This window comes from Uloborus diversus, chromosome 3, assembly GCF_026930045.1.
Source record: "Uloborus diversus isolate 005 chromosome 3, Udiv.v.3.1, whole genome shotgun sequence".
Lineage (NCBI taxonomy): Eukaryota > Metazoa > Arthropoda > Arachnida > Araneae > Uloboridae > Uloborus > Uloborus diversus.
The window spans coordinates 208,168,466-208,240,554 of NC_072733.1; the positions used below are offsets into that span (position 1 = coordinate 208,168,466).

Here is a 72,089-nt window from a genome sequence, read left to right on the forward strand (position 1 = left end):
TTGCTAGATTAAGCTCATTTTTGGTTTCACAACAATTTTCTCACTATTTCCAGTGATGAGGTTACAAAATAAGTCAAAATGATATATTTATTAGTTAAACATTTCTGTTGAACAATAAATGTTTCAAAAAATTTTCCTGGAAAGAGGAAGCATGTACTTATGTACACGCGCTATCAGTATATTTAAAAGCTCATAATTATGCATTTTTAATTTATGGGAATTTTTAGTGAAGATGCGAGTCAGTTCAATATGCAACAGAAATTGTACACTGTTAAAAAAAAAAAAGAAATCCTGAATTTTTACCGTAAAATCCTATTTTACTATAAAATTTTACGATACAATAAACGAGAGTTAAAAAACGCAAAATGCGCGCAGCAGGATAAAATTAGGGACCTTCGTATTGGCAAGCGGCTGTGCTGACCACCATACTAGTTGGGACGCACTGAATGAGGGAAAATACGGTGTTCTGTGCTTCACACTGTAAGTCACGTGGTGTATCCATTGGAGCTGCAATTGTTTATTTTTGTCGATACAATTAACAATTTTTTTCTGTTCTGTAAACACTTCTAAACTGTAAAGTTTCTTGAATTTTTAATTGTGTATAAGCAATATACTACAGTAGTTAGTTTTATGTCAGAGCTTTTATATAAGGGCGAACGCGTATTAAAATGCAATAATTTATTGAGTCGTCTGATTGATTTTTTTTAAAAGAAAAGTACATTAATAATGGAGAATTTCTGTACTTAGATGCTCCGAGCATTTCGTTTGATTGAAAAATTGATAGAAAAAAGTTTTTTAAAGAAAGAGATCTGTGTAAAGCTTATTATGGCAACAGTTCGAAAAAAGGCTCTTTTGTTAAATGGAGTAGTATAAAAAAAAGTTCCGTTTCAGCAGCTCCAATAAATGCCTTCACTTTAGGGAGAAATGAAAGCACAACCAAATAAAATTGCCGGGTTCTCGAACGCTTCGCGCGTTAACTTTGCTATCGTTTTCAACTTGACCAGTTGACGAATTTGATATCAAATTGGTTAGGATGTAATTTCGCCAACGAGAGTGGTCGAAAACAACAGGGAAAGAAGTTCCAGTGGTACGAGGAACGCTTCGAAGTTGTCGTAAATTGCGCACGTGACTTTTCCATCGCATGTTGAAATGACACACTCATCTTACCAAAATATGCACAACTTCAAATATTCTGTTGGAAAAACCTTGAGCTGTTTAAACTCAAAATTTTAAGGTGGCCCATCATGAACACCAGATTTAAGTACCCAAGTATCAGCGACTTTGTCATTAGAGAAGATAAGACAATCTTTTTTTGTTAAGCCGACGTTTTTCTTGTGTTGTGATCAAAGATGCAGATGTTCAAATGCCATAAACGTTATGAGATTCTAAGTCAAGAGAGTTTTCCTCTGGGGCTTCATAAGTCCAAAGTACTAAGAAGCCACTCATATTTAAATTACAGAAAAAGTAAAAAAAGGCGACACGTTACTGATAATCTTATCAGTAACGTGTCGCTTTTTTTTAACCCTTTTTGATTAAACCGACTTTTAAAAGGTTTGAAAACATAAACTTAATTATTGCTATCACAGCAGCCATCGATGTTTCATTCCATAATTAATCTCAATACATCCACTATGAAAAAAAAAAACCCTCAATGGGTCACATTTAAAAATTTCGTCGGATGTACAGAATGGGCCACCCATCACAACACTTGAAACAGTTTATCAAAATATTACAACAAATGATTGCAGAAATTTCAAAAATACTCTTACTCTAGTTTGAAAAATCAAAATTCTTTAGCACATAATTGCATGCGATATGAGGTTGACTAAATGTTAAAGTAATCGGATAAATTGATATGTATGCTGTATAGTGGGGTGTAAAGCGCCAGAATTTTAAGTGCTATTAGTGTATTTTAGTGAGTGAAGGCGAGAAGGATATAAAATGTAAGACATTAGTATATGACAGAGTGCATTTAAGCTTGTTTTTCTTTATTATTACTTTTTGAATTTCAGTTAGCTTGATATAAAGTTTTTGCTTTCTGGCAAAATCTGTTGATGGACAGTAACAACAACTATTGATAAATAGTAACAAACGGATATGTATGAGGTAAGGTTGAGCATAAAAGATATTTGTGTGTGTGAAAGCAACAAAATGAATGATGGAAGAGCGTTGCAATGAGATAAATGTAAATGTTTACATTTACCTTAATGATTTGTTATTGACTTCACTGAAGTAAACATTCAAATATATAAATTAGTTAACTTTTTGTTTGTTACTATAAATGCCATCTAAGATAAATAATAACTGTATAAACTTTTGGTCTTGTTTCTCAGAAGCCCGTGGATTGCTTTTCATTCAGATTAAACTGAAATGTACACTCAACCTGAACTTAACATTTCAGAGGCCTAAAAGAGTTTTTCAGCAAGAACTTTCAGTTGGAAAGGATTGTTATTGTTTAGAGTATAATGAAATTGTTTGACATTCTGCAAAACAACATTTTGAAAATGGGTAAAAAACATGAGTATTATACATTTTAACATTGGATCCCAATGAGTTTTCAAAAATGAGAAAAATCATTTCTTCGTAATCTTTCAAGTCCAACTTTCCTGGAATGGCTTCTAGGCTAAAACGCAACACATCTAATCAAAAAACTCTAATATTCGTTTCGGTTTTTCCCTCTAAATGCTATAGAAAAAGTTTTCTTACACATTAAAAGATGAAAGTACAACATACAACACAGAAATAGAACACGAATAGTGCGGTAACGGGAGCATTTCAAGTTATTCATCTAAAATACTGTTGCACAATAATAAAAAAAATGCCGCGAATAAAGCGGAAATTTCATTCATCGAGCAGTTAAGTAAATGTAAACAAACTAACATTGAGGAAAATCAATCAAATGATTATAGGAAAATACACTAGGAAATTATTGATGCCGTCATTAGTTGCTTACAACAATTATTCTTTTCTCATGATTTACAAATGCCAGCATGAGTTATATGCTACAGAAAGTTTGGTATACATTTTTATTATGCTTAAAAATAAGACTTTTGGGATTGATATTTCTGTAAAATAATATCCCGGATAACGGTAACTTTCATCCAGGTTTGCAAATGTCGAAAGTTCAAGCAAAGTTTGCTTATTCAGCCCCTTTCTGGAAGTTAGGTTTCCATCAATCCAATTTCGAGTTCAATGAGGTGTTTTGGCATTTTCTGCATGCAAATGGCAAGTAATTAATATTGTTGCACTTCCCACAGGCAAGCTCCGTATGAATGCAATGTCTAATTTTAGTCATCGAAATTACAAACACTAAGGAATAATAGACCATTTTCTTTATTATTTTAATGTGGTTAGTCACTTCCGATTGCCTACAAATTGCTGACTCACATATTTGTCGACTTCTTTGACTAGCCGCTTGCGCGCAGATAACACCAAAATCACATCAATGAACAAATTTATTAGTTTGGTCGTCTTGCCTGTTAACGGCTAGTAATAGTTTACCGAATGAGAGTAAACTATACTCAAACCCCCAGATTTCGAACTGCTTCTATTTTTATAAGGTTGAAGATAGCTCTATTTTTAATTGTGTATTTTACTAACCCTGACTATTTCTATCGTCATTTTTGCTACTGGTAATCTTTTGTAACGATTGGTGTTTAATTTTTGTTCAAAATAAATATCGGAAGTAGAATGTTGCAGATTCACGTATATACTTTTTAAATGCATTTAAAAGTAGTTCACGTAGACGATTTAAGTAGAAAATGCACTTAATATATAACTAACAAAAAACGCTAGGCACATGCTGAGTGTACGCCACTCTTGAATTACATAAGAAACGAAGTGGCACTGCCACACTAAAAAAAAGCTTTAAGAAATTGAATGTGTGATATCTTAGTTGCATTTCACACGATCATATTAAATCAAACATTGGATCTGATAAACTACAAAAGATTTCTTTGAAAGAAATGTCGAAGAATGGCAATAAAAACTCTGAAAGTATTGAAGAAAGGATCCGTCTGTAGTAAGATGGATAGGTGGATTTTTACTTACCGAATGTCCTTTTTATGATTCGAGGTCTTTTTATAGATGATTGGAACATTAAAAGTGAAAAGTCGTGCATTATTTTGATTTTTATTTTCTCCGTTAAGAATGAGAAGCAATTCTGTCCTACGAGTAAGCTGCACAAAGCATGGGTGAGGGGTTTGATGCTTGTTCTTCGTCCATCATGTTTGCCTTAGAGGGCCACAAATGAGGACATGCTTTGAGGAGTGTGACTTTAAAATGTGACAAGTAAGGAAGAGGTAACAAGAAGTTACATCACGCATTTTTTATAACGATATGCCACTGAAAAGCAGTGAGACATGTACAAAAGGGAAGAGGGGGTAATGCTAAGTGAGACGCTTTGTTACATAAAGGGGGAGAGGGGTTCAATTTTTCGAAAAATAAGCATGGCATTTATATCCCTTTATTGGATGTTTACCTCTGCAACAATATAACCGGGCTCTCTCAAATCCGAAACAGCTTTTTATCGTCATTTACGATACATTATATTAAAGAAACACTCTTACGTTCATAAATTGAAGCATTATGAGAAAAAAAAAGTTTCCCTTGTAAGTTTCGCATTTCCAAACGAAATATTAACTTCTAAATAAATGTAGTAAAGCAGCAGTTACTCTTCATTAACCTTCCAGCACTTGCGTTCCCGTAAAATTTATGATAAATAGTTTTCAAAAGACTACATACTCCAGAAGCTATTAGCACATTTGAGTACCACTTTTTTTCAGCTTGTATTTCTTTCGAATTAAATTTAATTGATCAGCAGGTCTCTCTATGCAACATTTCAGTTTATGAGGTACTTGCGCACTGCATGGTTCGTCATTCGTAAAAAACCGTAACTGAATTTGAGACAATACATTTTGTGCACTCTGTGTCTGCTTTCTTGGTAGATAAAATGTGTGAATAACGCGAGCTTTTCGAAAATCTTCAAGTTGCAGAACTTTGGCAAAATAAAATTTAGGCGAAACAAAATTAGAAGGATATAAAATCTGACTTTTAAGGTACCTTTTCGGTTTTAAAGAATTGTATTCTAAACCAATTGAAATTCTCGCCATAATTTGAAAAAACAATCTCACATTCTTCAATACCTCTTATTATAGTCATAGATATCACTACACGTGGAGACTCATATCTTATTCAAACAACCAACGTTCCTTTGTTAATTAAAAGTTTTAACAATAAAATATTTCTTTATTGAAGCAATTTAGTTGGCAGCAAGAAAATATTGCTCTTCGTTTCTATGTAGTATTAAAAATAGTTAAGATGCTTAAAATTAGAAGAAAAAAAATTGCAAAATATTTTCACCACATATAAGTAATTAGAATTATGGCACATTTTCAAATTGTTTTCTGAAAACTCCTGTCTCATTCGCGGAAATTAACTCTGAAATTTGCATCCTTTGAAATACTGGATATTACTGGTTCAACCTTAATCTTCTGACTGACATTAAAATCAAGAAAATTTAGCAGATTGGAAGGGAACCCTGATGATAAATTCATACCCCGTTCACCGCGACCTAGAAATAATTAATATCACTACTTCAACCTCATTCTCCTCTCAAACTTGGAAGTCAAAAGAAGTTTCGGAGATTGAACTTAATTTTGAAGATGTCAACTTATGCCCCGTTCAGCGGTGTAAGAAATACCAGATATCACTGATCCAACCTCACTCTTCCAACAAACTAGGAAGTCAAAAGATGTTTTGGAGATCAAACGTAAACTCTGATGATAAATTTGTACCCCGTTCACCGAGACTAGAACTACTAATACATATTACTGCCTCAACCTCTCTTTTTTTCAAACTGGGAAGTAAAAAGAAGTTTCGGTGATAGAACGAAAATCCTGAAGATAAACCCTGATTCACCGAGACAATATATAGTGCAAGTACACAACACAGTGCAATCGGTTTAAATTCAAATGACCCAAGTGGTGCTTTTTTCATTTGTAGTAGAGCTCCAGCTTTACGCAAAAACTCAAAAACTGTCGCCCCCCTTTGACTTCCATTGGCGTTTTCCGTATCCACACAAAAGTAGGCTTTCAAACTCGCCAAGTTTTGCTACTTTAAAATCCATTTATTATCTAATATAAATAAATAATAGCAAATTGTAGCAAGTCAAAGAGAGGTATATCATACACGTAGAATGTAATTAGATGAAAACATGCTTTAGTTTAGTTAAAAGCTGAATAAACCAGTTGCTTTTTTCGCCAAAATTTTCAGTTCCGCCAAGTTGCTAGCTGAGAACTGGGCGTAACAAAAGAGCAAGTTGAAATATTCAGAGTTACAATAATAGGACACCTCGTAAAATTTCAATTAAAAAGTGCTACTGCTTATTCTTGACTAAATTGGTCTTCTTATTCTAAAGTTTTTCTATGTAATTGGTATGCGAAAGATTTATAAACTTATCTGAGTATTATTTAGTTCTCTATTTTTAGATAAGTACACTTTCAGAGATTTTTGTCATTAAAATATACTGTATAACAATTTTCCATTTATAAATATATCTTTTATGCGTATATATACGTACATATGTACGTATATATACATACTTCAGAAGACAACATTTGTTAAAAATATTGGATATGCAACCTTCAGAGACTCAAATTGGTAGCTATACATATCAACACAGTCGAAACCGGATAACGGCACACCGGTTAAGTGCCAAAATGTTGTGCAGATAAAGGGTTTATGCACTTAAACGGTGTCCTTTGAAATGTAATTCACATTTAAGCATTAATATCACCGTTAAGTGCCAAAATGTTGTGCAGATAAGGGATTTATGCACTTAAACGGTGTCCTTTGAAATGTAATTCACATTTAAGCATTAATATCGCCGTTAAAATACATTTAAATGAATGCTTAATATCCGTCTAAAGGAAAATAAAAAAGCATTACATCAACAAAGAACCAACTACCTTCTCAGAAATTAATCTAGTGGTTGGTGTTAGGCATTATGACTTTTAGTTTTGCACTATTGACCCTTTTAGTTTTACACTAAAAAAATCATTTCTCCACACATGGCACTCTCCATAAAAGAGAACTATAACTATAAAACAACTCCCCCTTTTTGTGGACGAAGTATTACAAAATATTAACCATAATTTTAGAGTTACATTTCAATTTTATTCTCCCTAAGTCAGGTTTAAAGTCTGAGTTTTATTTCAGAGTTGCGCATTTAAAATATTTCTGAAGCCTTTTGGTTTGCATTTAAACGGTTTAAAATATCAATGATGCGATGATATGAGTCTTAAAGATAATTAAAACACTGGTTAAGTGCGTTGTGCAGTTAATAGTGTGCAGTTTATGTGGTTTCGACTGTATTCATATATATATATCGATAAAGGGTGTCCCAAAATGTACCAATAAGAAAGGAAACTTGACTGTATAAGGTAAATGGAAGCACAGATAGGTAACTCTGTGCGAATCCCACAAATGCACATGTAAAGACATTAAAAACATAACACAACATGTTCAATAGGATTGCCATCAACTCTAATGGGACTATGCAGAAATAATAATGCCAACGTTTTTCTCCGCATACATGTAGGAGATCTTCTAGAATATGATAGCTTTTTTTTTCTTGTGTCTGACAGAACTTTTTTTCCAAACTTATTTGGAAATTATATATATAAAAAAAAAAAAAAAATGCAGGCGGTCTCCTTTTTTATGATCTTGGATATGTATGAGTAGATGATTATTTGTTGGTGAGTAAGTGTAAGATATTCTTTTATAATCATTCAAAAATAGAAACACTGTTAGTCAAAGGAATGCTTTGATGACTTATCACTGAACAATTATTCCATCACATGTAGTATTACTCAAGATAATTACGTTTTATCTTGGAGGTATGTTTTGGGACACCCTGTATATGTGTATACACACACACGTATGATATACATTATACATAAAATGTGTATATATATATGTATACATTAAAGCATATATATACAGATATATATGCTATAGATTAGTGTTTTAGATTTTTTAAATATGAAATTGTATGCTTCTGACAAAGAATCCACGGCATAGACAGGTTTCTTTCGTCACCTGTAAAGAAACCAAGGTGAAACAATTAAAACAGCTTCATGATTTGCTTCTAAAAAAATGTTTAAGTCTACAACATTTGAAATAGCACAATGTTCCCACTCACAGCTTTTCATGTACCCTCTTTTGAACTTTTACAGTAGAAATTAAGGAAATGCAAACGAAGTTTCGCTTTATAGTTCAACAGCGCTTCTGAGATTCAACGGCAACATACAGTACTGACGTAGGCTACGGTACTGAGGATCAAATGGTGAAGTGACTGCTTGTATGTGATTTCATGAGTCATTGGTTTTAGTACAATAGACTCTCAAAAACCCCAAGTATTTGGGGAAGATGGCTGAACCATAAACGACGTCAATTTTATTGAAACAGGAAATACCAAAGGTACAAAATACGTGTCGTTTATGCAATGCGGAACAATTACGCGACTTTTACCGATTTTTATTTAAAAAAGTATGTATCCCTATTTATTTAATCCGGATTTGTGAGGATTAAGACTCAACTGTATTTCCTCCAGTCTAATAAAGATCTACTATTCATTATATGGTGAAAAACATAATAGAAATGTGCTGTCTTAAAACAGGGGAAAAAAAAAGCTTCCTACTGTGAATCCCTTTTCAAATTTCTATGCACGAAATGATGAAAAGGGCACTTTTTCAACCACGATTTCACCCCGGAAATTTTCTAATTAGTCCGTTTTCGTCATTTCGAGCATAAAAAGTATCGATGAAGGACTTACAGTTGGAGGCTATTTTTTTCCTCTTGTAGTTAGTAATTCATACTAGAAGTACAGCTGTTGCTGGCCGTCCATTTTAGGAAAAAATTGCTTTAACTTAAGAAAAAATGAAAAAAAAAATAAATAAAGGTTTTTTTTATCACTTTGGAAAAAACCCGGAAATTTCGACCCCCCCCCCCGGAAAAAACAGTTTTTTCCCCGAAGGGGTTTATTTCCGCTCCGGAAAAATGGGAAAATTATTATTTTCAACTTTTCAGGAAGTTTCAATTGAAATTTTCAGCAAAAAGTGATTAGAAATTTCTCATACTTAAATTCTGATGTAATCCCGCCCCCCCTTGTGTGTTAAACTACTGTCTAACTTTGATAATGCAAGTTGTTGTATGATAATATAATTTGCATATAGATTTAAAAAAAAAAACCTTTTTGCAAAAGAAATTAAACCAATATCCTTAGGGAAAAATTTATATTCCTTGTTCAAAAAACTTCATAACTTTAATCAGAGAACTATGTTTTTCCTGACTGTGCGAACCAAATGTACAGGATACGGCAAAAAACCCGGCAAGCAATTTTCCTTGTAACTATATTAAAAATAAATAAATTAACAAATTACACAAATAATATGAGACCTTTAGCAATCAATAAAGTAATTGGTTTCAAACATGCCGCCTTTTGAAGTAATACAGAGCTTATTGAAATTTTTATCCAAGGCCGCAAATCCTTCAATCAATCCTATTCCCTGTAAAGCAATTGGTTTAGAGAGTCCAAACTTATGTGTAGTTTAGGGTAGACCTTTGACTCTAAAACAGGCCATACAGTGTAATAAATGGGATTTAGGTCTAGCGAGTAGAGTGTCCACTCTAAAGATGATATCATGTCAAAAACAATGCGCCTTGCACCACTCTTGTCTTTTAGGCCGTATGAACTGGTGTGGAGTCAAATTGAAATGTCCAGTCTACATTGCTACGCGGAAGTGCTCTTAGGTCCACAGAAGTACAACAGCTTCTAAAATGTCCTTCTGGTACACTTTTTGGTTCATTTTATGCCTTCATCCACAAAAAACCAAAGATTTTTCGTCACTTGTAGGTCCTATCCTACTGTTAAAACCAGGAGTTCCTTAGGGGTAAAGAATTTCACCCTAGGGTGAAAAAACGGTGCCTCAGGGTGCAACGGAGGCTAGTAAGTGTCGTTAAGGTGCTTTTGGTTCCTCAGTGGGTGAACGATGTTAACTCAAGTGCTAAAAGACCATTCAATAGGAAGCAGACTCGTTGCGCATGCGCCCTGACAACAACTCCAACGACAAATTCAATTTTTAATGGCGGACGTTGGAAGTTGCAACGAAATATACTTTCACATTGAATGAAGTAGAAAACTGAAAATTTCGTGGATTAATCTTCGAAATCTCGCGTAAGTAAAGGCATTTAATCATATTGTAGCTCTTAGAGCTTTCGAACATGTTTAAAAGTGTTTAAAATATGTTGACAACTGCTTATTGTTCCGTTTACCTTATTAAACATTTAATGTCTTGCTATTTATATCCTGCAAAACTGTTACCTAAAACTATCTATCAGTACTATCTTGAACAACAACAATATTAAAAATAAAAACGTTTAAATCAGCTGATAATTGAATAGCTAATTCCGGAATAAATACGCATCGACATGAGCAGATATACCAAATGTCTATTTCCTTCTCAATGAAGTAACTACGTAGAGGAAACAAATAGAGAAGCAAAAGCGGGGGAAAAAAACGCATGAAAAGAAATCTCTCTCAGTGTTTGACTGTTTTGGTTAAGGTATCTTTCTTTGGCGTTATTGCATGAAGTGAATGTAGTTATCTATTCGTCTTTATTTTTAATCTGACGAAAAACTTGATATTGAAAAGAAAGGCTTTTAGATTATCTTGTACGCGTCAGGATACTCAAATGTCGAATCTTATAATAAGTATTGATATATTACGCTGGATTAAAATTTTAAAGTTTATTAAACTTTCATTTTTTCATGATTCTAATCTAATGTTACTTAATATTTCTGGTTATTCCGGCAAATGATTGATAAATACCTTCCCTGTTCATTTTCGGTACGATTCATGCTGTAGCAGATGGCAAAAACATATTAATTACTGAGCAATCCAAGTGTGGATATAAGAAAGTTAGTGCACGAACAGACAAATTAAAATCATGAACAGAACACTTCTAAACTATTTTCGAAAGTTGAAATGTGATCAAATGCCTTCGTATATATAAATCAAAATAAATAAAACACAATTGTATTCAAAAACGCACACAACATGGGGGGGGGATCTATAGGAAGCAATAAAGGGGCCATTTTTCTCACCTAGGGTACCATCTTTCACCTACGGTGCACGTTGGGTGAAGGGAGCCAGTTTTTCACCCTTGCTAAGGGTGCAATTTCGGCTCTCTATCGGGTGCCGCTGGTGAACAAGCGTTTCACCCCTGAAAGGTGCCAATTGCAAACTGTAGTTTTAACAGTGTAGCAGATGAGCAGCGCGTGCACCGCACACGCTGCACACCTGCACGTGGATACAGATCTAATCCGGCAGTAACTGTGGAACGTCCCATCGCACGACAACGTGGCATAATGGTTTGGGTCGCAATTGCGTACAATTCCATATCACCTCTAGTTCGTATTCAGGACACTATGGCGGCCCAACGATACTTGGATAATGTGCTTCGTCCGTGGCAATCCCTTACTTTTAAGGGCTACCTAATGCAATTTTTTAGCAAGATAACGCCCGACCACACAGTGCTCGCATCTGCCAACATGCTCTCCAAGGCACACAGATGCTTCCCTGGCCACCATACTCTCCTGACCTGTAACCAATCAAACATGTGTGGGATGTGATTGGACGCCGTTTGCAGACTCTGTCCCTGCCTCGTTCAGAAGACGAACTGTGGCAAATGGTTCAAATGGAATGGAAAGCCATCCCTCTGGACACCATCCGCACCCTTATTGACTCTATGCCTAGACGTGTTTCTTCGTGTATCGCTGTCCGCGGTGGTCCTACATCCTACTGAGCCGACGCCGTTCTCGCTCTGTGTTCTGCCTATCATTTTGAAATCAAGATCATTTATTATTCCTTACTGTCTCTGTCTTTTTTCCAAATTTCATCACTTTCTGACCCCTCCTTCTTGGTGTTGCATTTTAAATGTCGAGCAGTGTATATATATTTATATTGCCGAAATATAATTTTACACAACAAATAACTTTAATAAACTATATTAACAAAACATAATTTTTCACCCAAACGAATTTTAAAGCCAAGACAGTTTTTGTTTCGTTTTAAAGAACAAAGTAACATTTTCTTACCTTAGCTTTTCAAATTTTTATTACTTAACCCACAGGCCGTTTATGGACAGCGAAAAACCTCATTTTTGATTATTTTCCTCAAGAAGGGCTAATAGTATCACCCTATTGTTTTCTGCGCTTGTAGTATGCATAACTAGCTGCAAAAGAAAAAAAAAAAAGGCTTCCAACTGCAAGTTCCTTATCGACTTTTTAGGCTCGAAATTACGAAAACGGCACTTTTTGAACCATGATTTGTGACTCTGGATAATTTCTAAACTTAACTTAAATCGTTTCTTCTTAGCCACAAAAAAACCTTCTCTCTTTCCGCTTTACAATAAGCCATGTTCAATGTTCCTGCTAATTTAAATAAAGTCACTAGAGTTTTAGAAAAAAATTTTGAAAAAAAAAAAAAAAAAAAAAAAATAGAACCAACTTCAAAATTGCTCTAAAAAGTGAAAAATAATTTTATTCTTTAAACACCATCGATAATACTTTTAAACATAATTTTTGAAGTTAGCGCAAAAACAAAAAGTAAAATCCATTGTCACCATGCTTCGTTCATATTGTTATCAAAAAATCATCCGAAAGTTAGGAACGAAACATTTATATCGTTACTCAAATATGCTGTCATCAATGCATAATGCATGTGGTAGTGAAGAAACTGGGTCTGATTTAATTTATAGTTGTAACTGAGTTATGGCTGTGAATGATTTTATCGATCGTTTTTGCGCCAACTTCAAAAATTATGTTTAAAAGTATTATCGATGGTGTTTAAAGAATAAAATTATTTTTCACTTTTTAGAGCAATTTTGAAGTCGGTTCTATTTTTTTTTTCAAAATTTTTTTATTTTATTCTTTTTAGTGTAAATGTATTTCAGAAATATTAAGAAGTTACTATAACGAAACTTTACCTTATTTTTTTCATAAAAATGTTCCATATTAAAAAAATAAAAATACGCCTTAAACTTTAAGCGATTGACAATAAAAATTTATCTCTGTTCCTCGCTGGAATTCATTTGTGTGTTAATTTAATTATAACCATTTAAATATTACGTTTTCCCTAACTAATTTACATTTCACAGCATAGTTGCTTTTTGTGCAATCCTGTATCTCCTTACTCAGCTAAAATCATCTGTTATTGGCATACTTGATAACGATAAAAATATTACTATAGTTGAAGCAAACCTAACCTAGTAGCATTGTGAAGGCTAAGCAGATCCTAATCACTGCATAAACCTCGCTTCCACGTTAGGTTTACCCCCACTATAGAGCAATGACACTGAAGAAACTTGATGCTTGCTTCAGAGAAGCCTCCATTCAAAATTATCACCACAATTACTATTAATATTATTGTTGTATGGCACCAAATTGTTGAAACAATGGGTTTTATGTTTAATCATTTAATAGGGAAATTGCATGAAATTTACTGTTTTTTGACCATAACTTTATTTCTAACGAACAAATATGGTCAAACAAAGTAATGGGACCTAAGCTGAGACATCCCCTATCCATTAAAAGAAGAATCATCAAAATCGGTCCACTAGGTGAGACGCTGTGAGTGGACCAAAAAAAAAAAAAAAAAAAAAACATACATACGGTATGAACTGATAACCGCCTCCTTTTTGAAGTCGGTTAAAAAAGGATCAAAAATGCCAAATTTCACTAATTCGTGTAGAAAATTAATACAATTAAAAAAAAAAAAAAACAGTTACATCTCAGAAATTAAAATTTTCCCTGAAAAACTATAAGAGTTTGGGGGAACAGAATATCTGTAAAAAAAAAAAAAATACTCTAGCGTAATTACCAAAAAGAGAGTGTATTTCTCTTCCGTCGTTGACAACGGACATAACCTAGCGTGATTCATGCATGTAGGCAGCCACATTGGATGATGCTTTTACACATATCCATCGCTCCCTTCGCAAATTTTTCTGCTTTGAATTACTACTTTTCTACATACGTTTAGTGCTTTTAATAACATTTCTTATAGTATTTTAGGTGCTCAATAGGAATTGGTGTCATTTCTCGCTAATTTGCTCTTTTGATTTGTTACGTTTATGCATATACATTTTATTTAGTATTTTATTGTGGATATCAGTGTGACAGCTACACAGTTAAAAAAATCTATTCAAAAACGAAAATGTGAACGTATTCATTTTTTTTGAATACAATTGCTTCAAAAATTAGTAAATGAGGCGTCAAATACAAATACACATGCATAATCAAAAACTAATCCCTCATAAATTTGGATATAATCATTTAATACAGCAGCTGACGTTTCGTGGATTCAAGAACATTGTTTAATAAATATCCATGTGCAAATCTATATATATATATATATATATATATATATATATATATATATCGTGTCACGATGTATGTTCGGGGTAAACTCCGAAACTACTGAACCGATTTTTATGAAATTTCATATCTAAATGTAATTTGGCCCAACTTAAAAGATAGGATAGTTTTTATAATTTTTGTTGCAAATAAAATGTTTATTATACATTAATAGTGTGTATTGATTGTTTAGTTCCATGAATTCCTAATAGGTGGCGTTGTAAGTTAATTAATCGATACAACTCTAAAATCGTATGACTTACTGCTAAAAGCACTATACTAAAAAAAAAAAAAAAAAAAAAAAAAACGAAACCTTGCTCATTATTTCCGTAGAACAAGTCAGGATTTTACAGGTTTTTATTCACTTCCTGAGAAAATCAACTATTTTTGTCAAAACGTTTCCTAAATTGCTACAAATTGCGGAAATGCTGATTTCTCACCGATGTGAAAAATATTTTTTCCCACCAGTACCAAGATTAACTGAACGTATTTATTAAGTGTATCGGTTTCAGCTCGACTACGGTCCGTTCAGATAGACAATGCTTCCATTCAGAGCGAAAAAATACATCTGGATCACACAGCAGACGAGCTACATTCGAGCTACTTGCTTGAAAGTCAGTATAAGCTTTGGCAATGATTGTATCAATGCTTTGAGCGCTTTAATGGAAAAAAAATAAATAAAAATAAACAGGAAGGTGCCAAGCTATTATATTAATTCTATATTAAAGCTTCTCTGAAGGTGCCAGACACTTAAACGGCTTTACCCAAGACAGCTTCTTTCTTCAAAAAGATTCCAGGATAATTTCTGGAAGGCTACTGAACTTGAGCGGAAAACATTTATGTTCTTTCTTATTTTTCTAAGACATTTTTAATATCATTTGTTCTTCCAAAGATACGGTCGCAACAAAAAATTGCAGTGATTGTTGCATTGTCAGGCATTACTGCTCTCGATTTTTTAGATGGTAGACGAACAGCACATTCAGCTTTAAAATTGCCTATTAGATATTCATAACAAACTTAACGCAATGTGTAACATAAAAGAAAAAAAGCGGAAAAGCTGTAGTGTTGCAAAAGAGTGCAATTAAAATTTGGTATAAGTGTACTATGGTTCATGAGTAAAAGCATTAATTCGAAGCACATCGTAGGAGTAAGCAAGATTAGAAAGGCAACGATAAACGTTTAGGTGGTATTACCTGAATACGGTCTGCAGACTTCCGGCAGACATTACCAGTTATTCCGATTAAATCAACGCATGTTTAAAACAATCGTTTTTAAAGCGTAATGTCGAGGTAATGCGACTGACCATGATCATGCGTGTACAAATGCAAAATGATCTAATCGCACAAGTATTTTTGAAGCAATTGCTGGGTATTGGAAACGGTGAAATTGAACTGTATCGAAATGCACAGTATATCAAATAGCCAGGCAATTTCTGCATTGCCTTTAGGACGAAAAGTGAACAAATTGAGAGTGTATTCCCGGATAAATTAAACTTTTTATCATAATTGCATCTGAAATCGCGCTATTTTGGCAGCAAGAAACGTTGATGCAGAAACAATTAACAATAAGTTGCAACATTTGTTGCCCGGTAATTTGAAATCATTTAATCCAATGGATACAATTGTGGATGAGAATGAATCCGTAAAGTTTCCAACTGAATTTTAAATTCTCTGGATATACCAGGTATGACACCACACAATCTCCAGTTGAAAATTGGTTCACCAATTAATCTTCTCCATAATTTTAACCCATATAAACTTTGCAGATATACACGTATAGTTATCAAAAGGATCACCGGAAAAGTTCTTGAAGCAACAATTTTGACGAGAAAGTTTAAAGGAAAATCCGTCAAATATTCGTGTTAGCATAAGACAGATTAACAAAAATATTGTGAACAAATTAGTGCAACAATAATTTTCAATTTTAATAATTTAAAATAATCGAAACAATAGTTCGAGATCAATGTTATCTACCTTATTTATAAAATTTCACTTTTATAGCTTATCAATTTGTTTAATATATTTTGTGAGAAATCATTGGTTAAAAACTATAGTTAAGCTTAGATGAATAAAATCTACATACAAAAATTTGTATGTTGATTAATGCATAATTTCAGCATTCCAGTACTTTACATACCACTTTCAAGTTATTTCCCAGGTAGCACAAACCATCGGATTTACGTTGGAGAAAGGTTGAAAATACATCGCAGTGGTTTTAAATACGTTTTGGTTAGATATTGTTCTTTTTTTCATCCGATCATTCGAAGCATCGGAGGATGGTTTAAAACCAACCTATATCCGACTAAACCCGCATTCCCAACTATTTCTAACCTTCAAACCTGTTTCACATTCATGCTCAATTATTGCAACCTCGTTGCTGATTTGCGCGTTCAGCGAAACGTGCGTAATGCGTTCCATAAGCCCTCCAAACCTCTGCAGTGTTGTTGAGACCCAGGACTTGAAAGGGGTGAGGGAGGAGTGCACCGGGGGCATAGGCATTTTATTTTTCATTAAAGGGTCACGTGCACGTTCACACGTGTAGTACTTGCTCACGGCGAGTGTTCAATCCTCGCAAGTACTAGAAGTCTTCCAAATTAAATCAATTCATTTTTCCAATTACTTTTCTTTCTTTCCATAAATTTAAAATTAAGATAAAACTTTTTTTTTTTGTGATTATTAAATGCATTCTACATTTATTAGTTTTCCAAGCACGACAAATCATTCGCAACTCTAGAGCTCGAATACGCTACCTTGCGGTGATTAACATTGCTAAAGAAAAAGGTAAAACATTCGATTCCACGTGTTTTCTTTGGGCTAAATGAATGGCTTTAAACAGTTTCTGATGTAATGTAATTTCAGAAGAATAGAAAAGAAAACTTCCCACAAACATCTTTTGTTTTAAGCAAACGGCTTTTGTTTCAAACGATATTTATTTTATAGTTCTCACTCACTCTCGATAAACTTTTTTTAAAAATTTCTTTTGATATCACTTTCATTTTCCACATTCAAAACTATTTCTTGTGTAGTGGAAACCCTGCGCTGCTTTAAATTTGCGTTAAACCAAAACTTATTTTTCCTCATTTGTATTTTCGTTATAGGTTGTTATTTGGACTTGATAGAAGAAAAATTCAGTACTACCTTTTAAGTTTCAAACATTATGTTAGAACCCAAATGTTTTTCATCATTACTTTGTAATTATTGTAAATAAATCATTTTTGTCTTAAATCGTTTGTTTTTATTTTGATGGAATTGGCATTTCTTATTTATAAGCATTTATTTGGTTTAAGTTACATATGCACATTGTCTTTCAGTAATAATTTACTAATTAAGAGCAATGTCAATCTTGTCTCATTTCACTGTGTATTGAACAACTATTTTTGCAGTTGTAATATTTCCATCCTTACTTGATGTTTAAAGTTTATTTTACACTTAAGAAAAATAAGTTTACCCTACAAGACACTTTTTTATTTGTTCCAAATCGCATTACTTATTAATCTGATGCCAATAACAAAGTTTCCACTCGGAACATTATGTCCATTATTTTTCAAAAAAGACAGAAATTTTCCAGAATAAAAATCCATTAATTTTCAAACATAAAATAAGAGAAAGAACGAAATAGTGCATAGCAAATCACAGCTCATGATGCTAGACTTTTTAAAATTTCAGCGATGTGTAAACATATCATATTTATTACTTAATTCCTTCTATACTCTAATTTTTAGTACAGGTTTCTCTATCTTCTACTTTTACAAGAAATATGGTTTTATCGCCTTAATATCTCAAATTTTATTTCTCCATGAGATTTTAAGAGTCATCCTTGCACGAAACAAAATTAAAATGTGTTACGATAAAACAAATCTTGTGTGTTATGACACACGTAATTTCTCTGTTAGAAAATATTTCAGTTCACTAATTATTCTAGCAATTATTTCCAGAAAAACATCTCACTCCGAAGATGCACTTAGCAGCACGTTATCCGCGAATTATTAGTTTGATCCACCTGTCGGATATTCGGGTATAGGACATGAAAGTTCAAATTTTCCATCCAAAAATTTTGCATTGTTTCTGGAAATTTTATTAATGATGAAAACTAATGCACGAAGTTATCAGCTTAAAAGTGCCATGAATTGATTGCCAAATATTTTAAATCTTCCGTATAACAGAAGTATTAGGTGGTAAATATGTTCGGTTGCAAAAGTTGCCACACCAAGGAGTTGCTTCAGAGCTTAGAGCAGGGCATAAAACTGGTCAGTAAAAGTCAGCTAAAGTCAGTATTTTAAAAATTGGACTGTATTTACAGATTTTAGTCAGTAATGCCGGTTTTTTTTTGAAAATGTACTAAATTTTTAAGATAACTTTCACTGTCAATTTTGTTTTCATTTTCTGATAAAATTTAAAAAATGCCAAAAAAGCAATCAATTGCTAATATAGCAGCCTTAGCCTAATATAGCGTTTTACTTGATAAAAATCTTTGTTATTCTTTTGTTGGATTGGGATGATTTAATTTTATGGAAAACCTAGCCCCCCCCATACACACACACTTTGATATTGGGTATATTCTTTGAAACATTTTCCTGTTTTTACCCAAAGTACAAGTAAGATGAAGGTTTTTTCTAGACATAAGGTATACAAGACGGCTACATTTGTGTACAATATCGAAATGAGTAAAAATTTGTTATGTTTAAATTCTTATTTTAATTTGTTGCCTTTAACTTTCATCATAAGTGCAGTATAAGTGAACTTGCAAGACACAAGCATAAAATACAATTCACAGTAAAAATATGAATATGGTAGGGTATTTAATATCATATGTGTTTACTAATAATAAACAGTACGTAAAGCACAAGATAAGGTTAATTTATTTTAAAAAAACATGCCGGGATGCTCACGTAAGGAGGGGGAGGTCATGGCGCAAATTGTGCCACTGAACTTTTTAGGGAGGTTTGTTTTGAGGGGTATTTCTCTCATTTTTGGGTGGGGGGGGGAGTCTGTTAGAACAATGTTTAGAGGGGTTGCCCCCTTGATCTTAGATGGGTGGGTACCCCTGCATCATACGTTGAATTTATTTAGAAAAAATAGAAAATAGGATATCCCATAATTTTGACTTTTTATCATTTGACAAGTGGTGCACCAAAAAAAATGAGGGGTGCTAGGGAGGGCACCCCTGAAGCTGATTTTTTTTTTTTTGGTAAAACTAGGCTATATTTTTAGATGTTAGCGTTCCTTTACTGATTAAAATATCTCTACAAGTATGGAACGTGGCCTCAAAACCATATGTTTGGCAATTTGTAACAAGAAAATGAGCTTTGTTGACTATTAGTGAGTATTAGAGGACTATCTTATTCCAACACAGGATTTGCTGGGCGGACCAAACTATTTCAGCAAGACAAAGCGCCTACTGATGCATCCAACTCAACAAATCTGTTCTCCGTTGTTCAATATGAATAATATCAATGTCATGGAATGGCCATCGGCTAGCCCAAACTTAAATCCAATGTTAAACGTGTGGCAACAGCAAGGAAGAACCCTGCACCGGTAATTTCTACAAATTGAGGTCCAAAAACGATAGTGTAGGCCATCTTTGATGTGACTTTAAGGAAAGAAATATGGTTCAAATCTCCCTCCCAGAAACTTTTAGGAAGAAAAATTTCAAAAGGGCGATTTTAGACGGTCTTTTGGTGATATCTGGAGAAAACCAGCATAATTATAGCACAAATATACAGATTGTATATTTCTGTTATAATTACGTTGATTTTCTCCAGTTATTTCTCGATATTTGCTGATGTTTAGAGGAGGAGTTTGGAAGCCTTCTGCCGGACAATTTTCAGAATTTAAGTCTTGAAAGACGGGATTGTATATATCTTGGGTAGTGTTATGGAACGGGTTCAGTGACTTTCCTCTGGTAATTTTTCGAATCTGAAGTTCCAAAATGGCAATTTTAGACAACCTTCGATGTTGTTAGGAGGAGGGGATCCGAAACATTTCCCCGGAATCATTACGAAATGGAATTTATAAAACAACTTTAGAGTAGATGTACAGGGTGATTATAATTAAAATTCCACTTTCAAAACGCTGTAAAAATAAAACCACTGGTCAGAATGACCTCAAATTTCAACGGAATATTATCGAAGAAGGGGGAAAACGTACGGCAGAAAAAAAAAAAAAATGTTGGAATTTTTAGCAATAGATGGCGCTGCAAGTATCAGAATATAAATCAAAACACTTGTCATGCGCGCGACTCATTGAAGTTGTTATAAAAACACCAAATACACGTTTTTTTCCTCATTTCGCATCTGAGAAGTTCACTATGACTGTCTTAATGAAAGACCTGACCGTCCCGATCACCTGATCTTAACCCGTGTGACTTCTGGATATGAAGCTATCTGAGACCTATTGTGTTCAGTGCTCCGATTGCAAACTTTGCTGAGCTGAAGGCATGTATTGCTCAACACATTCTAAACGTGACCCCGGAAACACTTCAATCAGTCGTGGAACATGCTGTTTCTCGATTTCAACTTGTTACAGAAAACGGGGTACATTATATTGAACATCTTTTGCGCCAGTCTCACGAAAATTAAAGACCTATTTGATTTTTACTGATGGTTTTTATGCGGTTTTCGGCCTCAGGACAATTGAAAACCGATTTTTCCCGTCCGATGTGATATGACCTTGCCGTGTTGGATGGGTTTACTTAACTAACAGTATCATACCTGTACCCTCGTGCACGCTGAATAGTACGGTGTTTTAACGTATAGTTTACACCTTAGGTAATATTTTATGACTTATTTGTTATTTGTAATTGACCACTATTAAATTATGATGCTAACAGCGCCATCTATTGCTAAAAATTTCAACTATTTATTTTTCTTCTGCCATCAAGTTCCCCCCTTCTTCGATAATATTCCGTTGAAGTTTGAGGTCATTCTGACCAGTAGTTTTATTTTTACAGCGTTTTGAAAGTGGGACTTTAATTATAATCACCCTGTAGATTAGATACGTTGGAGAGGTAATGGTAAAAAAAAAAACAATCGCCCGCTCCTTGATAAATTTCTGGATCCGTCCTTGGGAAGCATCGGGCACCAAAACTATATGAAACTGGAAGCAATATTTTTGACACAGGAATAACTTGATGCTTACGATGGAAAACCATGTGTTTGAAGTAACTAAAGGTAATGGAAACACAATTTCATATTTTCATTTGTTACTGTGTTTCTAAACCTTAAATATAACTCATAAACTAAAAAAAGTGTTTGTAATTATGGGATACCCTATTTTCTAGTTTTCTTAAATTCAACACATGGTGTTTTTAAAATAAATCACCCCTAACTTGTCTGTCACGTACTGGTTATCATTATACACAAATATGTGATATAAATCCCTCCATTCGTATTTTTACTGTGAATTGTATTTTATGCTTGTGTCCAGTTGTGCCGCGAAGGGGGGTATTGGGGTTGTAAACATCCACCAGAGCCATTGCTTTTAACATAAATGCAAATTCTAATACAGTACCTAGTTTATGCATATGAAAGGGCTGTTTTGGTCCAAAAAAAAAAAAAAAAAAAAAAAAAAAAAAAAACCCTTTAGAAGGTAGTTTTGATTTAAAAAAAAAAAAAAAAAAACCCTCCCCCAGAAGGTATTTCTGGCTACGCTAGTGCTTGTGGCTATATTTTTAGGGCAGAGTGTAGTTTTTGTACATGCAAAAATATTTGCTTATAAGTAACTAAAACAATCTTCTAAATGTGTTGTTCTGAGTTTTACTAATAGATGTTTTTAACTAAAAATTAACAGGAATAAGTGTACAATTTAGATATTTTTTCCTCTTTGTATTTCCAGATTTCAGAATTTTTCTTAAAGTTGTTTTCCATAGAGTTTTTCAAAGAAAAAAAAGTAAATGAAAACTGCTCTCAATCACTTAATAATATTTTAAACATTTACAAGATCTTTTAATTTATTTTCCTAGTTTGAAAAACGTTTTATTCCTTATACAATAAATATATTAAACTAAACTTTCAGTCAAAATTTGTACCAAATTAGCTGTATATTATGTTGCTGCATATTACAAGCAAAGCTAGTATCTATTTCACTAAGGAGGATTTTTTTTTTGTTACTCCAAAGTTTGTATATTTTTTTAAATTTTAGTCAGTATATGGTCAGTATTTAGTCAGTATTGGTCAGTATTTTATAAATTTTGGTCAGTAAAGTCAGTATTTTTGACCGCCCAAATAGTTTTACCCCCTGTCAGAGATAATAGCTGGTAATTCAGAACTACTAGTATGCAATAGTATCACTTGCAATGGTATGGCTTATTCGAAAAATATAAAGGTTTTTCTAATTGTGAAAATTATTTCCTTTTATTTGAAAATATTGAAATAATACTCTTGCATAAAGAGAGCGTATATACAATTACGGTTACGGAATTCAATGATCAATATCATTCTTGAATTGTAAATAAAATGAATGATGTTAATATTACACACATGTAATATTTAAAAAAATATTGTAACTTTCGAAATGTAACTTTGTTTACTGATGAAATGTTTTATCAGTAAACGTCATTTCTTTAAAAAGTTAACCTTGCCATACAAATGAAGAATTTGTATAAGCTAAACGCAACGGCGATGCAGTAGTTAATTATAATAACAAGTTTGAAAATTAGATGTATCTACCTGTGCATCCTTATCATACTGTTAAAATGAAATACAAAATACACTTGGTTCTTCACTTACTCAAAATGTCATATTAATATTTAGCTAATTATTGAGATATTAAATGTGCAAGAAAAAGTACATTTCATAGTCCACTTCAAATTTAATTAAAAATAAGCACACATAATGCACATATTTGAAGTAAAATATCATTATGATTGAGTCCTAAATACTTTCAAAAATGAGTACATTTATTCATCTATTTGAAGCAAAATATTTTTATAATTGGTTCCTAAATGTATTCAAAAATGAGTACATTTAATTTGTATATTTGAAACAAAATATTGTTATAATTGATCTATAAATGTACTCAAAAATAAGTACATACAATTGAGTTCAAAACTCATTTTTAATTATTAAATGTGTTTATATTTGAAACAAATGTGTACTCATATTTGATAACCAGATTGTATTCAAAACGAGCTGATGTGTGCATCACATGACTTCCTTTTACGCCAACTTAATGATAATAGCGCCTTGGAGCAAGTAAGGAAACACCAAATATTTTCACCCCTAGTTTCTTGCGAACCGAAGCAAAAAAACTTTTTACAGATGTATTTCCCCATTATTGGCAATTTTAATGTGATTCAATGGTTAACTCTTTTAAATATCACCAGCATTGGTCAAATTAAAACTAGATTTAAACGAGAAAAAATCACCAAATTTTCGCCAAGTTGGCAACAAAACTTGGCGGCCAAAAGATTGGCGATATATCGCCAAGTTTTTGACAAATTATAACACCACTTGAGTTAGCATTGAAATTAACAATGATTTCCCCCCCAAAAGGTGTAAAAGACCCCCTTAGGAACATCCGAATGCAACCAAAAGAGAAGGTGCACAACTAGACCTTACTAGGAGTCTACGTACCAAATTTCAATTTCTAGGACATACCGTTTTTGAGTTATGCAAGATACATACATTACCACATACGTACGAGGCTTGTCCGTAAAATAAGTTCCACGGGCTGCCGCTAGGCTCGTTTCTATGCGCGGCCAGGCAACAGAAGTAGGTTGTTTGGTTCCCCCACTCCAATCCACCAAGCCAGCGTCGCTGCGACGTTTAGTCTTGGCTCAGCAGCCGTCAGCGATGGAGTTTCCTCTTTCGTCTCCCGCCAGCTGCGGTCTGTTATTCGTTTCCTGGCCGCTAAGAAGAAATCGGCGAAGGAAATTCACGAAGAACTTTGTCAAGTGTATGGAGAAGAGTGTATGAGCTCCGGGATGGTGCGCAGATGGGTCAGGGACTTTAAAAATGGCCGAACAGACGTCCACGACGAAGCCCGTGCAGGGCGGCCATCGGTTTCCGACAAAACAATTGCCAAAGTCGAAGCGGCAATGCTTGAAGATCGATGGATTACAGTTCGGAAACTGTGCGAAAAGATTCCGGAGGTCAGCAAAACCACAATTGACAAGATTTTGACTGAACATTTAGGCACAGCCCTCATCGAAAGATTTGAATGGGAAATGGTGTCTCACCCACCCTACAGCCCAGACTTAGCACCAAGTGACTTCCATCTCTTCCCCGAGTTGGAGAAAAACCTTGGCGGAACCCAATTCCAGACAGATGAACAGGTACAAAACGGTTGTTAGTTTTCTACACGGACAGGCGGCAGAGTACTATGACTCTGGTTTGAAGAAGTGGGTGCCTCGAATACAGAAGTAAATAGAACGCAACGGCGATTATGTAGAAAAATAAAAGAAAGAACTTTCCAAAAATGTACTTTTCTTTGCAATTAAACCAGTTTTTTGATGTGAAAAAAGTTCGTGGAACTTATTTTACGGACACGCCTCGTACATACGGACGTCACGAGAAAACTCGTTGTAATTAACTCGGGGATCGTCAAAATGGATATTTCGGGTGTCTGTACGTTCCTAGGCATATATCCACGTGTGATCAGGTCGAAAAAAAAAAACTCAACATTCATTCAGGGAGAGCAAAATGGAAGTTAAGGCCGATTTTTGAGTGAAATTTTTTTCGCGAATACAATACTTCCTTTTTTGTAAAAGGAAGTAAAAATGAGTACATGTTGAATAGTTAAAGTATTCAAAAATGAGTACATTTTCATTATTTTTGAGTACCCATTTTTAACGGTGTATAGGGTGTTCTGAAAAAGACTGACTGTTTTGAAAAATGTATTACAGGAAAATGGTTAATGATAAAAATATAATTCTTGCAGAAAATTCATGTGGCGGGCCATAAATTTTTGCCCTCTAAAATAGCGAATTTTAGTTCAACAATTTTCCAATAGATGGCGCTTTTGACAGTAAGAACATGAACCAAAGAAAAATTGAACACTACATCATATATTTTTGAAAAATGTTTTTAATTAACAAAATTACGTAACAATTTTTCAAAATGTCTATCGTCGGCTGCAAGGACATGTCGCAATCGGAGGAAAAATCGATGATTTCCGTTTATTCACCGATTCTCATTTCAATTCTCCGTTTTTGGCTTACAGGTTTACTATCTGCAGCGCCATGTAATGAAAATATTTTTTACTAAAATTTAGAACTCTGGGAAAAAATTTACGACCTACCACATGAATTTTCTACGAGAATTTATTTTTTATCCTTAACCGTTTCCCTGTTATACATTTTTTGAGGACACATTGTAAGTATGTACGTCAGAATACGGAGCAAAGGATTGAACGTAGCCAGGAAAATATTTTATTGCGTAGAGATTACGTACAAACGTGTCTGTATGAGTGATAATGTAGATGAACATTGTTGTGGAAACTTTAGTTTTATGGCGCTTTATTTTGGTGAGATGAGCGTAATTCGCCTACAGTGGAAGCCTGTTAATTGAATCGGTGGATAATTGACTCAACCGCTTTAAATGAATCAAATTGTCCAAAACAGAATAAATCGAGTTTTATTGAGTTTGCCGCTTTTTTGAATCAACCATTTTATGAAATCAAAACTGTTTAGAACAAACGTGATTCATATAAGCATCGACTACTGTAATAAATTTAATCAATATTGTCATGAGGGTAAGGTTAAATTACCATCATTGGGCAATGCTCCTGAGCTTATGATACATTTGCTCACGGGTGATACCCCTAATTCAAAAAGATATTGGGAACGGATTCTTGAATATAGCTCTGGATTAGCGTTTGCTTCTATGGGGGCCCAAATTAATCCCCCTTGAGTGTCTGGTCCATAGTGCTATCGTTTACATGGCCAAGTATATCACTAAGTGTCTCCTCTCTATGTTAACAACGAACACAGCGAAGGAAATGGTCAACTTTACATCTTTGCTTCAGATGAAGCTACCGATAAACGGGTAAGTAACTACCAGAAATGCTTGCCAAATGTGTTTAAGATGTTAGATGCTACTAGACTACACTGTTGTAAATTCCAATGAGTGGCAAAGCGATCACGGATCCCAAAGATATCCATATGGAGCTGCAAAGCAGTTCCGAGGGTTGGAGAGCATGGGGCGGTAGCCCCATAGTTAGTATATATTACCTACCGAATTTCATCCAAATCAAAAAATGATGTGGCAAGGCCCATTTGCTAATTTAATATGGAATATCCCTAAAATGACCTGGTGGCTAAAATGAATTTTGCACAAACCGTACAGTTCTGTCTTAGCCATGGCTTAAGGGCGTTAACTTACTGCTCTTGGTACCATTGCGCTAAACATTTTTGCGAGAACATGGCGCAGTATTCAGCAGTGTTATGACATGGATGGTGTTGTACCGATGTTTATGACACTTAAGTAATGAGGGCAGCTATAGAAAACAAACATTCAAAATAGTGTTGAAAATAACTCTTCCAGACCACTCTGTATAAGAAAATTTCTATACTGCTAGTGATGTATTACGAAGCACCTTCCTAGCAAATAGCCTTTTACAGTCCATAAGCAAGAATTATTGTCATTTGCATAAGTATTTTTGCAATAAATATAGTTTTAAATTATTAAAACAAACCCCTTCTAAAATCAAAGTACTTAGTCTTATGTGAGTCATATTAAAGGTTTTGTTTTAACTTTTTGCCAGCTGCACTAAGAATGATCATCAGTAGTGATCACTCATGATGAGTTTTGACATTGCGAGGAAGTTTTATGTGTCATTGATGTCACTATTTGGTATTTATAGTAATGTTTTTGTTTGTTAGATTCAGAAAATAAAATGCTGTTATTCACCCTATAGAAGAAGCGGTGTTTTGAGATAGTATCTCATGAGGACTTTAATATGGCCGAATGAAAAATTAGGAAAATTGCTTTGAGCCATAATTTTGATGACCATGAAATATTCTCAATAGTAAAAGATTAAAGCTATAGCGATTCGAGTGAAGAAAACGTATCAGAAATTTCAGACGTTAAAAATTAGAAACGAACGTTATCTTCTGAGTAATCTAAAAACAATCTTTTTGAAGGAAACACTGAAACCACGCGATTATAAATCTAGATAAAACCGGAAAAATTAAGTTGCTGAACGATCACTTAATTCAGAAAAGTTCGAATTCAAAGGAGTAGTTAGAGTTAAATTTTAATTCAGAAACATTTCTGTGTAATCCAAGCGCATATCCACGATATGGACCCATGGATAAGGGCCGAAGATAGCCAAAGCAGCAAGCAGTTTGGGCACTTCAATTCGAGAAATTACCGAGGGAGAACCCGATACTCCCTATTTGCTTAAGAAGATCACACTTAGCACCTTTGACTTGTGTGCATATACTATAATAATGATCCTCCAAAACCAAGAGCTAAATCCGCCATTGGTAAAAGGAGAATAAGAAAGGAATGATAGAAAAGAAACTTACTCAGCTGTATCACACGCCGTTTCTCATAACGAAGCCAATGTCGTAGCTATTGGAAGAATTCTGCTCTGCACTAAGTTTCGTCACCACAGCGCCAGTACCTTGAAGCTCGACTTCGGACTGAAGTCCCGATGAACTTACGTGGTCATTTTTACAGTCCTCGACTTCGTCTGCCGATTCCTGACTGGTGTCAAGTTTTTTTGAGTCTAGGTTTTGATTTAACATCTGTAGGGTGATATTGGAACCTTTCTTGGTGTCTTCCAGGTGATCATTAACAGGATGATGAGGAGGAACGGGTGTGTCAAGTCTTCTACGATGGCAGAGAACGACCAGAGCCACTAGGATGCCTACCACTACTCCCAAAGTAATTGGTATGGCCACGAGCAAGGAGCTTGGATGTCCGGGGTGGACAGCCACACTCCGACTCCACCCTAGCGGGAGTGCACGAGCTCCTAGAACGGGAAAAGTAATGTTTTCAGGGAAATTATACATAATAAGTTTTCAAAATGCTTTAAACATGATCAAAGTAAACTCTGCAGCATGTGCCAAAACATATATAATGAGATAAAACGTTATTTAATTGTTTTATACTAGTTAGAATGGGGTGGCCGATCATGGATGTCAGCGAGAAAAGCATTTTTTCTGGTTTACTCAACCAGTCATCTACATATACGTTTGTACTGTTCCCATTTATAATATCAACGCATAAAACACACCAACACATGACTCCCTTGAAGGATGAAAAAAAAAAGTCCTTCTATGACTTATCAAAAAGTCCGAAAAATAGCCCCTTTATTACTTAATTTCTGATAAAACATACATCGCGTGCTTTAATTAACGTAGTAGTAGTAAATCAATGAACGTGCATACCAATTTTCTAGACTGTTAAAGTGTTACTTTCAATCATTAATACAATGGAGCTCTACCCTCTTTTTGCTGTGCCCACAAGGGAGCCACCATCAGTGGCTGATTGACGTAGTTAGTGATGGACTTCGTTAAGCGGTGGCGCTACTCACTGCGTCTGTCTTTCATTTCGCGATACGTATACCACCAAATTTAGCTCTGGACTCGACATTTGACTGCAACTTGGTAATATATTTTCGAAATTTGGCATCAACTCGAGTGTCATACTGAAAAAATTTCTGATGGCATGCGGGAGCAAATTTCCGCAGCAAACTAAAGGTCCCCTCCGAGCTCACTTTCCTTGCCAACTCTCGAACTCATTTTTCAAACTCAACTCTCGCCGGATTTAGGGAAGGGCAGGCGGGGCTACTGCCCCGGGGCCTCCACAACAAAGGGGCCCCCACAATAAAATTTTTACAAAATATCCTAACTTTCACGGGTCGGCAAATTTTACGTTTTTTTCTCCCGTATAAATAATAATGTAAAAAAATAAATTGCAGTAACTTCAGGATGTATTTACTAATGAAGTGCTGATCAAAAATATCGGATATATACATATATATCAAAATATTCGGATATATATATCAAAGTATCGGATATTTTCGAAAACATGATGATCTTTTCGAACCCTGATTAGGGGCCTCCACTCCTTCGTTGCCCACACTTCCAAATCCGGCCCTGCTCGAACTCAATTTGCTCACCAAGCAAGCCCGCACTTTTAAAGCAGTAATTGACATTCGGCTACAAACTAGGTGAAAGTTTGGCGAGTAGAGACTTCGCTTCGTGGCTGCTGCACCCACGTGGTCTTTGCAGTGGACTTGGCAATATATCATCAAAATTGCTATTAAGCTCACCAGACTCTCACACGAATTGAATAGTGTAATAATGCGAAATAGTTTAAATAGGCAGCGATCAAAAGAGCATCTTGAGACATATATTTGATGCAAAAATTGCTTGCCCTCGTCCGCCCGTTATTGAGATATAACGTCTTAAAGCTTCTCGAATTGTTAAAAAAAAAAAAAAAAAGTTAAATTTAAAGACTTGAATAGAAATTGGTCTCGCAATTTCATCGTCTGCACCTATCAACAAATCGTGTAGATAGATGCATCACTACTCACTGAAACTCGTTAAATTTGACAACTTTCCTTGAAAATTCGGCAGACTATAGGACTTCATATTTCGATAACGAGGTTCAAATAATTTATGAGTCCCACCACGTTTTACGATACTCTTTTCCACTGCTACTTATTTCATTTCTTTTGCACAATTGCATTATCGTGTGACTCCCTGCTCAGCAACCATTTGGCAACAACTTGACGATAATTTTACGACACTGTAGCAACATTTTACCAGATTTTGAGCTAACTCGCTTGTTATCCCATTAAAGTCTTAGATGACATGCGGATTCAGGTTTTAACAGCATAGATGTTAATTTATCCAGTACTTGAATCATTTGAGCAATGATAACGAGGGAAATATGTATCGCTAGATATTCTGACACTTGATTTAACCTCGGTCAGACAGGCAATCCGTAAGAATTTTCGTGACTGTCATTTAGATGCGCGTAGAATATAAGAGTTAATTTAACTCATTAACAATTAATAGCGCATATAATTAACCATTTAACAATTGTGCGTTAAAAAAAATAGAAAAAGATTGTCGAATGTTACAGTGCTTTAAAGTATTCTGTAACGTTTAAGAAATATCAAATTTTTCGAAGCAATGTTTTGCTGCAAAATCATTAATGAAAATTTAAAAAGTCTATTGCATCTCGGTCATTTGAGAGAGAATTTCATTTCATATTGACAACAAAGTACCTGACATCCAATGAAGAAACAAATTTAACAGTACTCTTCTGTTTTGTTTGAATAGCGACATTTGCTGTGTACTTGTGCTATTATAATAGCTCAAATTAGAATTACGTTTGGATTTCTAAAGCATTAAATTTGTTTAAAACTGAACTGTGCTACATAGAGCTAAATCTGAGATGTTACATTAAGCTTTAATAAATCTTACTTGGTAAAACAGTCAAATAAGCACTCCGGAAACTGTATCCCATTGAATTAGCTCCCAAGCAAATGTATTTTCCACTATCGGCTTCGTATACTTCTGGTATTGTCAGTTTATTTAAGAAGGAACCATCGGACCTCTCCATCACTTCAGATGACTGGAGAATTCGAAAATTTTCACCCTGAACTTTGATTATGTCATGCTGATCTTTTTGTAGTCCAGCCAACTCGAAATCTTCAACTTTTTTCAGCCACTGGTGTTAAAAATAAAAAATATTTCTCATATTAATTCTCTGAAAATAAACAAACACGATGCATAGCACGAAATATAATGCGCTTTTTTTGCCATTGTCAAACTTAAACGGAAACATGATACATAACTCAAATACAGTAAATTAAAGAAAAATGTACATTTTCGTTTTAAAGAAATGGACATTTTACTGAGAAACGGAACAGGTGAGCTAAAGAGGCCTGTCTGATAGAATGGAAAGCAAGACCAACGTGGGCATCATAAAAGGATAAAAAAAAAGTATGAAAACGAACCGCTGTTTCATATCTTCGAAGATCTGTCTCCGTAGTAGAGGACATATAGCTAGAAAGCAAAATGAAACATAAATTCATGATTTCATCATTTTTTTTAAACTCTTGCAATTGAAAAGTTTTTTTTTTTTTTTTGCCTGCATAAAGAATTTTAAATCAGAAAAAAATTAAGTCAAATAAAATTGAGAACATTTCAAGTTAGTTTTAATATCAGCGCATTAAGTACTATTACATAAAAACAACGCAAAAAATAATTTAAAAATTACTTTACGAATTATAGTTCTGTACAAAAATCCAGCTTTTCTTCTTTTAATTTTTCTCAATATTAGAGGGGCGTAACTAAATATTGAACGAAATTTATACGTCTTTTTGAGGGCTCAAAGCGATTCTTTGGGTAACATTTCCACTGCATGCTTCAATAATTTTCAAAAAAAAAAAAAATCGGCTTTTCATTTTTTTTTTTTTGGTGACAAAGGGTTATCTTTGAATAAAATCGATGACATTTTTTGAGGGTTTCAGCAGAACTATCGCACAACTTTTCGACTCTATGCCGAAGCTAATTTTGAAATTAATGTTCAAAAAATAATTTTTCTGTCTATTTTCGCACTTTTCCAAGCCAAAGGATTGTGGCTTGATATTAAATAAAAGCGATATTTTTTTTGTATGTTCTAACAGACCTATTGTACAACGTCTCTACACTAAGCCAAAATAAATTTCTTTAAAAAAAAAATGGCCATCCTTTGGTTTCGTTTGCATGGTAAAATTTCCTCCTAATCACGCCAATAGCAATAAATTTAGCATACGCAATAAATTTCAATAATAATAATAATCTGCACAAAAATGTATTCTGGAAATTTGCTTCTCAGTATTCTTGTATTTGAGAGAACCTGACAGTCCTGGATACCATTTATATCAATGATTTTGTTTCAAAATCAATGAATTCAATTAAAAGAAATGTTAACGTTGACACTTACAATGGCTAATTTTAGATAATACTTTAACTGGACATGCAACTGAATAAGGATAACATCATGTAATTCTCTGAGACCATGCTGAATGAACCGAACTCCATAGAATGAAAGCTAACCCTACAAGAGTGACACGTTTAGTGAGCTAACATACAACAAAAGTTTTCGTAGTTACTCTTTTTTAGTTAATACATGTTTACAATGGAAATACCTTGAGCCAACTTAAAGCACGTATCAGGGAGTTCAGATAAAGTCCGTTTAATATTGAAATATTGCCCGCCCCCCCGTTTCTACTTATTAGGGAGTACGTCCAAAATACTACCAATAATGAACCTCCCTTCCAAGTGAATTTTTTCTTATCAAAGTTCAAAAATAACTTCAATAAACTGCCCTTTTAGTTGATGTAAACAAGCTCCAAGACACTAAAAGACCCACTGGGAGAAAAAAACATTAAAAAAAAAAAGTTGAAGCAATGTATGCTAATAATAATCCAGTTAACGCAATACTTACCTCTAATATTTACAAGGAAAGTTCTAGTAGTACTAGGGGAAATTCGAAATGATCAACCACATCTTATACAAATGTATGCATACGGGAATTGATTGCGTGAAGCTTAACGGGAAGGAAAAATGTTTGTACGTGGTGAGTTTTGTGAGTTTTAACGAAACGCATAAAAATGTGTAAAACAAAGTAAGCAATGTGTTAAAAAGATAAAACAACTTTTTTGAAATAGAAGTAGGTTCGTGTGAAAATTTTAAATAGTGTCATCATCCCCCCCCCCCCCCAAACTTTTAGGTAGCTCAATAGGCCCGGTTGGGAACCATAAGTTTCCGGGTTCGGAGTTCGTCGCCCTAAAATTTCCGCATAGTACGTGGGTCTGAAAATCCTGTGATTGGTCGCAATTACTACTATGAGTACTGGAGACTTTCTCTCCCCTTCATTAGTATGCTTCAGTTTTGGATGAGTGTCACGGTGGATGCTCATCAGAAGAGGAAGCGTTAATTTTTCGTACGGGATTTTTCTTCATCCGTTCATTCCGCAACACCCCCCCGTCTCCAGTTAATTTAAAGACTACTTATTTTCAAAAGCTGTTCATTACTAAATACAAAACATAGACTAATAATAAGAGTAGACCGAGCTTTCCCAGACTTGATGATGAAAAAATTGTTTCATGGATACATCATGTGACTAGTGGAGGCTTGGCGAAAACTTTGGCAGCATGGTTGCTAGATGGAAACATTATCTATAGTTTGGCACTCGACATGTATTTTAAGACGTAATGTGTTTTCATTATAATTTTTTTCCAGGTGCAGAGATTGGACTGTTTTTCTTAGTTATGCATTATTTTGACATTAGTAATTAGTTTTTGATCGCAGTTTTCAATAACTTTTATTTCATTTGGAACTGCTACGTCAGCGTTGGAGTGAACGTAATGGCGTAAACGTTTTGCGTTAACGCAAAAATGTAGTAATCGGTATCTTAAATTGAAATTGTAGGTAAAAATCTTACCGTTTGCCGATTCTTTTTGGGCGCGTGCATCTTTAACTGCTTAGAGAGTTATTGAAATTGACTAAAGAAAATGCACAGTACTATCTAAACGAAAAACTCACTATATTAACAAATTATTTACAATTTAGCATAACAAATTTACAAATCGGACTCCATAAAAGATCATTCTTCCGTGTTCCATCAATTCTATTTATTTTATTTCTCGCTCCCGTTGATCGTCTGCTACGATCAACGCCGCTGTTGCTAGGATATCCACTAGTCACATGGTTTGGTTTATGAGCAGCAAAAGGGTTGCCATAGCTCGGTCTATTCTTATTATTAGTCTATGATACAAAATTAAAGAGAAGAGTTAGGAATATTGTTTACTTGAATATTAGGGGGTGCCTCGCTGCGAACTCGACATTGAAACGTCGCCGAAGACCCATACTTGACGGTGGTGTTCAGTGGATGAAACACAGACAGGTCTGGTCTCGTTGAATCTGAAAGAATTATTTGAAAAAATAAATAAATAAATAAATTATTTTTTCGCTTTCAATTTTATTGATCAAAAGAAACATAGGCAACTGCTCAATAAAATATTTTGCTTTACATTTGGAAGTTTAATGTGGTTCGGTTTGATTCGTTTGCTCTAAGGTAGTTTAGTAAGATCTTGGATGGAAGAGAGTAGGAACTAGTTTATGAAATGTAGAAATAAACTCAACCTCTGAAATGAGTGGCATTAAGCAGGTATATTTCTGGTACACTGTTAAAAATTCGGGAAGATTTTCTGGTAATTGTTACTGTAAAATGGCAGACTTACAGCATCGCTGATTTTTACGGTAATTTATATCGGAAAAATAAGCGATCCCAGCTCCGATTGGTTGCTGTGGCCTACTGAGGAAACCGTAAAATTTTACAGTAACATTTGATTTCTACGGTAATAGTTACTGGCAACATGGATGCCAGTAACAATTGCCGTAAATTTTCCGGAAAATTTTTAACAGTGTAGAAAACCTATATCCAGTAGCTATTAGGAACTAATCTCTCTTATCGAAATGATTGGAGAACTAGTCACTTTCGGATAAGAGACATTCTGAATATCCGGTAAAAGAATAGGGGTTGGGAAAATATTAAACAGCAAAAACTTTCGTGACATTTTCCTGCTCATTTATATGAAGTGCGTTAGTACCATGTGTGAAAAAAAATAAATAAAAATACTTACTTATTCCCAATAGATTTTTAAAACTTGCAATTGTATGGAAAAAGTGCGGAATAAGGGTACCTTTTGTTTTTGTCTCTTACAACTATTATGATTACGAAACAAATATTGAACGCAAAATAAATCTCAGGATTCTGGAATTAGTATCATTTCCGTTTAAAAGCTTGAGTCAATAGTTTTGACTAAACATCTTACCTTTCTCTAAAATCGGAGAAAGGTGTTTTTACACGGGAAATACATATCATCTAGTAGCAAAAAATTCATAGCTGAAAACAGCTATTTGCATTTCATACGTGAAAGATTTCCTCTTCAAAGAAATTAAATGCTTTTTTCAACTACCAGCGCAGTCTATATGAGCTCATTTAAAGAAGTTTCGACACCAAACCCACTGCCCCCCCCCTTCTGATCATTTGAAAATGATCCAGTGCCAATCAAACTCCCACAGCACCACTTTCATACTCACTTCCCCATTCTTCTTTTAAAGGAAAAGAAACTCGCTCCGTCCAATACTGCGTATTTTGCTCAATACTGCCGTGTGCAGGTAAACGGCAGTATCTGCAGAAATGAGTTTTCGAGAAATTTGAAGAAACGCGTGTTGGATTCAATACTAACTATGGGGAAAGGTTGGAATTAGACGTCTTTTCCGCTCCTTTTTTTCAGCGGGAACAAATAAGCGAGCTTGTACAATAAAGATAATGTATAATAGATGACAAAAATGCAAAAAAATGAAAAATGAAAAATTTGCAGTTACTGCCCTTTACCTGCACACGGCAGAATAATGTGTTTATTTCCACATTGCGCTCTTCTCACGCCTGATTTTCATTCTTAACCACATGTATCAATTATAGCTTAAATCGAGTTGAATAGTGAAGAAACACCGACTTAACGTTATGACAGAAAAAACAACCCTGAAAAGTGAATGAATACATTTGTTCTTGAAAAGTAAAATAAATGATGACAACGTATACTTGTACAAAAACTGCAATTTACTGCAGACACGTGTTTCGGGGTTACAGGGAACCCTTTTTCAATGAGCTCATAAGTGAGCTCATGGATGAAAAAACATCCACTTTCTTAATTTACGTACCACTTATGCAACAACAGTTACAATTTTCAATGTATAAGAGCGTGCAGGTGCACTCTGATTAAAATAGCACCGTAAAAAAATTCGTTACTGCGAACCGTGTGCAGGTAAAGGGCAGTAACTGCAAATTTTCATTTTTCATTTTTTTGCCATCTATTATACGTTATCTTTACTGTACAAGCTCGCTTATTTGGTTTCCGCTCAAAAAAAAAAAAAGTCTAATTCCAAGATTTCCCTATGGTTAATATTGAACCCGACACACATTTCTTTAAATATCTCGAAAACTTATTTCTGCAGATACTGCCGTTTACCTGCACACGGCAGTATAACTGCCCCAACTACAACACAGGCCGTTGTTTCTCGTCACAACACAAAACATCAGCTCTTATACATTAAGTTCCGACACTCTTGCTGTAGCTGTCGGATGCATGTTTGGTAAAAACTGGGGAAAATACATAGGTACCCTGTATTAGGGGATCTTTGCCTTATGACTCGCATACAATACCTTATACACAGTGGTTTCACTTAAACGGTTTTTCAGTTGCCATAAAACGGAAAATCTGCAATTGGTACCGACTCAAAAAAAAAAAAAAAAAAAGGCAGAAAATTCAAAAAGTGGAGAACTTTAACGTTTATTTGTTAATTTTGTTTAATTTTTTTTTTGCTTCAAACTTTTTTAATGCTGTATGACAAAAGTTGCAACGAACACTACAGTCGAACTCGCTTAAAACGAGCACGAAGGGTCCGCGATATTTGCTCGTTCAACCGAGTACTCGTAAAAAACGGGTTTGCGAAAAAAAAAAAAAATCATAAAACCTTAAACATATTTGGTTTGGTTGTTTTTTTTTACATCGGGTCAGATCTGAAGACGTCGCTTTGAACTAGTCTTAGTGTATCTTTCTTGTGCTATTGTTTTTTGAGGAACATTCCATAGCAAAAAAAAAAAAAAAAAAAAACGTCGCCTTTTACACTTCTGACTTTGAAAGCAGTTTTTCAACGCATTAAAAACCATCGTGTTCGTTGAGAGTTGTTGAGCTTGAAATTTAGACATTCGTCGTCATCATCGTCGTTTTTATTATTTTTCTTTTTCTGCTTTGTTTGTTTGTCACCTGCATTTGCTTAAATTTGAGTTTCAGTATCGTCGGAAGTGATACCATTGGTGTCAATACATAGTCAATAATAGTAAATGTATTAGTTCTAAAATGTTTCTCCACAACACAAGTTTGGAAAAATGGGCCGTCATCACTTGTTCTCAGGATTTATGACTCATTACTAACTTCAGGTTGACTTCGGAATGTTGAAGGATCTTTTCCAAAAATTGATAAGCTGAGCTAGAAGTCAATTGAAATTTTGTGAATCATAAAAACATTGCTCGCTTTAAGCGGAGTTTGCTCGTTAAAAGCGAGTTATACTCCGATAGATGTAACATAAAACCAACCAAATATTTCTGATTTCTTCGCTAAATCCTGGTTCTCATTAAATCAGGGCTCGGTATAAGCAGGTTCAAATACATTGTGTAATTAAAGTAGTTGCATTTTCTGCTTTCAACTCCCCAAATCCATATTAAAATTCACAATAAAGGCAATTTTTCGTAAATTTTCAATGCTAATTTTGTCAATCACTACGAAACGGTGACATTCTCCATTTTTTTTTTTTTTTTTTTTTTTGAATTTTCAGTTTCGTTGTGCAACCGGAACATTTTATCCAATTGCGATAAATTATTTTTTGCTTCTTAGTTCTACACCAATTACAATTTTTCCACGATATAGCAACTCAAAAAAAAAAAAGAAAGAAAGAAAAAAAAAAGGTTTTTTGTTCGCTCCGCCCTTTTATGCAGGTACGAAACAGCAAGTACGAAACAGGTACGATGAAGGTTTCTACAGAAATCAGTGATGGTGATTTCAAATCTGCAGTTTTAGTTTTCTTTCGAAAGCCACCAATTTTTTTAATGGCAGTTCTAGTTTATTTAAATCAACTTTTTCGAATGAAACAAGTTTAAAAAGTGTTTATAAGTTCATACAGCATACAGCGTGCCCCCGTTTAACATGCAAGACATGTATTTTCTCAAATGTTATTCCTAGATGCATACTTGCAATTGCAAAAATGGTCAAAGTAAGATGAAGGGTTAAAATATTGAGATTGAAAAAGAGACGTGAAAATTTATGAAACCTTCTATAAGGCCCTTAGGCCTTTAAGATATTTAGAAAAATCTCAAGAACAATAAAAAAAAATCGAAACTTTACAATACAAATTCAAGGAGATGTTCAAGTTCAAAACTTTAGGAGACCGTGCCGAAAATGACTTAGGATCTAACTCTACATATTATTTCGCAAAGGTGTTTTTATTTATTTAATTTTTTGAGAACGACATGACCCTCTCAATGCTTTATGAAACTTCATAAGTAAGGCATAATTTAAGAAAAAATTCACAGCTTTCGGCGAAAAGTAAAGAGACAATTCAAAATTCGGTTGTTTTTCCAGCCCCCTCGATTAAATTCTGTTTTTCATTACGCATGGCTCAGTGCATAGCAACCCGAAAAAGAGACCCAGTGGCGCATTTGGTTAAAGCGTCGAGCTAATTATTCGAAGGTTGTGAGTTCTAACCCCCAATAACAGGAAAATATATTTTTAATAACTTATTTCTGCAGAAGAATTCTTATCCGGATTTCCATGAATATATAATTTAATCTCATTACACTAACTTAACCCGTAATAGGGGAGGTGAAAACGTAGGACTTAACAGGGGACGTGAGGTCTCAGAAACGCTCTACTTTAAATTTTTTTAAAAATCGTGTAATTAAGATACATTTCTCTAAATTCCCTTAAATATTCTTTGCACTTTTGTTAGCACGGGGAAAAATATTTTTCAATTTTGAACTGAAATATGCCTTTTCCGAGGAAATTTAACAAATGCCTAAAGATTTTTCGAGAGATATCATATGCTGCTGTGAATAATTTATTATTCGTAATAAAAATAAATCTATTATCAATTAATGATTTTGTTTTAGTTTTTTAACATATACAGGACATTTTAATACCAAAAAATTGATTATATCACATTACGAAAAAATTTTGACAGCCTTTTAACTATTAGTATTTCACGCCGTATTTCCAGGAATAATTCAGCCTTCATCGTCCCTAGAACATCATTGCGTAACGTTTGTGAACATTTCAAACAACTCTCAACCTCATCTAGAATATTTTGCATCTGTTCCGCATAACGCGTATAAGATAAATGAACCCTATATCCGCGGTTCTAACGTTAAGAACCATGTCTACTACTGCCGAAAATTGTAACACTGAAGGGGAGGAGCGGTCTCACACACCGCTGCTAAAGAACACAATGAAATTTAAACCAGATGCACTTGCCAAAACATCCTGATAAGCAAGGGAGGTGTTCAAGGTCACAAAACAGAAAGTTATTGGGAAAGAAACATTCAATTCGACTGAAAATAAAATAGGGGTGGTGGGATGAACTTTTGAGCGGTCTGCGAGACCGCACCTCCCCTGTTAAGGGTAAAAAAACATTTTAAGGAAATAGAGGGATCGAGTTCAGTTTATTTTGTTGTTTTATTACGTATCGCTTTAGTGTATAGAATTTCCGAGATGGAAAGCTAATTACGTGAAGGGCATGAGATCTATCCTCAATTAGGCCAGAAAATGTAATTTTTGAATGACTATTCTTCCTCAGCTGAATTTTGATCTAAATTTCTATGACGTAAGATCTTAACTTATTGGGGGCAGGGTTCAAAACCACAGTTGTGTTGTTGCATTGAAACCAAAAAAAAAAAAAGAAGAGAAGTTTAGTATGGTAAATTGCATATATATTATTTCTCATAGGTGTTTTTTTTTTTTTTTTTGCAGGTACGCCATAACTTTCTCAATACCTCATCAAAGTACGAAAGTAAGGTATCATTTCAAAGATTTTTGCACCGCTATCAGCGGAAAATAAACAATCAATCATATTTTTGCTCTTATTCAAAAAAAAAAAAAAAAAAAAGAAAACCTTAAAAACTGGAGTTTGAAATTCTTTCTGTCGAGAGTGCAGGGGTATGCTATAATTAATTATTGTCACAAACAAACCGTACATATTCTTTTCACTTTCATCTTGCTACTGAAAAATAAAAGAAAATATTATACCGAACCGTGATGCGTAAAAGCGCACTACAAAAACTTCTATAGTTTAAAAAAAAATCTCTATATGGCCCCTCAAAAACTCGCGTGTTGAGTGACATAAGTATCAATACGCTGCGTTTCACAACTCGGTAAAAATTGGTCGAAGTAATGTCCATTTGTGTTTAAATAGTTTTATTAAGCTTCTGATTTTTTAAAATATAACTTTAGGGAAGGGTGGCCGTATAAAAAGTTAGATTTCGTACGTTTTTACTGTTTCACCCTTCAAACTTTTAATTTCTTAACTCGGCTTCTTATTTTTATCATTTTGGCATCTGGAAGTAGCATCTAAGACTAACGGTTGCGAGTTAAGTGGAGACACACAGTATATACATGGAAAACTAAAGTGACATCATAGACTGCATTGGCTGCTATCCAAAAGTACTACCAGTACTTTTGGTAAAACCCAAATTTGGACCAAAGGTACTACCAAAGAACTACCAGTGTGCTGCACTATAAGAGGTAACTCCCAATTTTCCAAGATAAGAGATGCCATCAAAATATTTCTCTGTGAAAAAAAGTTCACAAACTTTTCCGGAAAAAAATTAACTTTCGCTCTTGAATCAAGCAAACTTCTTTCTTACAGCCTGGAGGCTAATACCTCAGTTTCGAGTCAAGCTTAGTTTGCTCAGTTGGGAGTCAAATCACGTAATAGATCCTTCAATTCTACTTGTTATAATTGTTGGTGGGGGGGGGGGGGTTGATGGAATCTCGCTATCAGAAGATGAGAAATGCACAAATGTTAAAACGATCCCTGAAAACCTGATATCATGAACACACATTTTATGTCTTGTTCAGTTATACTTTGGTTGAGTTATACTTTCTTTCTCTCTCTTGTTCATTTATATCCTTATACCTTAGAATAAGGAGTCGTTCAGAGTGTGGAATCGGTCTAATCGGGGATGGAGTATTAGGAAAGGCGAAATCGCAGACACTGTGGGAATCTACGTTTTCCCGCCAAACTATGAGAACACCAAAAAGTAAACGTTTTTGTTCAAGTTAAAGCTCTCGCAACGGATTAGATTATTTATAATAAATTGCATAGAAACTGGTTTGTCGGAAAAAAAACCAATTTGCTGATGTTAAATCACAGTCCCTAAAAATTTAAGATCTGTTGAAATGTCTCAAAACAACAGAAAACAAAGGAAAATTTGTTCCACAATGTTATCAAGAGATGTTTGTGGGGATTTCATGTCTTGAATGAAAGCGGTCTTTCTTAATTTGATGTTCAACTGTTTCAGCTTAATTACTCGAAAATATAATGCCGCGGCTCAAATTCTCAATTTGATTTTTGAGTTAGTTTTGCGACACAAAATTAATGGGGAAAAAATCGACTTTTACGTCTTTATTTTTTGAAGAAAACTAAAACCTTTAAATAATCTCGGTACAAAGCTGAATGTATTTTTTTAGGTATGTCTTATGTATACATTTAAGAAATTTATAAGACCACCCATTGAGGCAATGATAATTCAATGAACAATAAAAATTGACAGTACTCTTAAACTAATGAGGGACTTACTAAGCAAAGGTGACTTCTCTTTTGGACTGACTCGGAGTTGAAACGTAGCGTTGATGCTTCCGATCGCGTTTGAAGCCAGACAAGTATAATTCCCACTGTCACTCGTCTTGAGATCTTTGATGGTGAGGGAGGAGGCTCCGAACTGAGCCACCGACTCCAGCTCTCGGATGGTAAAGTCGTCAAAGAGGACTCCGTCTTTGCTCCACATCAAGGACGGTGAGGGGTGACCTTTGCTTGGGCATCTTAAGATCACAGACGAGCCCGTCACTCGTTCCAACGGCACGCTCGGGGGACTGAAGTTTTCGAAATATGGCGCCGTCTCAGGAACTAAAAAGATAATTCAACTTCATCTACAGGTACGAATCACCCGTAAATACAATAATGACACCATCAGAATGCCCAAACATACACACAAACGTTTTGGAGTTATAATAAGGTCCATCGTCAATGCAAAATGTGTATCTTCGAAGATGTGATGTATGTCATTTGGCTAAAGAACCACACGAATAGTGACTTTTTTAAAATAAGTAGCAGTTGAAAGAGTGCAGGGATGAGGTCGTAAAGTAGAGCGACTTTTAAGAAAAAGTGCCAAATTTAGTGAGAAATGGAAGGATCTGGAAACTGAGATTAAAACTTTAATATCTTTGAGCATTAAGAGGCAGTTTTTGTAAGAGTCAGGGAGGTCAGATACATACTTATTTTTGATTTCGTTGATCATTTTACAGTGGTGTCTTCTAATGATTTTAGAAGGCACGTATTTTTTTTCTTTTCCTCCATAATAAATTCCTGCGACACACAAAGATTTCAAAGTTTGTCTCGACTTAATGTTTTTCTCAAATCCATATTTTTCAATATTCGATTATCTTAGTGCGTTGAGCATAAATCAAAATATTTATTGCAATTATAACTTGACATTTAGTATCTAAATTGAAATATATCGTAAACGTTATGGCTGCCCTTCGGTACAGCGTTGCAAGGTTGACCAAACTGAGTCGAAGAAAGTGAAAAGGTTTCCATGTTTGAAGCCTCCTGGTTCCATGCACAGGGGATAAATCACAGCTTGTGCGTTTAACTTGTGCAATATTACATACAAATTATTTAATGAGCTCATTAATTGCATGGTTTATCCTCAGTGCTACCAAAAACTCGCATTTTTGTTTCTCAAAAAGATGTTAAAAAGTGTACTTTTCATGAGCTTGTATCTCCGTGCATTGAGGGTCAGCATGAAACTTTATGGGTGTATTTCAAAGTACAATGTATGTCCTTTGACACACAACTCACATATCTACGGGTAATGCTTAGGAAAGCTCGTAAAGATGAGGAAACGACATATGTGTTGACGGCAGTAGGTTGTAATTCGACTTATATACTTTGTCATGATTTTTTTATTGTCTGATTAGTCAGTTAAGAAACTATACCCCCCCTTTACAATGTCATAATATTGATTATATCACAAGTAGTAAAATAAGACTTAGTGATTGTTTGCTACCATGATAGTTTAGTTTTAAAAAATGCCATGCAATAATGAATGACTTAAAATTGGAACAGAAAAAGTCATTATTTTACAAAAATAAACTACTTTAACTGAAATATTTAAAATGTACTAAAAGCACCTTCAAAAAATGACTTATGTTTTTACCTTCAGTGTTTTTGTTCACTTTTTTTTCAGTTAATTCTGTAAAATGTTATAATCCCTCTACTTCCAAGTTTATTCCTTTTTATGGTACTTTTTTTTATCACTGTAGTTTTAAGTATTATCTGGAATATTTGGCATGATATACAACCTAGCGACAAAGAAATTCAAATCTAAAAGAATTGTAGTTCTAAGGAAAACGTGCGCTAAAAGAATAAATTTTTCAATCGTATGGATGAACAATCAATCTTCCATGAGAACGGCGATTCTAGAGACCATAAATCTTTAAGAATTCGATCTATATCGACCTTGTAGTCTTGAAGTATGAGTAAATAAACAATTATAAAAAAAATATCTTAAACAAAACGTTTCTGACGTCAGCAAGATACAGGCGCACTCGTATATAGTCGGCACCATGCTTGACTAACGAATGTCAAAAGTCGCGTTTTTCAAGTTTCCTGTAATACTCAAAAAATGCTACTGGTTATAACTATTTCAAACGATTTTTTTTACTCGAAAGGAGTTCTATAAAAAATAAAACATTGAAAATAACTAAAAGCGTCAGGTGAAAAAAATACGTTCAGTGTTTTGGCTCTCCTGAAAAGTGCCAATTTTCACATTCGTTAGTGTAGCATGGTGTCGACGATATTACGGTACGATATTACAAAATTGCCATCATTATAACATGGATTCGATATTAAGCGGTATAAAACTTGAGTTCAATATTACACGGTTTTGATATAACACGATAAAAAAAAAAATAATATAATTTTAGTTTCAATTTACTGTTAATAAACATAGAAAATAACCCTAAGCTAAATTTGACAAAGGATACATGCAAAATGAGGAAATAGAATCGTTCAATTAATTTTATTTTTGCTTGTTGTTTTGCTCAGACAAACTTTATTGTTGCAAAAGTTGTCTGATTCAATATGTGATAATTTGCGTTTTTCTTTGTAAATGAAGGTGATGAAGTTTTTTCATTTTTTCGTGTCTAGCTTTTTCTTTCTTTCTTTTTTTATTTTCATGAAAGTAAATTGTGTGTTTTTTTTTTTTTTAATTGGAACGAAGTTTCAGCTGTCATCAAATTTTTCATCTTAATAGAGCAAGAGCCCGTGAGAGTCAGACCTGCATCATAGTATAAAGGTCCAAAATTTTTCTGCGTACGCACATCACAGCAGGTAGGAAAGGTTCGTATTACTGAAGCTGAATCGCGCAAACTTTGGCAGAAAACAGGTAGCAAAAGGTGTGTCGAAAACTAACATCCTTGAGTCATTCCATCCTCAGTGGTATAGCAAAATCTGTTTGAAATCTATCTTCAGAATGCAACACTTTCTACTGGCCAAAACTAGTTTCTCTTAGTAAGGTTCATTTAACAACAGGCTATGATGCTAAAATGTTTCTAATTACTATAATAACGTTTACTCCTTTTATCACATTAGTCTATCTCTTTATGGATACAAATGCCATTTGCTAACACTCATCCCGGCAACAGAACAGAACTACAGCAGTCTGCAACGCAAATTAAAAATCCAAAAAATAGTGTGCAACATAAACTGACATTAGATTAATCGTAAAATCGAAACGAGCACCAAGAAATGATAGAAAAAAAAAAGGAAACTTAAAGACTACAAGTACATGCTCCTGCGAATTATATCCAAGAAAGCAGGGTACAAATCGTCGATCACTGAAATTTGAGATTATTTCTTTCTTTTAATTTTTTTTTCGCTCCCAACTGAGAAAGAGTCTGCAGACTTTTCGACAAGTCTGAGACGTACGTCGCAGCGTCAAGCTGCTTCTGCTACCGGGACACTCCATAATCCTCTATTGGATACAAAATATCTACAACTGTCATAAAAGCTCATGTAACTATAAAAGGAGACAAGAGAATCTGTTTTTTTTTTCATTCAGGATTTCAATACACACGATTATTTCAACGAAAGCAGTTCTATATGATATACAAGGGGTTAAATTCCAAAACACGACATTAGGAGAATATTTGTTTTTTTAGTTTTTTGATCTCGAGATGTCTATCTCTTCATAATACTACCATAATAACTTGATACATTTCTGATTTATGATCTGTTTAAGTGAAATAACGGGACTTATTATTTCACCGAGCCTAAACCTCTCTGATAATAAGCTTGGTGTAAGCACTCCACATTTACAGCTCGGTGAGAAATTGATAACAGACATATCAGCAGAACATTGAACCTACCTAAAACAAACAATGTCACATTCACTTCTGTTACTTCTTCATCGCTACTTGCTTGACAAACGTACACACCACTATCCTCCTCAGTGGCGTTTCTAAGAAGCAGGTGTCCCTCGTCGGTGATACGCATACGTCCATCCGTGTCCACATCCACTGGATGATTATCCTTTACCCATGTGTACTGGACCACAGCAGAACCTTTAGAGGCAGATTGGCACGGAAGAATTGCCACTCCATTGGACACAACCACGAGCCGCAAATCACTACTCTGATTCACAGACTCTGGGGAGAAGAAACATTCCAATTTCTAAGTAAATTCATCTTTTACATTAAAACATATAAGGGAAAGGGGGGGTACATGTGAAAATTATTTTTTTTTCATTTCTTAATTTCTAAGAAAATATTATCAATTTCTCGCAGAAAAAGTGTCTCCATGATTGAATAGTCTTTTCTTTATGTCTAGGGATTTTTTCGGTTTTTTTAAAAATATTTCTTTACTTTATGGAATTTTCAAAAAATGTCTTCAATTGTTCACATGTGCCCCTATAGGGCACGTGTAAATAAGCTTGGGGTACATATGAACACGATTGAAAAATGCAAGACGAGCGTCATATTTCAACGAAAAACTCTTTAAAATGAAACATATACGTATATACAATTTACATCAAAGAGTTTGTAACCTATACTTTGTCAGTTTAAATTGTACAGTAAATGCAATCAGAAGATACTTTTTCCTAATTATACAACTCAGTTCACTGCCAAACTTTAAAATTTCGTAGCATGTTTTAATAACTGGATCGACGTGAAATAAACTTATAAGACTAAAGAGTAAAAAGAATGTTTTATTACTAGCCGCCTGCGGTGCTGGCCTAGGCCTCGCCGCCAACGGCGATTTGCACAATACGCCGCCTGAGGGTTGGTTTACAAATCTGTTGTTCCGAAGTACTAAAGTACAGCGGATTCGGCGCTGTACTTCCTTTGGTTTCGCTAAGCGAAAGAAATTTAAATGACGTTTTCGGTACGTAAATTACATTCCTTCAAAGGAAAAGATAAAAAATTATCGCACCAAAAAACACATTGCCTTCGTTGGTACATTGATGATAAACTGTGTGTTAATTTTTTTTTTTCGCGGCGCAACTCTATAATCATTCGATTCTGAACTATTCAATAACTTCTGCTTATACTTGCGCTTAGCCGCAAATTAGGGAATGTTGTAGGGAATATCATGGGGAAAAGTTCCGAAAAAAGGGAGAAGTGTTCCGAAGAAGAACCGCTAGGAGAATGAGTTAGGGTTTTAATCGTTTTTAATTAATATTTCCGCTAATTCAAATCGCACAGCTATGCGACATAGCTAAACATGTAGCCAAGAAAATGTATATCGATACCTGGTTCGTTCGATGCTCAGTTTTCTGTCGTTCTTCAGGAGTAGCGATGATATAGATAGATAAATAGTCACATACAACAACCTTTATATGTAGAGAATTTTGAAATGAATGAATTTTGAAATTATTCTAACTTCAATTTTTAGGTAAAGGAAAATATTGTCATTTTTTCCCTTGTAAATATTATATACCACTAAATTTTTGGCCAACTATTTAGTAACAAAAGAATTTAAAAAATAAAAAGAATAAAATAAGTAAATAATTAGTTAGTAATAATGTAATAATAATAATCAACAATAATTTCACAAACTGATTGTAGCAAAATAATAGTTATAAATCTTTACTCCTTTCTTTAACATTTATAATAAGCCTAAACTATTCTTTTTTTTTTAATTACGGAGAAGATATGAGAACTGTTCACATTTGTCCCGACATGTTGTGTCCACAAGTGCCCGTCATCTACCTTGGAACTAATTTTCAAAAATAAAGAATGCTTAGTTTAATTACGAAATTTAAACATTGTCGAAAATTTACTTGAGTGCTCACATAATGGTTTGCAATAAATAAGTTTATCTTAATCGTTAGTTTAAAATTTGTTTTTACTTGAAAAAAAGACTGATTAAATTACATCAGCATCTTCTAAAACAAAGAAGCTTTCACCACAAGAGCATTAACTGGCTCTTTGCTCTAAAAGTTCGGCCAAAAAGTAAGAATTTAATTGAGTTTTTTTTAAAATATTTGCTTGACGTTACACTGTAAAAACGATAAAAAACGTTCCTGGAATATAATGGGCAGCTGATGTGTCCGGTTTCTGCCAGTAAAATATCTCGCAAAAGCCTGCACTGTTAAAAATTTTCCGGAAAATTTACGGTAATTGTTACTGGCATCCATGTTGCCAGTAACTATTACCGTAAAAATCAAATGTTACTGTAAAATTTTACGGTTTCCTCGGTAGCCCACAGCTACCAATTGGCGCTGGGATCGCTTATTTCTCCGGTAGAAATTACCGTAGAAATCAGCGATGCGTTAGGTCCGCCATTTTACAGTAACAATTACCAGAAAATCTTCCTGAATTTTTAACAGTGTGGAACGTTTTCCGCTAACATTCAGTAACTTTCCTAAAATTATTCTGGAACCCTCCTGAAATATTTAGAAATCTTCCCATTTAAAGCCAGTAGCGTTTCTGGAACTTTAGAATAATCTTGTATAGGTTTTATACAACAGCTAAGCACCTTCCTGAGTTATCAATGGAGCTTCACAAGAAATACTGCCAACGTGGCCAAAGCTAAGAGAGAATTGCAAGTAAGTACCGAGAACTGTACTTTCCTGCAATTCTTGCAAAGTCACGTAGTCCATGGACTTTTCGTTCCCTTTGGGAGGTTAAACAGTCTTGACGGGCCGTAATCGGACTAAAGCCGATACAACTTAATAAAACACGCCCAGTTTAATTTTAAACTGGGAGCTAAAAATATTTTTCACACCAGTGAGAAGTCTGCATTCGTGCGACTTGTAGCAATTGAGGAAACTTTTTGACAGTGATATAGCTTGACCACGAAGAGAAGGCGGATGACCTTGAAGCGAAACCTCATTTTGTATCATTTGTAATAGGTAGAATCAACCAGAAAGCACCTACAAGTGAGAGTCGTTTTCATTGATCCTATCTATCACAAAATAATTACAATCAATCTATTACAAACGATACAAATGATGTGTTTGCTTCAAGGTCAACCGCCTTCTCTTCGCGGTCAAGCTTTACTTGATTTTTCCAGGAAGTGTATAAAAACCATTAAAGTCCCGAGACGATACACGAAAATACTCAGTAACGTTTCGGAATTTTTTTACAGTGTATCTTAGTAAAACATACCATGTTCACATGTTCCCCGTGCTCACATGTGCTCCCCTTTCCCCTGTTTGTGCGCAATAAATGCTTTAATGTAATGTTTTTGTGTTATTGTATTCTATGTAAACTATAGAATTAAATAAACCCCCTTAAGTGTTAATGTTCTCTATTTTAATCCGTTAAACTATCGCTGGGATTTAGAGTGATATGGAAGATAATGGAGAAAACATTTTAGGGTAATTTTTGCAAAAACGGTTACTTTCATGTCCTTGTTACAGTTAGCGAATGTTTTGTGTTTCATACAGATTTTGGGGGGTTTAAATACTTTGCAGGAGAAAGTTTAAAAAGATAATTTAAAGTAAAATTTCTGTATTTTATTTCAAATGTCTTTAATATAAGCCTAAAGTATCCCAAATGTCATTATCTCACTTCTCCCTAGAAAAAATTATTTCTAAGCAAACAAGCAATAAGTTCACACTTCTGTGATTTTATATCAAAATGTTAAAGAATTTAAGCAAAAAAAATTAATTAGTTAAATATTAGATCGCATAATTATTTTTAAGTTTGTCCCCAGCATTTAGCTTCATTTCCCCACAAAAGTCAATTTCTTTCCCAGAAGAAGTGTAGTAATTTACAGCTGGAAACTCAGAAAATTATTGCAGCATATTTACATCTTTAATTGGTCGGAGATTTTTACTTGGAACCTTTGTGAGAGCATAAAACCATATAAGGTTTTTTGCATTCTTCATTCCCTCACATCTATTTTTATAGAAAAATAAAGTAACATAACGCATAGAAACTGAATTATCATAAGTTACTTCCACGTTTGAAAATATTTGTATGCGAATAAACTCAAATATCAGTTAGACATAAACTACTATAAGCTGGGGCAATCCTAACCTGGCAGCATTCTGAAGGCTACACAGATCCTATTCATAGCCTTACGACGCTGCACAGTGTTTCGATTAGCACAAGCTAGGTGGAAAAAAGTCATGTTCAAAATTCTAAACTTTGGTATTGGGATAATGTAAACAATAAAACAAAACATGATACTTAGTTATTTGTTTTTGTCTAACACCCTTCCGTCAAGTGAGTAATAAGGTTCAAAGGTACGTATCCTTTTGTAATAGAATAAATCAGTTGAGTTCCAGACATCATTTCATCACACAAAATTAAAGTGTTCTTAATTTCATATGATTTTATTGTTCAAGATGGATATTATTTATACTAGTAAGTGCTTTTTTTCCCCTAATTTAATTAATCTATCTGATAGTTAAACAATGTTAAAATATTTTTTAAAGATGGACGAAGGATTTTTTTTCGCCACTTTCAAAATTTTCAAGTGATGGTAATGACTTGTACCCATTTGGACCTGGGCTAAATTTTTTCTGTATATAGTAGCTGCAGCTTTCCCATAATTAATAAGACGTATCACAGTCAGCACACTCGAGTACAACATATATTTTTTTTTACCCATAGCTTTGGACGCTTCAATCATTCTTCAAAGAAATCCCTACTCAAAAGAAAGTACTCTAGAGAAAAAAAAAATGTGTTGTACTAGAGGTGCTGACTATAATATGCCTTATTAATAATGGGAAAGGTGCAACTATGATATATAGTAAATTCAGCACGAGTACAAAAGGGTAAAATCATTATCATCACTTGAGAAAGGTTTTAAGCGAACGAAAACTCCTTCTTTTATCTTAAATTTTTTTAAATATAGTTTAATTATCAGATAGAGTAATTAAATTAGGAAAAAAGCACATAGCAGTGTAAATAATATCCGTCTTGAACAAGTAAATCACGTGAATTTAGGAACACTTTAATTTTGTGTGCTGAAATGAGGGTAAAATCATTATCATCACTTGAGAAAGGTTTTAAACGAACGAAAACTCCTTTTTTTTATCTTAATTTTTTTAAAATATAGTTTAATTATCAGATAGAGTAAATAAATTAGGGAAAAAAAGCACATAGCAGTGTAAATAATATCATTCTTGAACAAGTAAATCACGTGAAAGAACACTTTAATTTTGTGTGATGAAATGAAGAATTCTGAACTTGAGTTTTGTCCATCAGCTGACTTGTATTAATCGAAACACTATGCGCTGCCAGGTTAGATTTACTTCAACTATATAATCCATATTTAAAGAATTCGTCATTCCCTCACTAGGGAGGGATTGGTGCTTAAGTGAAGGTATAGTGCTGAGGACCAATAATTTTTTCATAAGTCCCTGACATATATCTATCTCTACAAAAGATTTCATCTGATTCCACCCACTTTAATTTTTCCGAACTTGATCAGTTCAAAATGACTGTTTTTATGAGAATGAACCTTAACTATTTGAGACAACTTTGTTAAGAAAAAGAGAAGTATGTTTTTCACTATCCAACTAGTAAATTAATAATGAAAAATATACAGCGGATCCCCGTTAAACCTGCAAAACCTCTATTTTCGCAATAGTCCTTAGATGCATTCTTTCAATTTCAGAAATGGTTAAAATAAGATGCAGTGTTAAAATATTGAATGTTTAAAGCAAAGAAGAAAAATTGGTGAACAAATACGAAATCTAACATTTTTTATATAGACCTTTCAGAAGAATTACAGTAGTTGTTGAAGTAAGGAAACAAAATATTTATATTGTTCATTGCTATTGAAAAATAAATGCAAATGTTATGCCATGATACTTCAAAACGCAATGCGAAATCTTGTACAATTTGAACAAACACACTCGTAGTACACATATAATTTTACACCCTAGTTAGCAGCTAGATTTCCCTCCAGAAGGTGTAATTGATTGCAAGTATAAAGTGGTGTAAGTCGCAAAATCTGCGTTTCATATCTCTGCGAATATTGGCCGTACTAATGTCAAACTTTTTGTGTTCGTAGTGTTTTTTAATGCTTTTGATTACCCTAAATGCTATTTTAGGGATTTGGAGTCTATATAAAAAAATTTCGTATTTTTTCACATTTTTTGTTTTTGCTTTAATTTTTTAAATATTTCAACTCTGAATCTTATTTTGACCATTTTTACAATCGGAAGTATTTTTTAACAAATGTACCTTGATTAAGATTCAAATGAAGCAAATGCTCTGGATTTTATCTGTGCCGCTCCTGCTTTTCAATTTTTAAAACCCAGTAATTCATTTTTAGAGTTCACCCTGAGAGATAAATCATGTAGGGGAATGTGGGGGCAAAGAGAAATATTTAAGATAAATTATTTTTTCAAAATGAAAAAATTGGAAATTTGTTCTGAAAATAACGGTACATAAAGAAAGAGCAATATATTTTGTAATAAAACTTGCATTGAAATATTTTCTATTCGATTGTTAAATATATTTTTGATCAAATGAATGAGTAACTAAAAGAATGAATGAATTAATAAATGAAAAGGAAATGAAACAATAAACGAATAAATAAATGAATAAAGAAGTCAATACAATTTTAAAAAGTAAATGAATGGATAAAATAGTAAATTAATAATAATATAAGTGAATAAATGAATAGATAAGGGAATTCTTGAATGAAGGAATGTAAATGAAATAACTAATAAATGAATAAGTATGTGATTTTAAAAAGGATTGAATAAGCAAATGAACTGAACTATTTTACTTTGCCCCCATGCATTTGAATAACTGTACAAAGCATTTAAAATACAAATAAGTTTAATATCATACCAATAACAAATGCATCGAATATTAGAAGGTCCCAATTAATGTTTGAAATGTTAATAACAAGAGCGTTATAATTCAATAATGACAAACATAGGTTTTGATTTACAACAAAATATTACAATATGATTTATGTATTTTTGAAATTTTGTTATATTATCATACTCTTTGAGTTTCAGAGCTAATTTTTTCATAACTGGAACAGACTACCTATATGTTACTACAATGTTAAAATATTACTAGGTAGGTGGCGCTAAAAGCAGAGTAAATATCTTACCATTTCATTTTGCCCAGCTATTTCCCTTTGCCCCACATTCCCCTGCAATAGATTTGACAAAGTTTGTTTCATTCGGAAATTTTCATTTCCTCTCGATTCTTGAAGGTTTCCAATATAAAGTGAATAAAAGTACCACTTCGCTTTATGTTTCGAGTTTAAGTCCATTTTCTAGACCTGGTGACCCGTAAGCATGATATCATAGAGTTTAAGTTTATACCCACTTCTCTATCTGCAATTAATTTTTATTAACAAAATCTCTAGTTTAGAATGATTTTTTTAAAATACAAATGAAGTACTTATCGAAGCTCTTCCAAGCAATGGTTCTTCGAATAAAATCAAATGCACGTTTCTTTTTTAATTTGAAGATATTTAAATTGTGAACGTTATTATCGGAGAATCAAAATTGTTGTAACAATCCAGGAAAACTATCAAAAGCAAAAAGAAACAAATGCTCTACGCAGTATTTAATGTAAATCACCTACCTGCTTGCGGGCTAACTTGATTAAAAGCCCAAACTGTTATGATCCAAAGAAAATAAAAATGTACACCCATCAGATGCATCAGTCCCGATATCTAAAAGGAAAATAAAGTTTTAAAAACACAATTTCATAACATTTACAAATACTTCAATGATTCAAATATTGCAGGAAATACTCTTTACTCTATTTTCTACATACAATTTAATGATAGAATAATGCGACATAACTCAATAGAACCCTGTACTAGTTGTTTTTTAGTAATTAAAACAGAATAATTGATTTATTTTTCAACACCTCACGAAAATATTTTAAAGTGTGCCTGAGCATTGTTGGCGCTCGGTGGAGTAATCAAAAACTGAAATCGTAGGAAATGGGAGGGCAGTAAATGTGATGAGAAAACCTAGACTTCCACAATGTGCAGCTTATCGAGGAGTCAATTTTCAAATGAAATATATTTCTTATCGTAAACCAGGGATGGCCAACCTGCGGCATGCGTTCCGCAGTATGTCACGTCGACTATTAACATTAGCAGGCAAAAATTTATTCACAAATTCAAATAAATAAAAAAATAAATAAATAAAAAATGAATAAATAAATAAAAAGTAAATAAAAAATAAATGAATGAATGAATGAATGAATGACAGTGGCGCACACAAGGGAGGGGTCCAGGGGGTCCGGACCCCTCCCATAGGTCTTGCTTTTTTTTTCTGATTGAATATGAATGATTCTATGTATTTTGAATGTCGAATAATTTCAAACGATTTCAGTATAAAAAGTGAAAAAATAAAATCCTCGTGTTAAAAGATTTTTTTTAAATATTGTAAACTTTTCCTAATAAGAAGCAGAATGGTGATTATAAATGAATACGCTGTAATTATCATATTTTTAGTTTTGTAACTACAGAGTAAAATGAGATTCTGAAAACTTGAATCCATTTTTTTTTCATTATGAGAAAATTAAAAGCGTAAATTATTTTGCTTTCAGGTATTTTATTCAAGTGTATTTCCTTAAATAATGCTAATTATTCATTCAATAGTTTATTTTTTACTGTTTTTCGTTCGCGGGAATAGATAAAATCAAAGTCGCTATATTTGACGACGTACTGGGGAATGATATAATAATAAGGCTTTCGACCTTGGACCCTCCCCTTGAAAAATTCCTGTGTGCGCCACTGATGAATGAATAAATAAATAAGTAAATAAATAAATAAATAAATAAATAAAAAAGTAAATAAAAAATAAATGAATGAATAAATAAATAAATAAATAAATAAATAAATAAATAAATAAAAAAGGAATCTTATATAGCTTTTTAGTATCGACTCTAAGATTACGCTGTTAGCACAAATTCCATTTGCTCGCACTAAATGGTTAAAATGTATTTTGGACTTACGATAGAAAAAGGATCTATCAATTTTATTACAATTGTTGCAATTTTGTCTAATAAAGTAAAATTTCTGTAATCCTTCTTCGAACATGCTTCCCCGACAACAAAGATTTCTTTTTCAACTTTCCCTCATCATTATTTCACCACTTTCTTTTCTTCTGCAGCAGACAGACGATATATAAGTGTTATTTTGATTTGAAAGTTAATGGAAACTTTTCATGTTATTTTCATTCTAACAGACATTTTTACATAAATTAGAAATTCTACTAAAGCACTAAATCGCACCACAATGTGCAAACTTTAAATGCCCCGAAGGTGCCCAATCCCAGTAGTTACGATTCCCCAATCGCAGTAGTATATGATATTCATGAAAATTTTAATAATGTCAAGTATTTCAGTTATTTTAGTAGCCCAATTTATGCCAACTTTAAACAGGCACTTTGAGGAAAATTGGTTGCTGTGTTTGACATTTGAATATTTTTCCATCATTCAAATATTTCAATTTTTTTTATGGTTGGAAGTTATTGTAGGTTAGAATTGGTTAATTCATTTATTTATTGATATATTTTGTGAGTTTGAGTTCAGTTATAAGCTACGTGTGAATTACATATTCTTTATGAAAGTACGATACAAAGAAAAAAGAATAAGCCCGCACCTAATATTTTTTTCGTCACATTTTAAATATAAAATGCTTGAGTTTTTTTTCCTGTTAAGAAAACAAAAAAAGGTTATTTTAGCAGATTCGCGAAAAAATTTACTATGCATGAAGAATTTGTACTTAAAGTTTAGTCATTATTGTGGTAAATAATTATACTAAGCTTTTACTTCGGAATTAGACCGACCTTAGATTTTTAAGGGTCCTTGCTTGTCAAAGGAAAAAATTTTCAGATGCATTTTAAGGGCCTGCCCTAAAATGACCATTTTTATCAGAAAAGTTGTTTTTTTTTTTTTAAATTTTGTTTTATATTTTAAAATTATATATTTTTGGGACTCCAAAAACGTTTAAATTTTGTTTTTACGATAATTAGAAGCGAAGTTAGTGTCAATTAAGTACACCGGAAGTGATGTCGTAAGAACCGGAATTTGAACTTAAAGACCCCAAAGACCCCCAAACCAGGGGAAAAGAAACGAATTAAGAAAATTACACACATTGACAAGCATAGACAAAGAAGTTACTAACATTGAAAATTTGAGTCTCAAAAAGTATCTAAAACATTAATAAGGAAATCTTTAAAGCGTTTTCTGAGAAACTATTATTTTCCATATTTTCATGTACGACAAATCTTATGATTTGAAAAGTTTTATACCTATTAATCTGATTTTTTCAAATAATGTTTCTCAAATAGCTAGCTATGTTTTGCATTTTAACCTAATCTCTACGTCAGTATTGTAACATTTTACGGGTATTAAACTGCGAAAATTTGAGGGTTTTGTGAAAGAAAATCTGTGAATTTCAATAAAATTGCCATATATTTCTTAATTTTGAGACTGGTATAGTTCAGAACACAGGTAAGTAATGTAGTAACGTACATTAAGAGGAATACATTCAGCTGAAATGAGTTTAGAGTTATTGGCATGAACTTCAAAAATTGCTTAAGTTTTGCTCAAACTTCCCATTTAAAAAAAAAATGTATGAGAAGAAAGATTATTTTTTTTGTTTATTTTACAATTATGAATTTATCTTCGGCTAAGAAAAATATACAGTCCGTCAGTATTTGAAGTTTTTTAAAAGAACGAACGTAATAATACTAAAATAGTAATACAGTTGGCTCTCTGTTTAACGACTTTCAAGGGGCCACAAAAAATCGTCCTTAAGTAGAAAGCGTCCTTAAATAGAATGCTTTTAACACTGTAGTTGACCATCTGGGACCGTGAAAACCCGTCGTTAAATAGAGAAAGTCGTTAAATAGAACGTCGTTAAACAGAGAGCCAACTGTTCTTTTTTCAACAAGACAATGCCGCATTTGAAAGAGAATTATTTATCAACAAGGGCCAATTTCCTCTAAAATTTACTGGATAAAATCTTTTGCAGCATTAAGCACCATATTCGAGAAACATGAGAGCCTGAATCAACTAAGAATTCTAACGATATGCACAATAATGCTAGACTGGCCTGGATAACAAATCATCTTACCGCAGGTGATAAAAGGTTGCGAAGTGATAAAAGAGAAAAGGAAGTGTCAAGATAGAGTTTTGAATGAAATGAAGTACGTGCAAAGAAAAATAAAGTTTCGAACAAAACAACTCCCGAAGCGAAAAAATAAACAGATATCAAGTGGAAATTGTATAACTTTTGTAAATAAATAATATTTACCGTAAGTTTTAGAATTGCTGCTACTTACAAGGAGACGGCACAACCGTGGGGTCGGAGATTTGCGTCAATTTTTTTTTTTGTGGTGAAAGAGGACCCCTAGTACCTTACGCGGTTAAAGTAATACGACGCAATACTCAGGAAATGAGAATGAAGAAAAATGGATTTAAAGTCGCCATGGAGTCTCCTACGCGCCTTATGAATTAAAAATATCAATCTCTTGACGAGCCGGCCGCTAGCCTAGTTGGATAAGGGGACCTTGTGTTCCAGAGATAGCACGATCGAATCCCACTCTGGACCATTTTCTTCTTCTTTTTTTTTGCTACCACAACAATTAGTGGTAACGAAGTAGTGGTAGGATGAAAAATATGAATTGTTTTAAATTGTTTTGCTGGAAGAAAAAGAAAATTAAAAATAAAAAAAAAATGATGTAAATAAATTCTTAAAAATTATGTAGGGAAGAGAAACTATTTTAATAATTGCTGTGATAACAAAAAAAAAAAGATCCGAATGTCCTATGAGCAGATGTCCCTTATAACCGTAAGGGGACCACAGGTAAAAAGCCAAAAAAAAAAAAAAAAGATGTAAATAAATTCTTAAAAATTATGTAGGGAAGAGAAACTATTTTAATAATTGCTGTGATAACAAAAAAAAAAAGATCCGAATGTCCTATGAGCAGATGTCCCTTATAACCGTAAGGGGACCACAGGTAAAAAGCCAAAAAAAAAAAAAAAAAAGATGTAAATAAATTCTTAAAAATTATGTAGGGAAGAGAAACTATTTTAATAATTGCTGTGATAACAAAAAAAAAAAAAAAAAAGATCCGAATGTCCTATGAGCAGATGTCCCTTATAACCGTAAGGGGACCACAGGTAAAAAGCCAAAAAAAAAAAAAGATGTAAATAAATTCTTAAAAATTATGTAGGGAAGAGAAACTATTTTAATAATTGCTGTGATAACAAAAAAAAAAAAAAAAAAAAAAAAAAAGATCCGAATGTCCTATGAGCAGATGTCCCTTATAACCGTAAATGGACCACAGGTAAAAAACCAAAAAAAAAAAAAAAATGATGTAAATAAATTCTTAAAAATTATGTAGGGAAGAGAAACTATTTTAATAATTGCTGTGATAACAAAAAAAAAAAAAAAAAAGATCCGAATGTCCTATGAGCAGATGTCCCTTATAACCGTAAGGGGACCACAGGTAAAAAACCAAAAAAAAAAAATGATGTAAATAAATTCTTAAAAATTATGTAGGGAAGAGAAACTATTTTAATAATTGCTGTGATAACAAAAAAAAAAAAAAAAAAGATCCAAATGTCCTATGAGCAGATGTCCCTTATAACCGTAAGGGGACCGCAGGTACAAAACCTTTACAAGGCAAATCAAACCGTACTGAATAACGAGCAAGAATGTTTTTCAGTGAATGAAAAAAGGTTGCGATCCTTGGCAAAAATAAATTTCAGAAAGTAATATAGGGGTGAAACGCGTTACCACTAATTGTTGTGATAGCAAAAAAAGAAAAAAAATCTCTGGAGCACAAGATCGCGCCTTAACCAACTAGGCTAGTGGAGGCTCGTCAAGAGATCGACATTTTGAACTCATAAGGCGCCTAGGAGACTCCATGGCGATTTTAAATCCATATTTCTCATAATTTTCTGAGTATTGCGTCGTATTACTTTAAACACGTAAGGTACTAGCAGTCCTCTTTCATCACAAGAAAAATTGACGCAAATCTCCGATCCCACGGTCGTGCCGTCTCCTTGTTAGCCAAAATTCAGAAAAAAATTTGCTGAGAGTTTCTTACGGAAACGAAGCAAGTTCATTTATAACAGAATATAACAACACATAGTTCGTTATAATAGTATAACGTTCGTTAATAAGAGTAAACGTAAGTCAATATCCATTAAATTTGATTATTTTCCAAAAGAAACTGGTAATCTGAGGAAATTTCATTCAACCTTTAGTGGCAACCCTGGATAAAGGACGATAATTTCATTTCATTTAAATAAAGGTATTAAGATAGTAACAAAATAATTAAATCATGATACTAAAAACTGTTCATTTAATTGAAAAAAAAAAAAAAAAAAACGAATAGAAATAAAAGTTGTTTTACTTTCAAAGAGATACGTTTAAAGTATGACAAATAACTAAACGAACACAATGTTTAACATTATGGGATTATTGTTATTGTTATTATTACTGTTTTTTGTAATTCATTGTAACTTACGAATATAAACTTAATACATTAATCATGTTCAAATACGTATTATACGTTATTGAACGTATAATACGGTATATTATACGTTGTTGTTTATTAACGTATATAACGCTCGATTTAAGTGATTTTGTGCATATAGATATATTTTGTGCATAGATAAATAAACATAAATAGGCAAATAAGCAGAATATAATCAGATGTTTTAATTAATATAATCAGATGTTTAATTTTTTCAACAAAATGCCTAAAAACTAAACGCCACAAAAATGTCACTCACTCTAACCATTATAAAAATACAAGTACCATAGCTATTTACGCAAGTGACATTTATATTATAAAAGAACAAGTATAGCAATCAAATAAGAAATGAAATGTTACGTTTCGAATTATCCCATTTTACGTCCGTACTTTGACTTTAAAACGTTTTTGATTCAAGTTTCGCCTAAGATAACACTGCAAACAATATAAAAAAAAGGATTGCAGAATTAATAAATGAATAAATAAAAATAAATAAATAAATGAAATATAACTGAACAACTCCTTACGAGAAAATTTTCTTCAAATCTTGAAAGAAAAAAAAAGTCTAACTATACCAATTACACAGGAGTAGCCACATGCAAATGAAATATCTAAAGTCCCTATGTGAAAGCAATTATCAAAAATCAATGACGGAAGGATTTTGGAATATTTGTATTTTTATTGAAGACATTTTCGGATTATTATGTGAATAAAATCAAGAACCATAACGACTTTTGAATGTTAATAATGTACAAGAATTAGTTTCATGCTTCACGTTTTTTTCTGAAAAAATAATAAAATATTCTCGAAAGTCAGTGCATTGGCATTAGATGTGAAAAACATTTTTTCTTGGCTAAGCAATTTTCCTTCAATATATGTTCGTTATTATGTGTATTATCATTTATGAATGTCTCTTATTTGAGGTTTTAAAAAATCATTAAAAGCCTTACAGCAGACCAAAAATATGCGAGAATTCTTAGCCAAAATGCACAAAATATTGCATGAAAATTATTGCAGCCTGTATGAAATCGGGCATTGAAATATATAGATCCATCTTTACAATTATGTGTGACAAATTGCGCAGTTATAATTGCTATCGATTCACCTGAATCGAACACAAACACAATTAACCGAACCAACCATATACTGAAAGCTCTGTCGCTGTCAACATGCTTTAGCGGCAATGACACTCTAAGGTACAATTGCACTAATCAGGAAATCGCAAATTAACAAATATCTCTTACTAAGTAATCAGTAGATAAAGTAATTGTAAACAATTAACTCTATCCACATCTGATCAACAATGGATTTAAACACTCCCAAATACGTAAATCAAGTTCAAATAGTTGTAACACAGTCTGTAAAAAAATTCAAATATTTCAATGCTATTTTTAGCAAAATGTTTTAAAAAGCAATTCCATATCATAAGCTATAATCATTTTAATGAAACCACTGAATCTCATTCCTAATATCAATATATTCTGTACTAGCAGTACCCGCACGGCGATGCCGGTGCAAAGAAGTCAAAGGAAGTCCGTTGAACAAAAAAACTCCACGCCTCCACCCCCCTTCTGATGTGAAATGATCATTTTTCTTCAGCTAAAATGCGCACACACCTTTTCAAAAGATCTCTTTGGAATTTAAAAATATTCGCCAAAACACATACAAATATTAACAGTAACTTTAAAACTCCAAATAATCCTTCAACATCGCTTAACGCGCTAAGAAACCACGCTACCGTAACCCTGCCCTTTAGCGAGTGAAGCGGTTTTTTCCCCTGTAATTGAAAATGTTTCGCCAAATAAACAATGTTATAATAAAAACGTTATAAAGAACAATCACAAGTGAATAATAGGGCAAATCAAATTATTTACTTAGATAAATAACTATCTTCAACTATAAGAACAAAAACAAACGTTGAAGAAATAAGGAAAACAAAACCCAATAGAAAACTCCTACAAAATCAAATTACGAACATGAACATCGAAAACAACGCATTCAAAAATCTGTTCGCTGATCACAACAGCGTAGCATGGGCATGGTTCCACGCAGCTGTTGACACTATCGGCCAGCGCCCTCGCGAAGAGTTAACTTTCCCTGCCATCGATTTGGAATTCATAGAACTAAACCTACTCCGTCAACTATTAGGAATTTGTAGAACTAAACAATTAATTAAACATTTAATTTGCAATAACACATATTTCGGTCAATCTGATTTTAAAAAATAGCCTATATCCTTCTTTAATAAATGGACTTCAACACAAAAAGACTTTTTCAATTCGAACCAGTAGTTCCTAAGATTAGCGCGTTCAAACAAACAAACTCTTCAGCTTTATAATATTAGTTAATTAATAAGAAAACACAGACATTAATACGTATACATTTCTTTTTTTACAAATCATTTGTAGCATCGTTTAGGATTTTCTCCGAAAAGTACCATCGGTTATGTATCATGGCTGACTCGAACCTACGCCCACTGAATCGCGAAGCCCGCCTGCGTTCCAAGCAAATTTATAATATAATATAAATTTTTTATTGCTGCTCCAGTCCTATTTGTCATAGGGTGATAAATATGTGAGGATATTAGCCTTCCTCAACGAATGGATTATTCAACACAAAAATATTTTTTTTAATTCGAACCATTAGTTCCTGAGCGCGTTCAAACAAACAAACTCTACTGCTTGTTATTATTAGTTTAGATTATATTCTACTATATTCTATTACTATTTTCCTATATAACACAAACGCGATACAACTCGAGTATATTTCCGATTCAATCCCAATGCTTCTTTCGTTATGTCTTCAAGTAAGCAATCATTTTAATACTAGGGGTGTCCCAAAAGATTATAATGAATTGTTAAAAACTGAAATTTTACTTGCCAAGTAATAACAAAAACAACAAACATTTTTCTAAACAGCTAAAAAAACCATTTTTAGCAATTGTTTACGAACGTTTGGGACAACCTAATAGTAAACACTTCAAAAACATTTTATACCAGGGTTTTCAATAAGGAAATAGAAAAACAACTTCTTCAAAGTAGAAAAGCAATTAGATAAGTTCATTTATTATTATAAACAATATAAATTAAATAGCTAAACTAAAATGAATATGACATTTTTACCCTTTTTATTTCAGCCTAAACATTTTTGGGGACCAAACAGGATGGAATTTTGTCCTTATGTATTAATGCTTTTTTCCGTTATTTTGCTCATCGATCTTATTTTTATTTGTGTAAAGATGCTTTCAATTAGCTTCTGGCATAAAACAAACGTAAACTTCTAGACCAAGGGTCTCCAAACTACGGCCCGCGAGCATATAAAATCTGTGCTCGCCACAGAGGGCCAGTTTTTAGCTCAACAAATCAACAAAGTGATAATCACTAGGTATATTTAACTGCACTGATAATACTTAAAATACACCGCCAGCTCAATTATTCCATCCGAGGACTGCAGTTTCGTGCTTTTTAGCACTCATCAGCCCGGAATAGAAATCACATGAGCTGGAGGCGAAAAATCTCTTAAGGGAGCCAAGAGAGCCAAACAAACTGGTAGCCAATGCATAATTAGCAAACCAGATGAGCGACCGCAACAATGGTTCGGTTCAACTCAAAGATTGATGGCAAAGCTATTTTGTAGTAAGTTACCGCCCTAAAGCCAGGGGTAGGCCTGGGCTTTAGGGCGGTAACTTACTACAAAATACCTTAGCTTTGCCATCAATCTTTGAGTTGAACCGCACCACTGTTGCGGTCGCTCATCTGGTTTGCTAATTCTGCATTGCTACCAGTTTGTTTGCCTCCAGCTCATGTGATTCCTATTCCATGCTGATGAGTGCTAAAAAGCACGAAACTGCAGTCCTCGGATGGAATAACTGAGCTGACGGTGTATTTTAAGTATTTCTGCCTTAGCCCTGGCTTTAGGGCGGTAACTTACTACAAAATACACTGATAATGTCTTATGTATTTATATTTTGTGGGTTTCTAATTTTCACATGTACTAGAACAAATACAGTATCAATAGTTAAAATATTCAGTACCATCGCGTAATTCAGTTCCTGTCGTTTATCTTAGGGGCATTTTCCACTCGATTGTGTTCGATTCGATTAGCGAGAACTTACTTATAGTTGGGGGCAAAGAAAATTTCTGGCTACGCTCTTGGTAAATACAATTGATCGTATTCGATTTGATCAAATTCTCTTGGAGTTGAATATGCCCCTTTTCCTAACATTTAAAAAAAAATCATAATTTTTGTACTTGTTTCGTTATAAATTAAGAATAATAAGACCTTCACTAAAAAACGGTTAGATTCGTAGGGGAGAGTCGGGAGGAAGGGAAAAGTGCTGCATTTATTCCGAAATAAAATATGAAAAAGCTTTTTTAGCTTGTCCAGTAAATGTAGCAGAGAGAATAAAAGTTGTTACATATCTACTGCTTCATATATCGACATGAATGCAGCGCTGTCCCAGCGGGACTCTCCGCTGCAGGAAAAATATGCTGGAGAATATTCCTAAGTCAATTAGGGATTAATAAGGTTATACAAAATGTTTCTGAAAGGTAATGAAGGTTATTTTTTTAGCGAATCGTCGTGGATTGGGTAGGCTACTGAAATAAACCTACTTGGAATCAATGTTTAAGCAATTTTGATTACAGTCAACGTTCTATAGAGCGACCTCCTATTACTGCGACCCTTCCGTTATAGCGACCGAAACATGCAGTCCCATTTCCTGTTCCAATGATGCAATGTTATTTTACCGTCCATTTGAGCCTCCAAACTGAACCGTTCCTTCCAATATAACGTACAAAACTAAGTTTCAATTTTTGTATTTTTCTCTCATTCTAAAACTAATACTTAAACATGTTATGTTTCTTATGGTAAAATATTTCCATCGAAAAGAATTATCTGCTTGTATAGGGTCAAATAATTGATGAACACCGCACACAAATGGTAGACATCACAAATTATATTTTTTTGAAAAAGCCATAGAAACGGAAAGCTTCTACAATAATTGCAGCATAAAATCTTTCAAAAAGAGAAAGAAACTAAAGAAAATTTTTTACAAGTTATTTTGCTAAATTCGTGATTTTGCTTATAAACAATGCATAATTATGAGAAATTATTCATGCATTTTAAAAAATGAGTGAATAATAATGCAATACGTTATAACGACCTCTCGTTACAGCGTCCTATTTCGTTTTGACGACAAGGGTTGTTATAATGAGCGTCGACTGTATTTAGTGTTTCAACTCAAGAATTAAAAAACATTAGTTCTGATGCTAGTAGAGAAAACTATTTTACTTCCCTTGCTAATTTTTCTGGCATCTGACGAATGAAAACTGAAGTTTTTAAGTAAAATTTGAAACCTGGTTCTATGAATGCCGTATTAGCACCTAATAGAAATTGTACTTTTTGTATACTACAATGTGGTGCACAGTACATCTCCAGTAGGATTTGTTTATTTCTCTATTCTAAACATATATCAGCATAACATATTGGAGATCCCACAGCACCTACAGCCTTGAAATTTTGTGCAAAAGTACTTCGAACCCCGGTGGTTTGCAGTTGGGGTTTTATTTTTTAAATTCCGAACTAGTTTTTTTTTTGAAATTAATTTTTTAAGCTAAAGTTTTACATAAATTTCCTATTGGGGAATGAAAAACTTCAAACACCCCTTACCATTCTGTGTCATTCGAAATAACTTTTTTTTTCTACATTAGATTGAGCTTGTTCCAACCTTCTCAATTGTTTAGAACAGTAGGTATAAGAGTTTCTAATTTAGAAAAAGTCCTAGGCTAACTCAATTTAAGGCAGGAGCGGAAGAGCGAAATATTACTTGAGACCACGAATTTGGAAGAAATCTTTTGAGCGTACAAAACTGTCGTTTTGCCATGTAAAAGAGGCCCTTAAGCTGTGAAATTTGGTACAAGTTAGTTTGGACTCTAGGGGAGGGTTGCTTTTTGAAGCATTTTTTTCAAAATAATTTTATCATACGTATTTTTACAATAAAGTTATTTTTGTCTTCGAATTGGAATGAAATTTTAATTATTTTTTAAGTTTAATTAGCTTTTTACTAAAACTCTTTTTCTACGGGAAGGGTAGTGCAATTTTTATTTTGTTCTAATAGTAACACGTATTTTAATCTGATTATTCTTGACAAGTACTTTGAATATTCACGAAGCACCAAATAAGATTGCGAAGCAATCTTCGGGGGTTGTTGAGACCAAACGAGCAGGAGGTAGAGCCCCCTACTTTTTCAAATCAACATAAAAGTCCCTCAAGCAGAAAGAACGCTGTGATCAGGGGCGCCCCGTTGGTAGGTTACGGAAGGTCACTCTCTGAGATCTCCCAAATTTTCTTTATTCGAAAAATTTTGCAGACGATTCAGCACAAATACTTTGATATTCTTTTTTAAATCTTTAAAATTGCTTAATTATTTTGTAAAACTAATGTCACTCTCTGAGATCTCCCAAATTTTCTTTATTCGAAAAATTTTGCAGACGATTCAGCACAAATACCTTGATATTCTTTTTTAAATCCTTAAAATTGCTTAATTATTTTGTAAGACTAAAATTTCATTCGGCAAATTGAGAATTTTCCCATTCCCAAAAATTTTAGTTCGAGTGCCCCTGTATATGATGCGATTTATGAAATCAATAATAGCTGTCTCCCCTTAACTGGGCCAAAACGATGTTACACTAAATCTTCTTTTTAATCGTTGCCGTTTTTCAGTAGGTGTCATCCTCAGTACTATTTAGTGGAAACACACGTATGGAATTTTGTACTGGTGCATTTGTGTGCTGTACGCATGGTATCGACTTGCCCATCCTGGAGGTTTAAATTACTTTTTTCAAAAAGGTGTAACGGACTATTTCACATATTTTTTTAAAAATTAGTTTTCTCTATGTTCGTGATTAGAGTCCGAGTTATATGCACTGAAGATCCATTAAAATAGTCATGCATGTATGTTCTAAAATAGCTTAAATATGCACTAACAGTTAAAAATATGCTCTAATATTTTTCGTACTTATGCAGATAAAAGCTATAACATTTGAATAGAAAAAAAATTGAGCTTCCATTTTTCCATATCAATAAAGAGGCGAATAATATGAATTCAAACAATTATTCAGATCGAAAATGAAATGCTCAGTAACTACTTTTGTCCTGGTTTCATTTCTCATTGACTAAAAGAAGGGACAGCATATATTTATAAGATATGGTTTCCCTTGGGTCTCCCGATTTCTTTTTTCTTTTTGAAGAATACGATACCCGTTTTTAATCCTTCTTAAGAGTCAAAAAAAAAAAAAAAAAAGATCTTTAAACCTGAAAGCATGTGTAAAATGCAGTAGTATGTGTTTAAAAAGAATCGGTTTTATGCATTTATCATCTGCACTAACGTCAAAAGAAATCAAACTATGGAACTGCACATGTGAATATGCCATGGCATATAACCCAGGATCAACTGATAAAGAAGTAATTGGATTTATTTATGTTTTTAATTTCACTGATTGAATATTTAAAACATTAAAAAATTCATACTTGACATTAGATTCCATTGCGATTGCTTTAATAGTATCTAAACCATGTTCAACTTGACCCTTTATGCACACGATTTTGCTCCTAACAAATATTAAACTACTTTTCAGGTTACACGTTAAATAAAAAATCATGCACATTTTTTTTTTTTTTTTTTTTTTGCTTAACAAGTCGTTTATAGATTTTACAGCTTCAGCAAAAAATCGTCAACGTGATTTGTGATAACCTAATAAGAGTGTTAAAAGCAATTTTAAAACATAACCACAACAATATTTTTTTCTTCGCTTGCCGATACTGTTTTCGCCTGTTAAATAAAGGGATTAATAGCAAAATGAAGTATCAATAGTTTTAAGCGTGCATTGCTAGTTACTTAAAATCTACCTATTTTCTTCGATAAATTTAAAGGTTATTGTTCATAATGTAATAAATAATAATAAAAAATTTAAAGTACATGACTTTATCGATTTCCGCTCACCAAATATTCGTTTCTAAAAAACTTTGAACTTTTATTCATTAAAAAACCGTATTAAGATAGAGTTAACGCATGACAACAGGAAAAAATAAATCAATAGAAAATCAAAAGTTTAACTGGTCTAGCAAACTCATGTTTCTAGGAAATGATGAATCGAAGATGAATTCATATACAGAATTTTTCAGCAGTACTTTCCCTGGACGTTAATCATCAAAGATTCAGGATTTATGCATAATATTTTTGTGTCCAAGAAATAAATGCTGAATGTCAAAATGTCATAAAAATGGAATAGAAAACTGATTCATAATAACTGCAAAGAACTTCAATATTAATTCAAATTATTTTTTGGAATTACATTGAAATGAATGATATAGGGCCAAAAAAAGGGGGGGGGGTGAGAAAAAACTGAAGCAAGATTGTTGTAATGCAAATTCACTAATGTAATTCGAAAAATGTATGATTCATATTTTTACTGAAACGTGCGTAAGTCTATAAATTTAACTTTCATGAAGATATTTTCAGTAACATTTGTTCTGGTGAACTCTTTGAGTTTCTTATAGCATGATGTTCCACTCCCAGAGTTACATCTCTTCTAAATCCTTTCTTAATGGGGAGGCCACACCCTGTTCCGAAGGACACCTACCTCACTCAAATGTCTTCCTGCGGATATCCATTGGGTGGAGTTCGAATGGAACTTGAAATAGTTGCGTTCCAAACTTTCTGCTCCTTTTCTTCAAAAAGCCCTTCAGCAGAGCATATTCTACAGTAAACGACCGATTATCCGAAAGCGAATTTTTCGTGAGTAAATCAAGAAAATATATTTTGAGCGCAAGAAACAAAAACTAATAACTGATTTTTCCAAAACACTAGGATTTTTCCGTGCCACTGGGTTTAGTTTGGTAGGCACAAAACTAAGTTTAGCATTCACTTACTTTTCTTCCCCTTTTTATTTCGAACTAGTGGTATCCGCACGGCTTTGCCCGTAATAGAAAAATTAAAAGGTCTTTTGGTTCCCCTGTATATTTACAAATAATGTATGGTGAATTTTCTCGCCAATTGGCTTGTACCCATGTTACGGTTCCACGTTATGATAATTTCGTAATTTACTCGTCCATCTTATGATAGTTTTGTACTTAAAATTGGAATAGAAAAAGAACTACATCGATTTTTCAAAAAATCACTTCGAGGTGCACACCCCCCATGCTACGAACTTTGTGCCAAATTTCATAAAAATCGACCGAACGGTCTAGGCGCTATGCGCGTCCCACAGAGATCCAGACATCCTCCGGACATCCAGACAGAGAAACTTTCAGCTTTATTATTAGTAAAAAAGAAGAATCCACAGTTTCCTGCCAATCGTTTGTAAAATAGTTGAACGACATTACTGTATAAAGAGTCTTCTGTTATGAAACAATATTTATATGACTCAAAATTAGCTCCCAATAAGAAACACCTTAGGAATTCATAATGTGTATTTTGTCTTTTAAATACAAAAATCTCTTTTTCTGTACAAACAGGACGAGTCTAAATCCTCACAAAAAAGGAAGGGGTATAATACTCATTAATAATAGCAATAATATCCCGTAGAACTTAAGAGCATATTCCACTCTGAGATACAGAAAAGAAACTTGTCCAGTTTGAGGCAAGTCATTCTTGTGTGATTTGCTACAGCCTGCGTTGCAAACCTCTTAACCAAAAAAGACTATGTATGCAAATCTCCAGTGAGAAGAGGCAATTTATTTACGCTAAACTGGTTCATTAAGAACCAAATCAGAGACACTTTTTCTTTCTATAGTGTGAACCGTGCAACAACACGTCCCCCCCCCTTTTGAATACTTGCTTCGAGATATTTCTGAACATTAAATCCTATCGTGGAATTTTTGGATCGTTAGATCGCAACTATTGATTCTGAGCACATATCGACGAGCACCTTCATCTTTCTTAATTTTTGGAAGTCATTTAGGCTTACGTCGTATATTAAGTAGCAGTCTTCAGCGACCTTGGAATTCTGTGTTGGACTGGGCTGCCAGTTGGCAGTATCCCACCAGCTATGACACCAGCCAGTGTGAAAATTTCACAGGATTTACGTTTTAAACCGTCCTCCAAAAATTCAGGAATATTTTTTAAAAACTAGCTGCATTGCCCGGCGTTGCACGGTTTACCTCGAAAATAAAAGTTGTGTACAGTAACGCATGTTCAACGATCAGGTTTAAATAAAAGAAAAAAGTTTAAAAATTCTCCTTCAACGTACAACAAGAGCAATTTCAGGACTCAAAACTTTTATTCCTATCTCTTTAGATTTTTTTTTTAATTTCAAAAATTCAGTCATTGTTATTAATAGGCGCAACCATTCCGTTTATTGATTTCCTTGCCCCAAAACCCCAACTCCCTATTGGGGTGAGAGAAACCCTATGTAAATTCTTGAACATCAAATGTCCTCTATGCCAAGCTTGGCAAAGATGCGACGTAAACTATGGATTTGCATAATAAAACCCCCGTAAGAAAATTCCTGACCACCAGAGAGCCTCAGCAAAATCTGGCTAAAAACCATTGGATTTTGCCTCCCATAGGGGCTCGCAAACTACCCTATGTGAAATCTTGAGCATCAAAGGACCTCCAGCCAGGACCTTGTGCCAAATTTGACAAAGATTCGACGTAAACCTTGTATTTATATAATTAACACATGCACACATACAAATAAACTTTCATTTTTATCTATGGATGATTTTCAAAACGATTAACAGTTTGGTGTCCTGACTTTACCCGTTATTTTTATGTTGATATTTTTTTTTGGCATTGCAAAAGCATGTAGTAAGGCATGTTTTACAATTAATTCATTAAATTCAGTGCGTTTTTTCATGATCGTAGATAAATAGGCCTTTTCTATGACTTTAGTTAGCTAGTAATGGAGATTTCCTTGTCCTGACTAGAAAATTCATATTTCGTAAATCTTTTTTGCACGCTTTCAAGCAGCTTTTTTACTTTTTGTGCATTGAAGAAGGAAGTAATATTTGTTAGTTACACACAGCTGAAATAGATTTTACTGAAATGCCCATCTAACAGATTAAAATTTCAATGCAGTTTGTGCCCTTATGTGCAACTTATGAGTGTTACCCCAGGGAATTAAATGTTTTTACGTCCAATATCTTTCTTTATCGTAGTTAGCAGCAATGTTAGGGAAGTCATATTTGTTTCTTCTTAGCATGAGTAAGTCTAAAAACAAATATATTTCTTCCTTATGTGTTTTATATTGAAATATTATTTTTTTAAGTATAGAAATGTATAGTTAAACAGTAATGCATTTTTGTTAAGGAAACAAGAGACCTAATTAAATTTTCAAAAACACCGATAGAATTAATTCCAGCGAAGAATTCGCCTACAAATCTCATGAGTGTTGCCGCTCATGAGTGGTACTGAACAGGTAACATTCATGAGAAGGGAGTAACACTCAAGATAAAAAGAGTCTCAAATAATGAGTAGATCCGTAGTTACTATTATCTCATACCTTTAACAAAGAGATTTTTCACACACACACACACAGGGTGGTCCTTATTTTTGAAGTTGTAGATATTTTACACGACGCCCCCTCAATTTGTTCCATTATACAAATAAATGATCCATGCAAAATTTTAAGTCAATCCATGAATATTAACACGTGCCCCTAGGGCCCTCTTTTTTGAGTTTTAAAGAAAAAATTGTGGATTTTCTCATTTTTATATAAAAATATTCCTAGGTTTAATTTTTAAAGTAATTTCGAACCTCAATAGATGTTGCTACTTCCAGACCAACCATTCTCTCACTTTCATTCTGTAAAATTTTACATATTACATAGGATACATGTACACCAATGGTTTTGGGACAGGCATACCGCTATTCGCGCTCGTTTCAAACCAAGCGGCAGGGGAACATTTCTTTCCACCAAGATGGACACAAGGGATTCTAAAGGCCATTAATGAATGGCCTAGGCCATTAATGAATGATTTTTGACAACAACAAATTGCCTCCTCCAGCCTTTGGGGGTGTTGATTTAGAAAATTTTCTGTGTATGTAATAGGTGTGGCAAATAGGGTCACTAGGTTTCCATGCTATTAATATAAGTAATGACAATTATATTTTAATTCCCTGTTGTTTAGTTATATACTTAACCGTTTACCCGCCAATGTTCCAAAAATGGAACATCATATTTAAGTGAAAATTTTCCCAAGAAATAACGTTAAAATAAACAAGTTTTTTTTAACACAGTTTAGTCTTATTTCAAAGTATTTTTTGATTTCCTGCTTGATTGTTTATATGTTTTAAATTATTTATTGCGATTTTTCAAAGATGAGTGTTTTTTTTAGCTTTTTGCAACTTTTTCTTATAAAATTTACCAAAAATTGGCTTTTTCAGAAAACGTGATGACATTTATTATAGTTGTGAAAAATACTTCAATGTATGATATTAAAATGCTTATAGAAATGTACAATGATATTTCCGAAAGGTGTACCCCTTCAAAATAGCATGTTCCAAATTTGGAACATTGGCGTTTTAGGGAGTCAAATTTCCAAGAAGTAAATCGTTCGACTTCAAAGGGGAAATTTCATTTTTTGTAATATGTTTCTTTTTTTTTTCTAATTTTGAATGTACTCTGATGTAGATGTTGGCAAAACCAAGTAAGTTTATATTTTGAAAGGATATGACGTTTCGTTAGCAAAGAAAATAATAACAGTCTTCTGTTTGACGGACTATATGGCTACGAATCCACACCTGCTCGGAAAGCTACATTGTTACGTGATAATAAAGAATAATATTAGTGAGCGTTTTATTCTTCATATTTTAAAT

The 72,089-nt window shown here is 33.5% G+C and overlaps 1 protein-coding gene across 1 annotated transcript; it reads right to left on the reverse strand.

The window, feature by feature from the left end:
* Positions 1-27,951: 27,951 nt before the first annotated feature.
* On the reverse strand, positions 27,952-53,426 carry LOC129219149 (fibroblast growth factor receptor-like 1). Its single transcript, XM_054853469.1, has 6 exons — positions 53,340-53,426; positions 45,693-45,971; positions 41,842-42,168; positions 34,235-34,347; positions 30,859-31,105; positions 27,952-28,391 (listed from the first exon to the last, which is right to left on the reverse strand). Exons 1-6 carry the CDS (start codon positions 53,416-53,418, stop codon positions 27,952-27,954), a joined length of 1,485 nt encoding a protein of 494 aa, XP_054709444.1. The 5' UTR covers positions 53,419-53,426.
* Between the last annotated feature and the right edge of the window lie 18,663 nt (positions 53,427-72,089).

Excerpts from the sequence above, each read along its gene's own strand:
- LOC129219149 (XM_054853469.1), bottom strand. The coding sequence starts at position 53,418 with ATGCATCTGATGGGTGTACATTTTTATTTTCTTTGGATCATAACAGTT. Across the intron at positions 31,106-34,234 it reads AGGCACCCCCTAATATTCAA|TGGCTGAAAAAAGTTGAAGA; the intron begins GTAAACAATATT and ends TTTTAACACCAG. Across the intron at positions 28,392-30,858 it reads TTATTTGACTGTTTTACCAA|GAGCTCGTGCACTCCCGCTA; the intron begins GTAAGATTTATT and ends TTCCCGTTCTAG.